The sequence below is a fragment of the Cebus imitator genome, unplaced genomic scaffold (genome assembly GCF_001604975.1).
Source record: "Cebus imitator isolate Cc_AM_T3 unplaced genomic scaffold, Cebus_imitator-1.0 Scaffold9, whole genome shotgun sequence".
Classification (NCBI taxonomy): domain Eukaryota; kingdom Metazoa; phylum Chordata; class Mammalia; order Primates; family Cebidae; genus Cebus; species Cebus imitator.
Genome location: NW_016107324.1, coordinates 12750840 through 12822359, shown reverse-complemented (window position 1 = coordinate 12822359; position 71520 = coordinate 12750840). Strand labels below are relative to the sequence as shown.

Here is a 71520-nt window from a genome sequence, read left to right as displayed (position 1 = left end):
AGCTCAGGGGTTTTCAAAAAGGTATTAAGCAGAGGGCCCTATATGCAAGCCAATCATAAGTGAGGATTTGATATATAAAAGACATGCAAGTGGGGTTGCTTTAGTTGAAGAGGAGGGTCCAGTCCCAGTCCCAACCAGGCAGTCTCCCATCTCCCACACCGTTTCCCACCTCCCCTTCCCCTTACAGCCCCTAGGACCTAGGACCTGATTTTACAGAAGAGGGGTGATGCCATACACCTGCTTCTAGTCACACATCAGTACCTCCCAACCCTCAGCCCAACTCATTGCTGTCCTCCACCCCACTCCCAACCCCAGGCAGTTATGAGCAAGAATAGAGCAGGCATATTCCCAGGATCCCTGGCTTTTTTGCAAACAATTTTCTTGAGATATAATTCGCATAGCATAAAATTCACCCTTGTAAAGTGTACAGTTCAGTGGTTTGTAATATAGTCACAGGTTGTACAACAATCTCCACTGTCTACTTCCAAAACATTTTCATCTTAAAAGGAAACCCCATTTCATTAGCAGTCACTCCCAATTATCCCCTCCTCCCAGCCCTAAGCAACCACACTCTACTTTCTCTCTCTCTGAATTGGCATATTCTGGACCTCTCATATGTATGAAATTATGTACTAGGTGGCTTTTTCATACCTGACTTTTGGGGAGTTTTCAGGCAACAGAACATCACTGTACCCTCTGTTCTCTTGCTATCGTGCAAGGCATTCCAGATTATTTCCCAGACCTGGCCAAGGGCTGAGGGTCCCAACCTTGTCAAAGAGTGAACAACCAGAACAAGAAGAGACCAAGGACCTAGGGTGGCTCTGAGCACAGGAAGGGTAGGCCAAGGGGTTCTCTAAAATTCTCAAGTAACGGGCAACTAAATGGATGCCAAGAACACAGCACATCCCAAAAATTACAACCTCATCTTTGACTGCATTCAATCACAAAGCCTCCTTTTGTGATTTTTCTATGGGAAGTTGAAGTTAATGTGTCAACATGTTGAAAAGCAACACTGGGAGGCAGGGCTGTAGAGGGGAGATGCACGCCTGAGTCAGACCAGAAGCCCTCGGTCTCTTTAAGCCTGCTTCTTCATCTGGAAAATGGCTGTAAGGATATCAGCTTTGCAGGAGGTGGTCAGGATTAGTAAAAGTGTAAGTGCCCAGTGTGTTCCTGATGGACTTAGTGCTGGATTAATGGCAGCTGTTATCACTGTTCATGAGGCAGTATGGCCTAATGGTTAGAGCATGGCTTGCAGAGCCAGCCAGACTTGGGTAGGAGACTGGCTCTGCCACTCAAGTTCCTTACCTGCAAAATGGAGATGATAGGTCCCACCTCATAAGGTCATTCAGGGGATTAGATAAGATAACCCTAGCTGATGCCTCCTGAACACTCACTATAGTCAGGCACTTTTCTAAGCACTCTCCAGTGTGAACTCACTCAATCCCTTCAATAATCCTATGAGGTAGGTACCATTACTTTCCCGCTCATACATCAAAGGAAACTGAGGCACAGGTTAAATGCCTTGCCTAAGGTCACTCAGACAATTAATGGTAGTGCTGGTGTGCAACCTCACGCAGCCCGCCTCCAGAGTCCACATGCTTCTCCACTACTCTAGGCTGTTAGGGTTTTAGAACTATGCCTGGCACAAAGGATATCCTCAATAAACATTAGTTATTGTGGCTATGAAATAATAATGTATGTATTTTTTAAAAAAACATGCTTTGGGAGCCGTTTGAGTTTAAGGAGTTTGACTACATCTTTAACTTTGGTTGAAGACAGAAGCTGGGTATTACTCATCTTGTATCCAAGAGTTCTTGGGACACAGTGAGTGCCTGGTGTAGAATAAGGACTCAATACATATTGCTGGATGAAGGAATGAGTTTTTCCAACTACTGTATTTATTAATATATAACATGGTAGCCCTTTTGGGGAAGGTTGGTGCTGATTGAACTACAGGGGACCAGGCCATGTTTGACCTACTTTGCCCAACCCTTTGTTTTCCAGGTCACTAAAGGGCCATGATTCTCATAAACATGTTAATTGGTTTACTGTCATTGCATAATCTCCATTCACTGGCTCCACTTCTCTCATCACCCAATTCCAGACAACCACACCCAAACCTGGCTCACTCCTTCTATACACACACGTACCTGGCCCATTAGATGTCAGGCTTTTCCACACACTGGAAGGCTCCCTCTCTATCTTGTCCAAGATCTAGTCTCTACCTGTCAGTCTTGTGCCTGCTTCTGGAAGGACTCAGACCTCCCCTTTCACCCAAATCTTCATGACTTGGAGTTTCAAAGCTGTGGAATTCCTTCTTTCCTACACCTGGGCACTCAACTCATCCAACTCAAGAGCTGGCTCTGTAGCTGAAGAGTAGTAAGCTTGGGACTTACTGACCATTCTCATTAACTGGGCGAAGTCACTCTCTCGGTGGCAACACTTCCTTGTGCCCTTGGACAGACTCCTGGGGCTCTCTGAGCTTTCTCCAGGGATGTTGCATTCTTCCTAGAGCCCAGAGATGGGCCCAGCACGTACATGAACATGAAATGCACTAAACTTTGTCACACACAAAATTCTGCCCAGAAGATCTGAGCCCCCAATAAACACGAAGTTATGGGCAAATCTGGTATACCTGGCTTCGACTAGAGTCCTGTGAGCAAAAATCTTGTGTGGCCTCTCTCCCCAGCTTAATAAACAATTTTGTGATTGCCACCCAAATCAGCATGTGCAGGCCAAGAGGCTGAGAGATGGCCAGGGTGTGGGACAGGGCAAGGGTGAGGACCCAGAGCAAGCGCTTGGCCCTGGGTGAAGCAGAAAGCCTCCTCCTTTTACCTCCAGTGTGTGACTCATTTCCAAGTATCACTCCCCTCATGATTTCCTCCCTGTCTCCTCCTCTTGCCACCCACAAACCAACTTCCATTTACCGTCTTTTCCCCATGTGTATTTTTCAGTTTTTCCTCTACTAATGTAGTATCCATTTCCTATCTGAAATGCTGACCACACGTTTTCTCCCTTCCCCTAACTCTCTGGCCAGAGTCAGGCTACCAGGCCCTGAACAACGCCAAATTCAAGGTGATTTTTCTTGGGTTGCCATCTTGCTCTGGCCCCATGGCCCACACTACAGCTCTGTGCACATCTTCATCGAGCCTGTTCTCTGTGCTCAGAAAGGACACTAATCAGTTTGTAGTTTCCTAACTACTCAGCCCCTCTTCTCATTTCTATCTTGAACCTAGACAGTTACCAACCAGGCTCTTAGGAATATGCTAGTAGGTTGCCTAAGCTCAGAAGAAGCAAGGGTGCCAGGCATCTTGGGACATGTGACTCTCACTTCAGAACCATGGTCTGACATGAGCCCAGACATGTGCAGTCTGAGGTCCATGATGAGACATTTTATTTATTTATTTATTTATTGAGATGGAGTCTCACTCCATTGCCCAGGCTGGAGTGCAGTGGCATGATCTCGGTTCATTGCAACTTCTACCCCCCAGGTTCAAGCAATTCTCCTGCCTCAGCCTCCCAAGTAGCTAGGATTACAGGCGCCTGCCACCCATCCCACTAATTTTTGTATTTTTTAAATTACACTTTAAGTTCTGGGGTACATGTACAGAATATGCAGGTTTGTTCCATAGTTATACACATGCCATGGTGGTTTGCTGCACTCATCAACCCATCATTTACATTAGGTGTTTCTCCTAATGCTATCCCTCCCCTAGACCCTTATCCACTGACAGGCCCACATGTGTGATGTTCCCTTCCCTGTGTCCATTTTAGTAGAGATAGGGTTTCATCAACTTGGCCAGGCTGGTCTTGAACTCTTGACCTCATGATCCACTCACCTCAGCCTCCCAAAGTGCTGGGACTATAGGCGTGAGCTACTGTGCCTGGCAGAGACATTTTAGAGAGAGAAAGTTCTTCCTTCCAAATGTCCCTTGGTGGGAACTGTGGGATGGGGATGAGAATGGTTCAGACCGTTTTGTGGGGTCGTTTCTACCTCCTACCTGTGCACATGACGGCAGCAAAGACCCAGCACTGCCCGTAGCGCACAGGCTGGCACCCTGTGGTGTGCCACTGCTTCAGGATGGCCACGCTGCCAGTCCACTCCGCAGGGTTGGTGCCATCTGTGTAATTCTCACTCCAGTTTCCATTGAGCACCCCATTGTCATCATTGCTGTTGATCTGAAGAGAAGCCATATAGCGAAGTGTTAGAAACGTCCATTTCCTCAACATGTCACATGTGGGCTGCCTTGGAAGACCCATGGGCCTGAGAAGCAGGAGAGACTTTTGACTGCATTTTACTGGGGACTTCCAGACCTTCTGGGGAGGGCTTAGGATGGAGGTTGACTTTTCTGACTTCTGCTCCACTGTGAATTAATTTATTATTCTGTTCCTATCTACCCCTTACTCATATCCTCCCATCCCCTGCAAAACTGGAGCCTGGCTCTGAGAGCTTTAAAAAACACTTCAGAACAGGGGAAATTTAGAAACAACAAGACCGTTTCTCAAACCAGAGCTACACTCACCCTTTCTCAAAACATGCAATTTGGAATTAATAGAGGTGATGGCCCACACCCAGCTATTTCAGAGTTCGGTTGAGAAAACTTGTTACCCACATTCTGGCGTCAGTCTCATCCAAGATGGCTTTGCCAGAGGGTCCCTCTTTCACCAGTTGCAGCGGGCAAATGTGAGTGGGCAGGACTCCCCCTGCACAGCCTCCTCCCTCCCCGGGCATATCAGGGACCTCACCATGGCACACACCACTCTGCTGACATAGACGGGGCTTCCCCGCAGGGCACAGTCTGTGGCTGGGTCAGTCTGGAAGTGCAGGCTCTTGTCTAGCAGCTGCAAGCAGATGTCTATGATTTTCTCTTCAAACTTTAGGGGCAGAGGCCGAGAGAGAAGGCAACCATGCTTGTCACGTGGGACGATGTAAAAAGTAATGACCACCTCCCCCAGTGAAATATTAACCCACTTGGAAGGTAACTATGTCAAACACAACAGCCATGAATTTCCTCCCATTCAAGTGTGGGGTTTCAAAGCTCTAGGGTCACAATTCACCTGGTATTTATGGCCTGCACACCAAATCCCTCCCCTTCACTCCAAGATGACTACTGCTCCTGCTGGGTTGTTCTGCGTATTTTCCCCAGTGAGTCTGACTGAAAAGTCTCCCTCCTCTCCTCTCAATCCCCACACTCCTAGAAGCCCACAGGATGTTCTTGCTACAACCACATTGCCTCTGCTTCCACACTCACCTGCTGATCCAGCTTAGCATTGGCAGCTACTGCTGAAGTGATGGTGCTAACCTGCCATGGCACCCGTGATTCACTGGGGCTCTAGGCTGACTAATTGCATATGAGTTATGGAAATTTCCCACCGAGGCCAGGCTGGCTCCTCCTGGTTCTTCAGACTTGATATGAAATCCACTCCCTCTGAGACCTTCCCCAGGCCTGAGCCTGCTTTATCTCCACAGCCTTGGGTATGTCCCCTCTCCTCATGAGACTTAGTTACATGATGTTGTCAAGTCTGTCTTTTCCTGCCTGAGTGTCAGCACTGTTTCAGTCCAGCTCTCTTCACAACTCTGGACCTTAGGCCTGGCATGGTGCCCAGCACATTGCAGGAATTCTGTACCTCTTTGTAGAACAAGTGTAGATTAGTGAATTTATTCCTATGTAACACTGGGCAACACAAAGAATTAGGAGGCTTCTCTGATCAATCTTCCCCAGGGGGTAGTCTGATCAGCTCACTTTTCTGTTTTAAAATTTTCAAAGGCCCCCTAGAGCCTAGAGAATCAAAGCTCCAACCTCCTTCAAAAGGCACCTAAGTACCTCCCACATCTGGCTTCAACCTACCTCTCCAGCCTCAGGTCTCAATAATCCCCCACATACCCCATCCCCACCATTTTTGCCGCAGCAACACCAAATTCCTGCATTGGGTTAAACTGTTTCCCACCATCGTGTCTTTGCTCATGACTTCCCTCTGCCTGGGATGTTTTCCCCACCATCCATCCATCACTTAGTTAACTCAATTCAAACAGCTCCTCTCCCAGGAAGCTTCTAACATACCCCTATGCCCAACCAAGGGCTCTTCCCCTTGGCTCTCAGAACACCCTGCTCCTGACTCTCAATCTTTACATATCCCACTGCATGATAATGGACCTGTTTATGTGTCTGAGTCCCCACTACACTGTAAGTTCAGGGAACTATGTTGTATTCATTTTCATATCTCTGGAGCTTAGCACCCTGCCTGGCACTGAGGAGGCAATCAACATACATTTAATGAAGAAGAAAGACAGAAATGAGCCAGGCGCGATGGCACACACCTGTAATCCCAGCACTTTGGGAGGCTGAGGCAGGAGGATCACTTGACCCCAGAAATTTGAGACCAGTTGGAGCAATATAGCGAGACCTCATCTCCGCAAAAAATTTAAAAATTAGCCAGGCATGGTGGTGCATGCCTGTAGTCCCAGCTACTTAGGAGGCTGAGGTGGGAGGATCACTTGAGTCCAGGAGGTCAAGGCTGGAGTGAGCCATGATCTCACCACTGTCTTCCAGCCTGGGTGACAGAGTAAGACCATGTCTCAAAAATAAAAAACCAGACAACAACAACAACAACAACAAAAGAGACAGAGACAGAGGGACCCAGGGCTGAGACAGCAGCAACCCCTCACTTCTGTTTCTCACAGATGGCAGCCAACTCCCATCCAGGTCTCTTGGATGCCCAATCTGCCCATGCTGAGTGAGGATTGGGGATGTAAGTTGGGGCCAGTTGAGGCTGCTATATCTCATCTTGGCTATAGCCACCCCTAGGCCCAGGCTGGGGCTGGAAGGGCACCTGTGTTGGAGTACTATTTGGGCAGGTCCAGGAGAGGAACCCATATCAAGCTGAGACAAGGCTCCACAGGGACGCCCAGAGTTTCCCAGTTGACAGCCGAGGGCTGATTCCCTCCCACAGTGCTTGTGGCACTGGGGCTCAGCCTCAAGAGCCCTGTTCCTTGCCTGGCACTGGACTTCCTGAAGCCCCTGCTGCAGGCTGAATTTGAAATAAGAGGCAGGCTTTTAGAAAGGCAGGAGGTGCAGAGCATTGCAATTAATATGACATTATTTTTACATATAAATTAGCGTTTTAGAATGTGTGTAGAAAATTAATGTAGAGGAACATACACTATGCTGGTGATGGTGCTTGGAATGACATTCATGTATCCATTTTTGTCATGTTTCTTTGCAAAGCTTTTTAAACAATCAGGTATTAACTTTCATCATTAAAAAGATGCATCATCAACAATACACACAAAGAGACAATAGCCATGGGGAGGGAGATGCATTACTGTTCATCAGCCATGCTTCTGGCTGAGATGTTCAGGGAACAAGTTGTCCTTTATGTGACAGAATTGATGGTAGGATCAGTCATGAGGGGTAGTGAGGATGAAGTGAGACAGTAGAAAATGGGACCCCAGGGGAAAAGCAGTTTAATAAACCAAAATGCCAGGCATCATCACTGCTGTGGTGGCTTCCATGCCCTCCATCCTCACTCTCATGCTCAGTGGAATTCCTGGGTGAGGTGCCTGTAACTATCCTTCCCTTAGCTCTTTTTGTCCAAATCAGACACGATCAGCAAAGGACAGACCCCTCCATTCCCCATGGCTGCTTCTTAAGCAACCTGGGCTCACAACACACATCTTCCTCATGCCATTTAGTTAGTATTGGTCAGCAGTTCTAGGTGAAACTCATGTGCTCCCTGCTCCCTCCCTCCACAAGCTCAGGGCCAGGACCGGCCATGAGCAGGGCTGAGATTCACCTGTCCATAGTTCCAGGGACATGGGCGGATCCAGTTCTTGTTGCCTTGGTAGATGAAGCCGTAATCATTCATGACATACTCCTGCCTCTGGGGCTCACTGTCCAAGTAGACAGCATCCTCTAGGAACCAGAGTGGGAGAGCGTGAAGCAGAAAAGTCGCCTTTCCCTTCCTGTCCCATTCTCATCCCCGCAGTCCCAGGGGAAACTGAGCTCTGGAGCAAGGACCCCTGGCAACACCAAGAGGGGCACAAAGTGGTGGGTCTTGGGGAGTCCACAATCCCAACACCAGCAACAGGCTCAAAATGAACATGAGGTGGAATAATAAGAATTTACCTTTAGTGGAATTTCTTGGTTTACAAAGCACATTTACATCTTACCCCCATTTTAAGGTTGAGGAAACAGGTTCAGAGTGATTAAGCAAATTGCCCAAATCACACATCAGTACAGAGCTGGAAATAGAACACAGCACACTGATTCCATATTCTGTACCTTTCTGCTATACTAATCTTGGTTGGAAAAGAGCAAACGAGACCTTAAGGGTTGACACTGACCTCATTATTCCATTTCATATACGTACAAAGACTTAGACGCTAAGCTGTTCTTCTGAGTGCTGTTGACGATATCGAAAAGCTGAAAATAATCTATATGCCCTGTTCTTGGGGAGTAGTTAAATAACTTCAGTACGTCTCCATGACAAAATCCCATGCTGGAGTGATGTAAGATGGAAAAATTGTGTACATGGACATGGAAATCTGTATGTGACATATGAAATCTAAACAGATTATGAACAATGTTTACAGCCATGAATTTATATATATATATTATATATTTGATTTATATATGTAAAAATTTATATATATATTATATATATATATATATATATATATATATATATACCTTCTGCCCATGTGAACAGAGGGTTTTGAAGTCAATTCAAAAATAACTTAACATTAGGTTGGTGCAAAAGTAATTGTGGTTTTTGCCATTGAAAGTAATGGGGCTTGTTGAAGGTGGAGGGTGAGAGGAAGGTAAGGATCGAAAACTACCTGTTGGGTAGTATGCTTATTACCTGGGTAACAAAATAATCTGCATCAAACCAAACTTCTGTGACATGCAATTTACCTATGTAACAAACCTGTTCATGTACCCCTGAACCTAAAATAAAAGTTAAAAATTATCTTTTAAAGGTTAAGAACAAACCAACAAAAGGCCATGGGAACAGACATCCTCTTTGCAGGGTCCTGGAACTGTCTGGAAGCTCTGCCTGACCCTGAAGGGAAGGTGCACTCCTCAGAGGCAGCCTTGGACACAGCCTGCAGGAGGCTAGTGCAAGAGAACTCATTGCTGAGATGTATTTTATTGGGGGTTTGGGACAGTGTGGTGAGAAGCTGCAGGTTCATGGTTGACACCACAAGCCCTCTCCTCTCAACCAGGGCCAGCAGTGGCCTGAGCTACAAGGTGAGGCTTCCCAGCCAATACCCTCTCATCCTGCAGCACCACAGGATACTTTAGCCCCCACCAACACCTAGGCCCAGAGTTGGGTCTTCCCAGAGTCTGGGCGTGGCACAACCTCAAGAGAGAAGGCTCCACTATGAATACTTTTCTACCCACTGCCCAGAAGGCCCCCAGAGAGAGAGAAAGATGAGACAGAGGCAGACGGAAAACAGTCAACTGACTCTCCTTGATCCCATGGCAGGGTCTCTTCACCTGATGGCTGATGGATGAGCGTTCTAAGCCATTTGGGGACAGTGAAGTGGGAAGTGGTTAGGGGTAGTAGAACCCAACCAGGGCTCTGGGTCCTGACGTGACCCAAGAGGCCCCCTTGAAATAAGGTTGGGGGAGAAGGTAGAAAGAGAGGGAAGACAGGAACAGGATTGACCCCTAAGTCAGCAGCCAGACTTGGGAGTCTGGCCTGTGTTCAAAGGCACAGCAGACCCATTCTACTCCTGATCCCTTCTGCCCAAATTGTGTCTTTGTGTCTCCCTATGCATCTAGCCCTATCGCCAACTAGATTTAGAGATCAGGGCTTGTGGGACAAGTAGTGTGAGATATTTACTGTGGCTTTGTTTATAGAAGGAAAAAAAACTGGAAACAGCCAGAATGCCCATAGAGAACTAGTTAAAAATATTGGGTGGATCCAAACAGTCAAATTATTGTAGTTGTTAACAAGAATGCTCTGAGCCAGGCCCGGTGGCTCACGCCTGTAATCCCAGCACTTTGGGAGGCTGAGGTGGGAGGATCACGAGGGCAAGAGATTGAGACCATCCTGGCCAACATGGTGAAACCCTGTCTTTACTAAAAAATACAAAAATTAGCTGGGCATGGTGGCACGCGCCTGTAGCCTCAGCTACTTGGGAGGCTGAGGCAGGAGAATTGCTTGAACCTGGGAGGCGGAGGTTGCAGTGAGCCGAGATGGCGCCACTGCACTCCAGCCTGGTGCCTGGCAACAGAGGGAGACTTTGTCTCAAAAAAAAAATAAAAGAAGAATGCTCCGATAGGAAAATGTGTCCACAGTTGAATTGTTAAATAAAGAAAAAAGCTGAAGAATGGTATGTACTATATAATCTCACTTGTGGTATGTATTGTAGAATCACACACGTGCACACACATACACAGAGAGCCATATATATTTGATTAAACATAGAACACTTTTATAAAACTATAAAACAAGAAAATGTTAAAGGTGAATGGAATCTGGAAGAATAGAACTGCTGTTGAATGGAACTTAGAGATTGGGAGGCTTTACTTTTTAACTTTATACTTTTTCTTTTCTTTAACTGTTTGCTTCATTCCATAAATAATGCAATGCATTCACTACTTTTATAATGAAAAAATTCTACTTAACTTAGCAATATATGATGAAGGTAAAGGTTATTCACAATCAAACTTAATTGTAACAGTTTTTCTGGTTAAGCAAAGATGATTCGGTTTATAATTTGAAAATTTTAAATAAGCAAATGAATAGCAAGGTTTCCTGCCCTAATTGTTGGTAGTTGGGGTGAATGCTGACTGCAGGGAATTGGGGAGGCTCTGGGTGGCCTGGGAGAGGGGTCTAGAAACCCTTGAGCCTGTCTCTGGTAGCACTGACAGAAGAGAGATAAGGGCACCACATGGGCACCCTGCCTTACCTGGGCACCAGGGATTGAAGAGCAGGATGAACTCCCCCAGTTGGTAGGCCGTCACAGACCCCTGGAAGGAGTCGACGTGTATTTTCAAGAGGTACCGACCCACGGCCGCTGTGGGAGGAGCACACAAGCTCACCTCTGTGGAGGTGTCCCCATTGGTCTCCAGCCAGGCGATCCAGGGGCTGGGGCTGCCATGGCTTGCCAGGCTGAACACAGCCCGAGTCCCTAAAGCCAGGTCTGGCAGCGGTCCTGGAGGAAAGGAGAGCTGAGGCCCTCTATGGCAACCTCCACAACCCCGAAAATCCCCTCCCACACACAGCCCCTGTGAGCCAACTGGGGTTCTTACCAGTCTCAACCACGAAGATGATGTTGTCCCGGCCTGGCTGAAAGCCCCGGTTCCTGAAGTACAGGGTGAGGTTGAAGGCCTGGCCCCGGCGAACAAGGAGATGGTCAACAGTGATCTCCTCCGTGTGGTGCTGCACATTATTTCTGGAGCTCTGGAGGTCTGTGAGGGCCACTTCTAGTCCTGCAACGAGGCAATGAGAGGTAGACAAAAGAGTGAGGTTGTGGAGCCAGTCCTATCTACCACTTACTAGTTCTGCAATCTTGAGAAATTCACTAAGCCTGAGCCTCAGTTTCCACATCAGTAAAATAAGAGTCCATAAGATCAGTCTGCCATCTTATGCCTAACTGCCTCATCAGTTAGGATGAGGATTTCATGAGGCTCTATGCATGCATGTTCCTCTTTCTTCCTTCCTTTCCTATCTCTCTGACCCTCTATCTTCTCCCTTACACCCTCCTGGAGGGGCATGGTTTTCTGCCTCTGTCCAAGTCCTTCTGTAGACCTGGCAAGTTTCATTGCTTCCTTCAGCCTAGCATGGCTTCAGATTAACACCAGCATCCAATTTCTTGGACTCAAGTTAAGAGTCTCACTTGCCACTCTATTAGCCTCCAGGTCTGGGAAGCAACTCTCTGGTTTAGATGCCCTGGGGTTAACTTTCCCTGGGCTAGCTGCTCTTCTTTTAACCATCTGCTCTCTCTCTGATCATCATAGGCCATGCGCCCAATGCCCTAGGAGCTTGGATGCTGATGACACTTAAAGAAATTTTCATTCCCAGCCTTTTGGAGCCTCTGCTAAAACACAGACTGACCTCACTAGTCTCCAAGTGTGCCTCTGCACGAAGGGGTCTATTTTTGACTTCTCCATGTTTGACCATGGTTCTGCCATGGTCCCAGTCACCTGGTGAGCTCATAGACTTTAAATCACAATTGGCTCACGCATCTCCTCAGCCTATGCCCATTCACATGTCACTAACTCTCTTCACACCTTCCATTAAAACATTGTTGGTGTCTATCCATCGTTTTTCACATTCACATAATTCCAGTGTTTTCTCCTCATACCTAGTGACCATAATAGCCTCCATGAGGTCTCCTGCCTCCTGTCTCTCTCGCTATCTCCCACCCTTTAATGGATTATCAGATTACCTTTCTTCAAAACAATTGAATCATGCCATTATTTTGCTTTACAAGTTCTGAGATCTCCTACATTCTACCATATAAAAGGCACATGCCTTAACTTGACACAATTCCTTCTACTTGGCCTTAGCTTATTCTTTCATTCTCACTTCTCAGCATTGCCCCTCTCCTGTAGCCAATCTATCCCCAAGAAAATGCCTGTGTTTGTATTTGCTGTTAAAGCCCCACCTCAGAATGGCCCCTCACTCTAGCCAGATTCCACCTGTCCTCCAATACCCACCTGCTCCATGAAGCCCACCGCAATTGGCCCACCCTTCTTTCAATCACCTACTGACTGATCTATACAGTTAACTGAATTGTTCATGGAGAATTTTAACTGCTTAATTGACAATTTACAAGCCGTGCTCATTTGTTCATTTATATCAACAAACTTGCTAGTGTAAGGATTAGGATAAGGTGTTCAGATGTTTTTCTTAGTTACTTTTTTATTTGTCTGTCTTTTGCCTCTAGATGTAAGCCAAAAAGTACAGAGACCTAGCTGCTTTGTCTTGGTTGTATTTAGACTTTTTAAAAGTGAACCCACACATTCAACAGAATCCAACATTCTTTCATGATAAAAATACTTAACAAACTAAGAATAGAAGGGGACTTTCTCAACCTGATAGAGCATTTCTGTGAAAAATCCACAGCCAATACCATACTTAATAGTAAAAGACTGGATGCTTTCTTGCTATGATAAGGAAAAAGACAAGAATGCCTGCTGCTGTCACATCTGTTTAACATTCTACTAGAGGTTCTAGCTAGGGCTATTAGGCAAAAAGAAGAAAGAAAGAAAGAGAAAGAGAGAGAGAGAGAGAAAGAAAGAAAAAGAAAGAAAAGAAAAGGAAGGAAGGAAGGAAGGAAGGGAAAGAGAGAGAAAGAAAGAAAGGAAAGAAAGAAAGAAAGAAAGAAAGAAAGAAAGAAAGAAAGAAAGGAAAGAAAGAAAGAAAGAAAGAAAGAAAGAAAGGAAAGAAAGAAAGAAAGAAAGAAAAGAAAAGAAAGAAAGAAAAAAGAAAAGAAAGAAAGAAGAAAGAAAGAAAGAGAAAGAAAGAAGAAAGGAGGGGAGAAAGAGACAAAGAGAGAGAGACAGAGGGAAAGAGAAAGGGAGAGAAAGAGCGAAAGAAAGAAAAAATAATTCACAGACATACAGATTGGAAAGAAGTAAAATTGTTTCTATTTAGATGTGACATAATCTTGTATATGGAAAATCCTAAGGAACCCACCAAAAAATAGAATTAATAAATGAATTGAGCAAGGTTGCAGGACACAATATCAATATACAAAAACCAGTTGTATTTTTATACATTTGCAAAGAGCAATCTGAAAATAAAATTCAGAAAATTTAGTAAATTTAATGAAAGAAGTGCAAAACCTATACCAAAAAGCACCATTGAAAGAAATTAAAGAAGATCTAAATAAATGAAAAGACATTCTATGTTGATGGATTGGAAGGCAATATCATTAAGATAACAAGTTTTTCTACAGATTCAACAAAATCCCAACAGCCATTTTGTAGAAATTGACAAGTGGATCCTAAAATTCATATGGAAATACAAGGGATCTATACTAGCCAAACAATATTGAAAGGTAAAAACAAAATTAGAAGAGTGGCACTTCTTGATCAAGGTAATGTGGTATAAGGATAGACATATAGATCAGTGGAATAGAACTGAGAGTCTAGCAATAAACTCACATTTATAATCACTTGATCTTTGACAAGGGTGCCAAGACAATTCAATGGGGGAGAGAATCCTCTTTTCAAAAAGTGATGCTGGGACAACTGGATCTCCACATGCAAAAGAATGGAGTTGGATGCATAACTCACACCATTTATTAAAAATTAACTCAAAATGGATCAAAGACCTAAACATAAAAGCTAAAGCTATGAAACTCCTAGAAGAAAACATAGAGGTAAGTCTTCATGATCTTAGACTAGGCAATGGTTTCTTAGATATGAAAACAGAAGTACAAGCAGTGAGAGAAAAACCAAATGAATTGGACCTCATCAAAATCAATAACTTTTTGGCTTCAAGAACATCATCAAGATAGTGAAAAGAAAACACACAGAATGTTAGGAAATATTTGTAAATCATATATCTAGTAAGGGACTCATATCCAGAATACTTTTTAAAAATTAATAACTTTACAATAAAAAAGACAACTCAAATTTAAAATGGGCAACTGACTTGAATACACATTTCTCCAAAGGCGATATGCAAAAGGCTAATAAGTACACGAAAAGATGCTCAACACCGTTAGACATTAGGGAAATACACATGAGATACCATCTCGCCTCTACTAGGATGACTATAATAACATGTGTTAGTGGGAATGCAGAGAAATTGGGATCCTCATATATTGCTGATGGGACTATAAAATGGTACAACACTTTGGAAAACAGTCTGGTAGTTCCTCAAGACATTCAACATAGAGTTACCATGTGACCTAACAATATCCCCAGGTATATATAGCCAAGATAAATGAAAACATGTTCACACAATACGTGAATAATGATAGCAGTTGTATTCATAATAGCCAAAAAGTAGAAACAACACAGTTGTCCATCAACTGAAGAACAGTTAAACAAAATAATATATCATACAAAGGAATATCATCTGACTGTAAAAAAAAAATGCTGAACATACTACATATGGATGAACCTTGAAAACATTATGGTAAGTGAAAGAAGTCAGACATAAAAGAACACATGTTAAATGATTATATTTATACAAAATGTCCAGAATAGGCAAATTCATAGAGACAGAAAGTAGATTAGGGTTTGCTAGGGCCTAAAGAAAGGTGGAATGGGATGTGACTGCCAATGCGTATGGGATTTTTTTTTTGAGGTAATGAAATGTTTCAGAACTAGAAAGTGACAATGCTTGTAGAACATTGTGATTATATGAAAAACCACTGAATTGTGGACTTTGTAAGGGTGACTTGATGGTATATGAAAAATGTCTCAATAAAGTTGTTATAAACAAATATGAACCAAATCAACATTGACAAAATACCCTAATAAGTATTAAGCTTTATCTTAAATCTTTTTGAGTGATTTTGATTACTTTAACACACATCTTTTTCATAAACTAGTTTATTATTATTATAAAAGAAATTCAGCATAATGATCAGCATATTGTAGGTACTCTGAAAGGTCTGCTAAGTTGAATAGAATTCTCTTTTGCAAAATCACCCTGTACTTATTTCAGATTTCAGATTTAAGCAACATCTTATTGAGGGCCTGTCTACTATGTGCCAGGCACTGTGTCAGGTACTCTAGAACAGTTATCTCATTTAATCTTCATCACATCCTGGGAGGGACAAAATGCCATGTCATCTGGACATGGAGATGAGAAAACCAAGGTTCCAGTTGGTTAGATGTCTTGCCTGAGGTTAAACCAAGATTCCTGACCACAATCCAGTGCTCTTCCCATCACCCAATAGCTGCTGCCCACCATTGGCTTTCACTCATGTTCAGAAAACTACCCAGGCCCACTGCCAGCTGAGAAAGCACTTGGCTTTTTCCTAATAGTGGAAAAAGAAGCTCACCCCTTTTGGAGACCTATTGATTAGACAGCACTAACCGGCTGCAGTTCAGGTTGGGTACATGACGCAGGCTACCCAGCAGGCATGGCAGCAACTGCCTGTCAGCAAGAGCTGGGGCAGAATTTCATCCTCTAGAGACATCCTGGACCATGTTAATCTCTGTCTAAGACAGGGATGACTCTTCAGCTCAGGCACCATCTATTGATATAGGGGGTTCATTGACTACTGCGCGTATTGTTCTCCTTGAAGTGAGAGGAGAATGGGGTGAAATGATCAGGAAATAAACAGGAGATTGTAGAAAGAACTTTTAAAGTAAGTGATCTTAGTAGTTATCCTAGAGAGACATTCCCACATGAGCACCCAGAGGCATGGATAAGAATGTTCCTTGCAATATTGCTTGTGTAACTGGAAAATAGAAAACAACCTAAATGCCCATCAGTAGGGGACTGGATTAGAAATTACTTTCACTGATACTGTGGAAAATATTGAGGTAGATCTATAGGTACTAACTGGCATGGACAGAGCTCCCAGACATACAGTCGAGTGAAAAAAAACAAGTTGTAGAAATATACGTACAATATAATGATACTATGGCTATATCAGAAAAAACCCAGACAAGATAATCCTGTGTATTACACTGAGTAAATATATGCTTGAATGTAAATGTGCAGACAAAAGACGGGTAACAATGCTTACTCTGGAGATGAGGCTGCCACTGGGGATGGCAGGCTGAAAGCTATAGCATAATCTATAATTTTGTCCAATTATTGATTTACTTTACTTCAACTATGTATTCATACATTTCTTGTGCAATTAAAAGTTATGAAAATTTTAAAACAAAAATTTAAACACAAAAAGTAATAGTTTACATTTATAGAGCAAGTTGAAAGCTTATTCCTCTAAATGATTTCAACTAGCGATTTAATCTTCATAGCAGCTCTCTCCAGAGAGGGGGATGATATAGAGAGAAGGTTGGTGATGGGAAGATTAGCTAAGACGAGTTACAGACCCTCTGAAATGGAGAAAGAAGAGAAGATATGAAGATTCAGAGAACTTCAGAGCTGGAAAGACGATTTCAAGATTGCCTGGTCCAATCCAATGCAAGGGGTTGGAAACTAGAGGTGAAGTGACTTGTCCAATGTCAAAGGGTCAGCTAGTGGCAGAGATGGACAGAAACCCTGACCCCCTCATCCCTGGCCTTGCCTTGGCCCACCTGGCTGTGGAGGCAGGCATGTTACCATGCAGCTGTGTGGTTGTGTTTACCTGTCAGCCTCCACACTGTCTCCTGGTTCTCAGGCCACCAATAAATTCAGAGGTTTCTGAGGTTCTTGCTTTTACTGCCTCCGTTCTGCATTTACTTCTTTATTTCTCATAACCCACCTTCCACCCCTTGACTTCCTACAGTCTCTCTCTGTCTTCCTTGTTCCTGAACTCCAGCAGCCACAGGGGCTTTCCCTACCTTGGGCCATGGTGGCTGCCTCCGGTTCCTGGGATGCTCCCCACAGAACAGCTGGGTGGTCTGGAGCTTCAGAAAACTGGTGCCAGAGTGTCTACTTCCTCTTCCATTGGGAGACTCCAGGAGAACCAAAGGCGGGGTTGGGCTGCTGCACTGCCACCTGATTACCTGATTACCAAGCAGTTCACAACTGGTTTGCTCACTTGCTCTCGGGTTTTTCTTGGCAGTGTTGCTGGCTTGAGAGGAGGTGTGGAGGCTATGAACTGTCATAGCCTGGTGCCATGTGGGCCTTTGATAGCTCTTGAGCAACAGGGCATTCTGTGGCAGGTGTTGTGCTGTGGTGGAGAAGCCAGGAGGGACAAGTGAACTGATGGGGCCTCCAGGGGGCTGCTGGGGGCTGCTGGGGAGAGCATCAGGGTCAACACCCTGCTCACAGCTTAAAGCACCTCAGCAAGCTGAGAACCCTGCTAGGTAACCAAGGCCTCTCTTTTATCCTGAAGAGTCACTTCCTGAACATTAAATGCAAACAGAACCCACTCTGTCTGGATCTCCTTTGGTCTGATTTCACCATATTTAGCTTTGGCAGTGGCATTGTCTTGCGTGAGACCTGGCTGGTGCAGGACAAATCACAAATAAAAGCAGTAGAGGAAGAAAAACTGGGAAGATTTGTGGCAGAGGTTTGGAAATAGGTGAGAGGGTGGGAATGCCAGTGAACAAGGACCTTGATCCTAGTAAGAAAGGCACAAGCCCTTGCAGTGCCCTTGTGGAGAGAAAAGGGCAGGTGGAAGAAGAGAAAGGGAAGGAGGGGGAAGGGCTCTGACTGTGGAGAAAATGCCCACTATGTCTTTCTCTGTTGCGGCCACTTCTCCCTGCATCCCCTGCTTTCTTGTTTCTTTTCTCTTGGGAACCTCATTCACCAGCATTGTCCTCCCTCCTGTATTTTCAATTCTCTCTCTCCCCACTCAGCTCTTTTTTTTGTTTTTTTGGTAACTATGCAATTATTTTTATTTTTAATGTCCATATGTGTAATATAAGGGCCAGAGCTCCCTCCTGGACTCAATTTTATAGATTCTTGATTAGTTGGTGAGCCCAATAGGGATAGTTTCTCTTATCTAATTTGGTTTCTGGGAAAGCTTTGTTCAAGTTCTCAGTGGTCACCTGATCAAATAGAATTAAGTTCCTCACCTTCTCCAGCTGTTTCTTATATTGTCCAGTCCTGGCCTTTGAGAAAGACACTCATGCAGCACAAGTTTTCACATCTTTTTCTTCAGCATCCACCTGGACTGTATATTTATCCTCTGGTGCAGGAAACTTCAGGGCATTAAGCTTCTCAAGGTCATCCACCAAGCCTGCCTTGGCCACATTGGCCTTGTAGTAAGTGCAGCCAATAACTGGTAGATTCTCAGGTAAATTAGCCAACCTGGAGGTGAGGGTTTCATTCCAGGATTTCAGGGAATTAGCAATGGCCTTTTGGTTCCGGGGTACGATCTCCGCAAAAGCTACCCAGTCAATGTTTTTTAGAGGAAGTTTTTGCCCACACACCTTGGGATCCTTCACCGACCCTGGCAGCCCATGGTCCACAACCCACTCAGCTCTTATAGGGTAGATGTGCACAAATGCAGTTCACTATTTTAACACAGCACATCCACCTTCAACCCTCATCCCCAGCTTCCCCGGCAGCCCCTGCCCTTTCTCTCAATTCCGCTTCTTGGCCAAGCTCTTTGCACACTGCTTTGCCTCCCACCACCCCTCAAACGCTGCAGCCTGCCTTCTGCCCCACAGCTGCCTCGAAGCCATGCTCACCTCCAGGCTCTGAGAGCTGAGAGCTGGGCGCTGGGTGACTTTCCTGCTCTTATCCTGCAAGGCCTCCAGCAGCCCTGCCGGTACTGACCACCCCTCCTGGGCTTAGGTGACTTCTCTCTCTCAGTGGTCCGCCTACCTCCCCATCCACACTATTCTCTTCCTCTCAGTCCCCATCACAGGCTCTCCCTCCTTGAACTGGTGCCTCGCAGGGATGTGTCCACATCTCATCTCTTTTCACTCCACTGGCTCCCATGTGACACTGTGGATTCCCAGAGCTGTGTACTGCAGACACCTTCTGCTGGACAGCTCCTCTGGGGGAACCTCAAACACCTCACAGCTGTGGAGCCCAGATGGAACTCCTCCCCTCTCTCCTTCCTCTCAAAATACCTGCCCTTCCTCTTGCACGTCTGGTCTTGGTGAGTGAAGACACTGTGCATCCATCACTTCAGAGGACACCTGCGTGCCACCTCGTACTTCTCTATCTTCCTGACCTCACTTTAGCCCATCAGTCCAGCCCAACTCCTGAGGCTGTCCTGAAACTGCGCCCCTTGCTCTGCCTTCATTGAAACCCCCCACTTACCTGGACAACTCCTAACCAGTTTCCATTCACTCTTTCTCCAAATGGGTCACCAGTGATTTTTCTGAAGTACCAGTTCCATCAGGTTGCTTCCCTGCTAATGATCAATGGATAAAGTCCAGACTTCTCAGCATCACCCTCAAAGCCTTTGAGGGTCTTCCCCTCCCTACCTGGAAGCCAGGCAGGCCAACCCCCTCTCTCCCGCACCTCCCTCTCTCTTGCATGTATCAGTCTCTCTCTTTCTGAAACGCCCTCTTCTCACTTGTCTGCTTTCTCCACTACCCAGGCTCAAGCATCACTCCTCCAGGAAGTCTTCCTGATACCCTTCCTCTACCACACCAGTATTCTAATCAGCAGCTCCTTCTTCTGCATTCCCTGTTAGCCAACTCATGCCTCGACATTATAAATACTTGCCTGTCTTTCCCCCAGTCCCCCTGGAGGGCATGGACTGTGTCCTATTAACAGTGTTTCCAGGGCTTAATAATGACAGTGGCTAATAGTAGTAGAATGGTAGTAACAGAATAGAATAGTAGTAGAACGACTAATACAGCCAGCGGTAGTTTTTAACCACAGACACTATTTTGAGGTATTTATGTGTATGACCCCACTTGGTCTTACAACATCCCTATAGTTAGTTAGTGTTATTGTTCCTACATTACGGATGAGGAAATCCAGGCTTAAAGACATTAAATAGATCATTCACAAAGAACTGGTAGAGCCAGATTCTGAATGCAGCCATCAGACTCCAGAGCCTGGGCACTTCATAAGTGTTTACTGGAATGTCTCGAACATAGTTGGTTTTCCAGTTCGTATTTCTTGCCTGATAGAGTGAATGGATTAAAAGATGGCCCCTACTTAAACAAATGGATGAATGCCTGAACCCACTGCCACGTGCTGAGATGGGTTAACTGTGGAGGAGGAAGGGGCATAGGCAGGAGAGCATAAGTATGAGGGGGAACAGGAAGGTAAGCACACCTAGGGTAACTCTGGTGGCCAAAGGAGAAAGTGCCCAATGACCAGAGAGACAACAGCCTGTTTTGTGGTGCCCTGGAGTCAGCCTGAACAAGCTGGGAACAGTTGGGAGAGTTTTGGAGCAATCAGGCAGTCACTCTAAGTGAAGTCCCTTAAGTTGTGCCAGCCTGAGTGGCTGGAACTCTGGGTAGCTCTGCCCACCCCCTAAGCTTGAGGAGAGGGCAGAGAATTCACACTCACCTTGGAGGGCCTGTGTCTCCCCCAAAGGAGCCGGCATGGCCAAGAGCACTTAGAGAAGGCTTGTTTAAGGTAGCCACTGGACAGGAGACAGGAGGTGGAAGCACCACAGGGGCACAAAGCCCATTCACATGGTCAGGAAAACCCCGGCCAGCTCCTTTGCCTGGACCCTGGGGCTGAATAAGACCTGGGCTCTGGGCCTAGGAAGTTGATTTGTAGGTTCAGCCCCTCATTCGATTCCTGTGAGCCATTAGTCAGAGGGTATGTGGGTGAGGGTGCTGGGGAGGGGGAGACAGCTCTGATAGAGCAGATTGTCCCTCGGCCCAGGGGAGGGGACAGGGAGAGACAGGGAGGCTAAGCAGAGTTGATGAGCACCTTCCTGTCTGGACAGAAGCAGGGCTGTGCCCACAGGGGAGGGACACCTGAACAGAGAAGTGAGGACACACCCGCCGTCTGCATGGGGCAGGCCAGCGCTAACTAGGTGGGAGTGGGGAACCTCCAGGACTTCCTTTTTTTCTTTAATGTTACAGATGGGGTCTGACCTTTCTAAGACCCAGAGAGACTTGGGTGCTGATTCTGACCCTGCCATAAATTTCCACTGTGCCCCTGAGCAGATGACAGTTTCTTTGCCTGCAGAATCAGAGCCCATGACTGGCTGGATGCCCAGGGCTGAGGGAGGGTGAGAAGGTGCCCCAGAGATGATTGCACAGTGAAGCCACAGCTGGCAGACACTAGTGGCTTCCTCTTTCCCCTTCCTTTCCCACCCCCCCACCCCTAGAAACAGACAGTTGCCCTGGAGAAGGGATTAAACTGGTACAGGGCCTCCACGAGTGCGCTTCACAATTTACGAAGTACTTCAATTAAAAAAAATTTATTTTTTTTACTTTCATTTCAGGTTTGGGGGTACACGTGCAGATTTGTTACATAGTAAACTCCTGTCATGGGGGCTTGTTATACTGATTATTTCATCACTGAATGCTAAACCTAGTACCCAATAGTTCTTTTTTCTGCTCCTCTCTCTTCTCCCACCCTCCAGCCTCAAGTAGACTCCAGTGTCTGTTGCTTCCTTCTTTATGTTCATAAGTTCTCATTATTTATCTCCCACTTTTAAGTGAGAACATGAGATATTTGGCTTTCTGTTCCTGTATTAGTTTGCTAAAGATAATGGCCTCCAGCTCCAACCATGTTCCTGCAAAAGACATGAATTCATTCTTTTTTTAATGGCTGCATAGTATTCCATGGTGTATATGTACCACATTTTCTTTATCCAATCTGTCATTTATGGGCATTTAGGTTGATTCCATGTCTTTGCTATTGTGAATAGTGCTGCAATGAATATTTGCATGCATGCATGTTTATAATAGAATGATTTATATTCCTCTGGGTACATACCCAGTAATAGGATTGCTGGGTCAAATGGTAGTTCTGTTTTGAGCTCTTTGAGGAATCACCATACTGCTTTCCACAATGGTTGAACTAATTTACACTTGCACTAACAGTGCATATATGTTCCCTTTTCTCGGTAGCCTCACCAGCATCTGTTGTTTATTGACTTTTTAGTAATAGCCATTCTGACTGGTGTAAGATGGTGTCTCATTGTGGTTTTGATTTGTATTTTTCTAATGATCAGTGATATTGAGCTTTTATTCATATGTTTGCTGACTACATGTATATCTTCTTTTGAAAACTGTCTTCATGTCCTTTGCCTACTTTTTAATGGAGTTGTTTTTCTCCTGTAAATTTGTTTAAGTTCCTTATAGAGATTGGATATTAGGCCTTTGTTAGATGCATAGTTTGTAAATATTTTCTCCCATTCTTTAGGTTGTCTGTTTATTCTATTGATAATTTCTTTTGCTGTGCAGAAGCTTTTAAGTTTAATTAGATCCCATTTGTCAATGTTTGCTTTTGTTGTGATTGCTTTCAACATCTTCATCATGAAATCTTTTTCTTTAATGTTACAGATGGGGTCTGACCATCATGCCTGGCTAATTTTTTGGTATTTTTTAGTAGAGATGGGGGTTTCACTATGTTGGCCAGGCTGGTCTCGAACTTCTGACCTCAGGTGATCAGCCTGCCTTGGCCTCCCAAAGTGCTGGGATTAAAGGTGTGAGCCACTGAGCCCAGCCCAGAGTATAATAATTTTTAAAGCCAATTTTTACTTGAGGACAGGAAAAATAATTTGAAAGTTGGGTTGGAAAAGCAGAAACGACCAACATTCACATCCCCCTGGGAGGCCTTTCAGAGGCCAGTAGGAGCCTGCCCACTGTTCCTCTCCAGTGACACACCAGGGACAGGAAAGGAGGGCCATGACTAAACATGAGGACCCAGCGCTTGGCAGACAGGCGAGGTTTCACATTCCTGCAAGGGCAGCTCAGGTGGCCCTCTCCTGATGGCAGGGAGCTGCCTGGAACACAGCATGACAGGGCACCACAGAAATGCTCCATGGAACCTCATAGGGATGGGTGCAGCTGACACATGGGGTGGAGTGAGGATGTGCAGGCCTCCTACCCTTCCCGACCCAAGCAGCTGTGTGCAGACAGGGCTGGGGGCCACCCAAGAGAGAAAATAGAAGGGAGAAGTAGGACTCAGAGCAAACAAACAAATAAAAACTGCAGGGAGGAGAAGGAGGGAGAAAAGGGGGAGGGAGTGGAGAAAGAGGGAGGAAAAGGGAGAAGAGGAGGAAGAAGAGGAAGAGAAAGAGGGAGAGGAGGAGGGGAAGGGAAGGTAAGACGGAGAGGAGTCAAATGAAACCGCAGAGCTTCGGGCCAGTGAGGACTGAGCGAAGGCCAGGCGCCTGTGCCTGCAGACAACAGGAAGATGTTCTCCTTTCCTGTGTTTCTGAATTTTCTAAATTATCTATGATGGAGAGGTATCCATTTGTAATACTGACTTTTCAACAACATAATAAAAGGGGAAAAAAAGAATTTGAATGGTGTGCCCAGTCACTAGAGTCCCAAGGCTGAAAGCCAAAATGACTTCTTGAGAAATGTTAGCAAAGATTTTCTCTGGGATAGAGAAGCTACTCGTGATTTTTCTTTAGATTTTGTTTTGTTTTGTTTTGTTTTGTTTCCACTTTCCAAATTATCTAAGATTAGCAGGAATAATTTTGGAACCACCAGAGAAAGAAATACCAAAAAGTGGCTCCCTCTGTCCTTAAAATAACGAAAAAAAAAGACACAAAGGAGGCTGGGCGAAGTGGCTCACGCATGTAATCCCAGCACTTTGGGAGGCTGTGGTGGGCAGATCACCTGAGGTCAGGAGTTCAAGACCAGCCTGGCCAACATGGTGAAACCCCTGTCTCTACTAAAAATACAAAAAAATTAGCCAGGCATGATGGTATGTGCCTGTAATCCCAGCTACTCAGGAGGCTGAGGCAGGAGAATTGCTTGAACCCAGGAGGTGGAGGTTGCAGTGAGCTGAGATTTCGCCATTGCACTCCAGCCTGGGCGACAGAAGGGAAACTCGGTCTCAAAATACACACAGACACACAGACACACACACACACACACACACACACACACACACACACACGAAGAGAGGCTGAGAGTTGGGACGATGGAGAAGAATGCAAGATGAGGGTGAAGGCAGGAAGGCAGGGACCAGGGAGAGCAGGCGAGCCATTGCTAGACAGCAGCCAGCTATGCAGTGCTTCCCAGTCATCCTGTCTGTCAATGAACCCATGTAGAAAGGTGGCTGCCTGTGCCTCCTAGGATGCTCTAGGTTGGGGCAGAGCAGTCCTGCTGGGCAGCTTCTGGCCACTCAGCATGGGATCACTGTCCTCCCAGCACATCCAAGCCACCCTCCCCAGGCCTCCCTCCATCCTCTGCCTGCAGGCTCGCTAAGACAATGTCAATGGAGAGACCTGGGATCCTTAATTCCAGAGAGGCTGCTTTAGAGGGGATAGTGGTGGGCTTATTTTGTGTTTGTGGCTCCTAAGGGAGGACAGAAAGCACAGGAGGGGCAGGGAGGGCGCAGCCACACAGGTGGCAGCCAGGCCAAGAGGACCAGCCAGGAGCAATAAGTGGCTCGAGAATGCCAGTGATCAATAAAGATGTCTTTATTGTCTCTTCCCAAAGCGTCTTCAACAGAGCTTCATTCATTCCCAGACAGACTGGAGAGAGGATAGAGATGGAGCCATAATGACAGGGTCAGGATTAGAAAGGAGCAAGGCGGGGCAGGGGTGACAGGGTGGGTAGCCACAGGGCGGGGCTCAGGGAGCCCCAGGTGCAGTGACGAAGATGTCCTTGTAGCCTTTGATCTCCTTGACCTCATTGCTGCTGATGAGAACCTGGAGCTGGCGGGGTCCGGCTTTGGTGGGGTAGAGGTCCAGTTGAATTTGGAGGGTGTGTCCAGCCACCAGAGTCCCAAGGCTGAAAGTCAGAAAGGGCCTATGAGAGCCTTGAGGAGTCCTGCCTGTGGGGAGGGTGATCAGTTCCCCTCTGGATGGGTAAGAAGCTCCTACTAGCCACCACCTCTAAGCTCAGCCTTTCCTGAGGAGGGTGAGAAAGTGGGGGCAGAGAGGCACTGCACAGGAGACTGAGGAGAGTCCTGTGATGCCACGGGGCAACGCTTATCCGAGACCAGCACAGGAGAGGTGGGCAGAAGCGTCACTTACTCCTTTGCTATCTGCCCATCGATGAGGCCGCTTCCCTCCAGCACCATCATGCAGCTGCTCAGAGCCACCATCAAGTTGTTGGTGAGGGTGATGTGGACTCTCAGTGCCTTGCCCACCTCAGCTCTCTCAGACACCTGTGTGGAGAGAAGTCAGCAATCCCATGCGCAACTGGCCTCACTTCTGCACTCTGCTTCAGTTAACCCCCAACTCCAGGTACCTGGCGACCACCAGGAACTGCCGCTTAGGGCTAATATGCTATGAATATGAGCTGAGAGTGTTTGAGATGAGCACATACAAACACCTGTCTTAGGTCACAATACTCCAAGGAGCCACCGCCAATCAGAAATTGCCACCAAGCTGAAACCTGTTTCCCTCCCCACCATCTAGTTCAAGATGCCCACAAGATGTCAACAGAAGTGCCAGCTCCAGTGGGTGGGTGGTGGCTACTAGGAAGGCTGTGTTAGAAGGATCCTGAGGACAAAAGATCACAATCGATTCGTGTCTAACACAGGTGTGGGATAAGGAAGTGGTGTCATATGTGCCACCTATGTGCCATCAGTGATATCATTCTGCCCTTAACATTCATCACAGAGGAAATAATGAGGCCAAGGTCCCACGATGTGGTAATGGCAGAGTCAGGACCTGACCCAGATGTCCCAGACCCTAGCCCAGGATCTTTCCCCACACTGCTGCATCTTCATCAACATCAGCAGGACATACACTCAAGTTTTTCCTGGTGTGTTCACTGCTGTGCCATGGCGCAACACCGCCGTGGCCTGTGAGTGGGAGGCAGGCATCCTCCCTACTTGTTTCTGGAGCCCCTGTGTCTAGAATGGTGCCGGCCAGATGACGGACATCAGTAAACACGTGTTGAACTGAAATGAGCTCTGACCGCCCACATCATACTAGGGTCTTGTCCTGGCTGGGCCAGAAACTCAGGGAAAAGGAAAAACATACCTGACTTGTTTGGGGTCCAGGCAAAAATACCAAGTCCCTTGCACCCTAATGAGGGTGTCAAAGTAGAACAGGTTAAAATAACTGTCATCTTCAGGTCCCTTACTGATGGGGACCAATTAGCAACAGACTTGGCATTTGCCATGTTTGCTTCAGGTATAGGGCAGGGCCCTGGCTGCAGCCCCAGGCTTGTGGCTGCACTTGCAATTCTGTCCACACTTTGCCCCAGCACAGAGGCTGCATGGCGTCAGCTGGCTGACAGCCTGACAATGTGCTCAGGTGAAAACTGGAGGGTATGTCAGCTGATTTATGGTCCAGCGTTGCCCAGTTCTCATTTGTGGTGGGGAGGGGGGTGCTGTTGGGGAAACCTCCAAGTACAGGGCCAGGTTTGGACTAGGCAGTGGGTAAGTCTTTCCGAGTGGGAGGGGCAGGTGGGGAAACGAGGCTTTAGGGAAGGAAACTCTGGTAGCAGGAGATGGGGAACGTGCCCACACTCTTCCATTTGCCCTTCCTTCGCCTGAAATTCCTTCTTTGTGTAATGGCCTGGCTGGCTACCCAAGCATCTGAACTCAAACTCTGAAGCTCATTTTTCATTTGTTTCACTCTTTGTCACCTCAATCTTGTCAATATTCACCTTTTTTTTTTAATTTTTGAGACAGTATCACTCTGTTGTCCAGGCTGGAGTGCAGTGGCATGATCTCAGCTCACTGCAGCCTTGATTTCCCCAGATTCAAGCAATTCTCCCACCTCAGCCTCCCTCGGATCTGGGACTAGAGGCATGCACCACCACATCAACTAACTTTTTAAAAGCTTTTAAGAAGAGACAAGGTTTCACTATGTTGCCCAGGCTGGTCTTGAACTCCTGGGCTCAAAAGATCCTCCTGTCTTGACCTCCCAAAGCACTGCAATTACAGAGCTAAGCCACCACACTTAGCTGGTGTTCACTGTTTGAATTTGACTTTGTGGAGTCTCTAAATCTGTCGTCTCCATCTCGTAGTCACTGCCTCTCTTGTCTCTGTGCCTTTGCAAAATGATTTCCTTACTTAAAATGCCTTCACAGCCGTCTCATTTCTCTATACAGCTTCCTATGCATCCTCTGAAAAATAGTACCTCCTTTGAGAAGCCTTCAGGCCCCACCCCACACTGATACAGAGCACAAGACCATACCACACTGTGCTGAAGCCATCAGTGTGGTATGTGAGGTGGGGACAGTGTCTTGCTGGCTGTCCCAGCCCCTGGATTGGGTGCATCTGAGAGCCTCTGAGCCCCGACCTGTGTCCAGACACCTACCTCAACAGACAAGTGGGGAGGCTCCAGAGAGACATCTTTTAGGACCAGCATGGACCTCCCTGTCTCTTCAACCTCAGCGATGCCAGACACACGGATGAGCTTTTTGTCCGTCAGCTTGTTTCCGTAATTGCTGTAGGGCAGGAGGAGCGGCCACTGTGTCTCTAAGCACATACAAAAGACACCATGAGTCCAGGACATGGGGCAGAGAGAGAGGGGGGACTGTAGATGTGAAAGAGAAAAAATTAGAATTTTCATGTGAGAGGTAAAAGCGTGAGTGTGTGTGTGAGAGAGAGATGGACAGTGTTCCACCAGGCACACACTGCCCCCAGGGCTCACTTCTCCGGCTCACCTGGTGGGGTGGCATCAGAAGTGCAACAGCTGGCAGCTTCACCACCTGGAATGTGTGTGTGTTGGAGGAGGGCGTCTCTGTGTGATAGGGCTGGGCCCGTCCCACTGTATTCATGGCCCCCCAGCTCCCCTCCCGTAGGTGGCTTCTCAGGCCTGCCTCACACTCACCCTTCCCAAAGTCCAGGTTCAACCGCACCGTGTGCCTCCAGAGGGGTTTCTGGGTGCCACCCCCATGCAGCAGGGCCTGTGCACAGAAGCGCACCACCAGTGCAATGGGCCCCCAAGGGTGGGTGCTGTCTGGCACCCTACGGATACACAGCAGCAGCTGCAGGTCCTGGCCCCACTGGGGCATCCTGGCCAGGTGAAGCTGCAGCTGCACTGGCTGATTCCTAAGATCCCTGGACTCCAGGAGATCTAGGAAGGGTGAAGAAGCTCTTTGGGGGCCCAGCATTTTCCGAGAAGCCTTCATGAAGACAGCTCTCTCCTCAGAGGATCCTGCAGGAGGGAGAGGCAGGAGAGGCAAGCATGGAGAGGGGTAGAGAGGACCGGTGACTTTCCTGGGACAATAAGGCACAGGAGTAGCAGCTCAGGGAGGCAGCCTAGTGGCGCAACTGAGGTACCACTTGCTGGGTTCAAATCCTTGCTCTGTCTCAGTCCTTTAATCTCTAAGAGTTCAGTTCTGTCATCCGTAACCCAGGGATAATATCTGCTTTCCTTATAAGGGATTCCAAAAAAGCCAGGCTAAGTGAGTTGCTGGCTGCAAGCACTCAGCACTGTTCTCTGCCATCACTATGGCCACCACCAGTGGTGGTCTTCACTCACCACTGCTGGTCTGCTGGAGAGACTGTCATCATCGTCATGAAGCCAGAGGCTTCTCTCCTGGACCAGTATCCCTCCAGCTAAAATATATGCTCGAAACTTATAAACAAAAGAGCTTCATCTCTTGCCCATGGGGGCTACTCAACACAGGCTTAACCTGAACTTACCCCCATCTGTGGACTTCTCTACAGCAGTTGCTATGTGCCAGAGGCACTGTTCCCAGTGCTTTCTATGAATTCACTCATTTAACCCTCACAACAGCCCTCCAAGGGACTGTTATCCCATTTTACAGATGAGGAAATGGAGGCACAGGGGTGGTAAACTGTGTCCAGGCTTACACAGAGCACAGGAGAGTCCTGTTTAGTACTCAGGCAGCCTAACTCCACACACGCACCCTCCATGGGTGTGTCCACCCCATCCACAGGCCCCGGGGCCCATCCTCCCACCTCACCACTCCCCTCGCTACCACCCCTCCTGCCATGGACATAGGGAGACAGTGACACCACTCTGGGTGGAGTTAAAATACAGGACATCCAACAACATTTGAATTCCAGATAAACAACAAACGATTTTTAGTATAGTATGTTCCATGCAATATTTGGAACTTACTTATATATTAAAAATCATACCCACTTTGAATTTCAGATTAACAGTGAATACTTTTTAGAATAAGTATGTCACATACAACATTTGGGACATACACAAATAAAATATTTGTTTATCTGAATCTATCCAGAATTGAAATTTGAATGGGCATCCTGTTTTTTTATTTGCTGGTAACCCTACCCAAGGGTCATGTGCCTGGGGTCCAGGAAGAACCCCTAGGAGTTTGCCATGAGGAAGAGGTGATTAGATGGTGACGCTTTCAACTTGGAGCCATCCCAGCTAGGGGGCAGCACAAAGAAGCTTAAACCAGCCCTCTCCCCAAATTCCCAGCCTGGCACCTTCTGGGTACTTGTAGGAGCTGGTGATGCTCTGGCGCTGGTCTGACCCAACCATCTTGGTGCTGATCTCCTTCCCGATGGAACTGGTGTTGTGGGCCAGGATTTCCTGGGCCTGGCCATCCCCGAGAAGCCAAATTACTTCATCGGCGTTCACCTCGGCATACACAAAAGGGGTGTCATAGGCCAGGTGGACATCCCCTTCCCTGATGGCCTTCACAGAGGCCGGGCCACAGCAGAACAGCCCTGTGGAGGCAACAGGCTACTGATATGGGGGCCAGGGGCAGCTGGCTGTGGCTGTGGGAGGTGGAGGTGGGATGGGCAGTGGCACTGCTGACCCTCACTCTTGGGATATCTTCCAGTTTACCAAGTACTTTTGTTCCCATTAATTCATCTGACCCTCACAGCCACCCTGTGAAGTGGCAGCGCTCATCATCAGCTTTTCCACTTCACACTAAGAAAACAACTGAGGCCCAGTGACCCATCTAGGTGACACCACTGTCAATGGCAGAGTTAGATTCCTGATCGGAAGCTGCGACAGCTGGGACCTCAGGAATGGGGTGCAGTGGAAAACGCTACTCCTCCCTGACCTCCTGCTCCCATGGCCAGCCACCCTAATCTGCCTCCCCACAGAGCCAGGGCCCGTCTTGGTGGTCTTCACTCACCACTGCTGGTCTGCTGGGGAGTGGGGTCCAGAACCTGCCACCCGTTGTATCCTGGCGGGAGATCTTTCCGGATCATCCAGCACTCATTCCAGACATGGAAGTTCCTGCAGGAGGGAGTAAGGAGACAAGGACTCGTGTTAGCTGAGGTTTTGCCAGGTACCAGGCACTATAGGGAGTGATTTATATCATTGTTTCTTTTTTTTGCTTTTTATTAGGAAGTAATTTCGTACTAAAAGTCACAAGAATAGTACAAAGAACATCCATCTACCCAATTCATCTGCTGTTAACATTTTGCCCCATTTTTTTTCTTTCAGTGTGGACATATGAATAGATATCTACACATCTACACTCCAGTGTTTATTTCCTAAGAATAGAGATCTTCTCTCAACCCCTATATAGTTCATCAACTCTAGCACATTGGATATTGATGTGATGCTTTTATCTAATTTACTGTCTACATTTTAATGTTGTCAGTTGACCTAATGATGTGGTTTAGAGCATTCTTTTCCCACGTGGTACGGGATGCTGTCTGTAATCACATACTGCATTCAGCTGCGCAGCTTCTCATACGCCTTGATCTTGGAACAGTTCCTCCACCTTTCTTTTGTTACACTGGGATTTTAAAACACTCTCTCACTTTCTTTTTTTATTTTTTTGTAAATTTAAGGGGTACAAATATGGTTTTGTTTCATGGAGATATTGCCTAGTGGTGCATTCTGGGCTTTTAATGAAAACAGTCTTTATTTTATTTATTTATCTTTTAAAACCAGAGCGGCCCCCATTTTGGGCTTGTCTGACATTTCCTCATTATTAGACTCGGGACATGCATTCAAAGACAGAACTGTACCTAAGTTACATATTCTCAGATATACCACTACTTCCTGAATCAGAGATGATTCAGCCCTTTAGGAGTCTAACTGTGGATCCCAGGCTGAAAAACCCTCCTTACCAGCATTGATCTCATTGCACCCTAGCAATCTTGTGAAATCGACATTATCTTCATTTTACAGACAAGGAAATAGAAGCTCAGAGAGGGAGGGGACTCCTAGGACAGCAGCTATTTCTCACACAACTCAAAGAGTCTCACCTGGAGGCTGAGTGCGGTGGCTCACACCTGTAACCCCAACACTTTGGGAGGCTGAGGCAGGTGGATCACCTGAGGTCAAGAGTTTGAGACCAACCTGGCCAACATGGTAACACCCCATCTCTACTAAAAATACAAAAATTACCCAGGCATGGTGGTTGGGGCCTGTAGTCCCATCCACTCAGGAGGCTGATGCAAGAGAATCACTTGAACCCAGGAAGTGGAGGTTGCAGTAAACTGAGGTCATACCATTGTACTCCAGTATGGGTGACAGAGCAAGACTCCATCTCAAAAAAAAGGAGTCTTACCTGGAAACTGGCTGGAAGGCTGGAAAAGAAAAAACAGGAAACCAGATCTGGGGATAGAGCTAAAGACATAAGAACCAGGAAAAGACACCAAAGATACACAAATAAAGGGATCCACAGAGATCACACACACATGCACAGAAGCAAGTGGGGTGGGGAGAGGAAGAAGTCAAGAGAAACAAGAAGATGTCTACAGAAGCAGCCAGTCCAGGCTCTGTCTGACTTCTTGGAAAATAGAATGGTACAAATAGAGACTCAGAGAAGGAAGAGGAAGATGAATAAAGATTTTTGAGGTTAGTGTTCAGAAGACACCTAGCTAGTCATTTGGTTGAGGCCTCAGAATGTTGTCCCATTGTTTTCTATCTCTGAAATGAGTTTAATTTGATGATGTAATTAACCAGAACAACCTCCTGGGTTGGGGAATTCTCTTCTTCTCTGAGTATCAGCAGCAATGTTCTGGGCAATCTTGCAATATTGCCTCAAGAGCCAGAGAGAACCAGATCAAAGTTTTCCTGCTTTCCCTGGGACAGAGCAGAGATCTGTTCAAGACAGTGCCTCTCACCATATTTTGTCTCGTTTCTGAGTTGACAGCATCTCTGCATTTCGGTCATAGTACGTGTCGATGGTCAAGTTCCTATCCACGTTGTGTGCGGAACGGAAACTGGAAACAACACGAGTTGGAACACCTAAGCATCTCATTACTAAAGAGAAAAATAAAGTATAGAGAATCACTGAGTTCATCTAGGCAGAATTATTGGTTTTCCATGCATAATTTCTAACTTTCAAGCTGGAGAAGAGAAAGCCAAGACTCTTACGGAACCACATGAGTAACTCCTTTATTCCCAGAGAATCACACCCAGTCCCAGAGCCTGCTTCCCCATCAGTGGTCAACATCCCACAAGGAGAAAGGAATCATTTGAGGATCACTTAAAACAACAGTTAACAATAATCCATTTTATCATTTAGCAGTCTTTCCACTAAGCAGCTTTCCAAGTTAAAAACAGAGAACCTAAAACATTTAATAACTAGAAAGAAAAAATTTAAATTTTTAGCACCGTGCTTAGCTATTTTCAAATGAAAAGCTGTGTGAACTTTGGTAAGTTGCTTAACTTCTCTTGTCCTTAGTAACCTCATGTCTAACAAAATTAACCAAATGATTATTAGTTCCAAAAATTTTTTTAACTTTTATTTTAGGATTGAGGGTACACCTGAAGGTTGGTTATATAGGTAAACATGTGTCACAGGGGTTTGCTGTACAAATTATTCCATCATCCAGGTATTAAGCCCAGTACCCAGTATCTTTTCTGCTCCTCTCCCTCCTCCCACCCTAGTTCTGAAATTTGGGATCTGTTACTCTACTTAAAGATAAGAGGAGGTATGAAAAGATAAGGGGGGAGATATGAAAGAAATTAGAGAATGGATAGAAGGACAAGATAGACTTCTAGAGACAATGGAAGCCGTCAGCAGAGACAAGGGGAAACCAGAGGCAGCAACCATCTTTAACAAGGCAGCAGCTCCCTCTTGTGGCTTCTCATGATACTGCTATAAAGGCTTTTAAAAACTGAGTTAAGATTTCACAAATCTAGTCACAAAGTGTAGACATTACCCCAACACATACACACACACACACACACACACACACACACACACACACACACCTGCCTGCCCAGAGCCAGATGAAGTCAAGAGCCAGCAAGGGCCAAGTGTGAACTTGGGGGGACATGCATCCCGACATCTGCCAGCATGGCGAGGAGTTCGGAGAGGTTTATCCCACTCCTCTCCCTCCCAGAAGGGGCAGACAATGCCCACTGAGGCTGCCAGGAGGATTACACAGCTTTGAAAAGTAAAAGGACTATTGAGAGCATCCAATCCATTTGTTTGGATTCTCTGAAGAGCCCCCAAAAAGGCTGACTGTCTACAGTCACCTGTCCACTCACAGCACAGCTCCTGGGCTTGTCACAGATCCATAGCAGGTGTGGGAGCAGCACCTGGACTGCAAGTGGCCAGAAGAAGCTTGGCAGGGGCAGCTCCCCCAGTGCACAGTGGCCCCAGAACTCAAGGGCCTGGAAGTGGGGAGAGGCTTGGAAGTGGAGCAGGGTGGTGGACCTCATCCTTCTCCTACTCATCCCAGGCCTCCTCAGTAACACCTACCTGGCCACAGCCTGGGGACTTCTCAGCCCAAGGGACAACTGGGAATACTGAATGCCAGAATAGTCCCAGCCCCATTTCACACCTGAGCAAAGTGAGGTCACTGGATTCAAACACTCAGATTTAAACCTCCTCTGTGTTTGCAGCACTTATATATAACTGCCAGGCTCTGCCACCCCTCTCCAAAAAGTCTCTGCTCTTGTCTTTGGCACCTGTCTCTGTCCTCTTCATTCTCCTCAACTCAAAGTCACCCTGTTAGTTCAGCAAACGTTGATCAGGCACCACTCCCTAATGTAGCAGGACAAGCCTGTGTAAGGCACTTTGGCCTGGCAAGGGTGAGACAGGCAGTCACCTCAGCATTCTCCATCTTCCTCTCATCTTCACAGATAATCTGCTCAACAACTTTGCACTGAATTGTAATAACTGATACTGCATAAAACATTGATATTCTTTAAGGGTAGTCACCAAAGCAGAAAGTCTGTAATGATAACTGCTCAAGGATCTCTTGGTGAAGCAAGAGATCTGTCTATGGGTGAGGTCAGCTATCTCACGCCATCTGCTTGCACCTGCCCCCATGCCAGGCTCGCCTCAAGCTGAGATGCCAGAGCAGGTGGCAGAAAGAAGCCATTTGGTCTCTGCTTCAGGACTACAAGCTCCTCTATCCAGGTGACAGTTAATAATAGTCTGACTGCTCCATCAAGGATACTGTGCAGTTGATTGCCACAGGTCAACCCCCCTCTCACATAAATGCACAGGATCCCTTGAGACTGTATGGTGTGCTGGTTCAGGGCCTGGGTACCCACCACCCCCAGCTGTGGGGCCATGGGCAAGTAATCACACGTCTACATGAGTGATCTTTTGCTCACCGGTGCACATAACAGATGCGAAGACCCAGCACTGTCCATACTTCACAGGCTGCCCGCCCCTGGCTGACCACTGCCGTAGGATGGCCACGCTGCCGTTCCACTCCAGAGGACTGACCCCCTTGGAGTAGTCCTCACCCCAGTTCCCCTGCAGCACGCCATTGTCATCATTGCTGTTGATCTGCACAGGACAGACAGGTGGGTTTCCACAGTGCCCGGGGAAGCTCAGACTGTCCTCAGACAGCGGGAAGCATCCATCCTTACCATGGCACTCACCACCCTGCACACGTACACCACGTCATTCCTCTGGGAACAGTCTTTGGCCGGGTTCTTTAAGTAATACAGGTTCTTGTTCAGGATCTCAAAGCAGATGTCTATGATGTCCTCTTCAAACTTCCAAGTGATTTTGAGGGAGAAAAAAGAGAAGAGCAAATGTCTAGAATTCTGAAACTTTAAGTCACTAACAGACTTTTGGGGATGGCATGTGTATGGGGATGTAAGGGGGGCACACTAAATATAAGACAAAGTCCTGTCTTTGAAGAACTTGTAAATCAAATTGGGAATGTATTAGGTTTGGAATTCTGAAAAACTAAACCGTGTTGGTCTGACGGAAAATAGAAATAGAATTTGGAGAAATCCCTGTTGACTGAATAGATGAGAGAAGGTTTTGGTACCAATGGACTTTGCTGGATTGGGTGAACAGGAAGAGAGGAGAGTGGGGACATTTACCTGAGGTCTTTGAGCATGGTGGGCATCAAGGACTTAGACGCCTATCTGGAGGACTTGAAGGAGCAGGGAAAAGATCAGAGCAGAAAAAATCTAGAGATCAATGTAAGGCCAGGCATGCCAGTCTTGAAATCAGGTAGAGGAGCTCAGACTGGATGCTGTGTGCCCTGGAGGAGCCAGGGTAGGCTCAGGATAGACATGCACAATGTTTGTCTCAACACTTTGGCTGCCAAATGCACAGGTATTTTTCTCAGTTTCAAAGAGGGTCACAGGTCGCCATGGTTGGAGAATGGGGAAAATGTGCTCTCCTCAGCAAGGCTTCCGCCACCTCTTCCCTTCTGGAGTTTGTGGACAGGATTGAGGTGGCAGTGGGAGGGAGAGAGAAAACGCACCTTCAGGGGTTGAGAGTGGACTCGTTTCCCAGAGCCAAGGTCCCCCTATGTACACTGACTGGATATTTGATGTGGTTAAAGAATTACTGTTCGTTTTTTTTTTTTTTTTCATGTATTGTGATTAAGTTTTTCAGAAAGTTATCTTTTACATGACTATATTCTGAAGTATTACTGGATTATATATGCTGAAGTGTTACCGGATTAAATGATATGTTATCTGTAATTTGCCACAAAAAAAAAAAAAATTGGCGGGCACAGTGGCTCATACCTGTAATCTCAGCACTTTGGGAGGCCGAGGCGGGTGAATCACCCGAGGTCAGGAGTTGGAGACCAGCCTGGCCAACATGTTGAAAACCTGTCTCTACTAAAAACATAAAAATTAGCTAGGTGTGATGGCATGCACCTGTAGTCCCAGCTACTCGGGAGGCTGAGGCGGGGGAATCGCTTGAACCCGAGAAGTGGAGGTTGCAGTGAGCTGAGATCTCACCACTGCATGTCAGCCTGGGCAACAGAGTGAGACTCCATCTCAAAAAAAAAGAAATCTAGCAGTAAAGTGAGGAGTAGGGGTGGAGGCAGAGGAGTACAGACCAGGGATGGACAAGATTTTTCTGTAAAGAACCAAATAGTAACTATTTTAGCCTTTGTAGGCCATAAGGTTTCTGTCTCAATAACTCAATTGTGCCATTGCAGCATGCAAGCAGCCACAGACGATATCTAAATTAATAAACATGGCTATGTTGCAATAAAATGCTATTTGTGAACACCGAAATTTGAATTTCATATAATTTTCACATCACAAAATATTATTCTTTTAAAATTCCTTTCAACAATTTAAAAATGTGAAAACTATTCTCAGCTCATGGGCTAAACAGGCAGTAGGCCACATTTGGTCTGTGGGCTGTAGTTTGCAAATCCCTGGTATTGAAACAGACACAAGATACATCGATCACTATTAAAGCTGAGAGGTGGGTACATGGAGATTCATTACAGTAGCCTACTTTGATTATGTTTTAAGGTTTTCATAATAAAATGTTACAAACTAAAAAGGGGGCTGGACGCAGTTGCTCACGCCTGTAATCCCAGCACTTTGGGAAGTTAAGGCAGGTGGATCAGAAGGTCAGGAGTTCAAGACCAGCCTGGCCAATCTGGTGAAACCTCGTCTCTACCAAAGATACAGAAAATAGCCAGGCTCGGTGGCAGACACCTGTAAGCCAAGCTACTCAGGAGGCTGAGGCAGGAGAATTGCTTAAACCCAGGAGGCAGAGATTGCAGTGAATCAAGATCGCACCATTGCCCTCCAGCCTGGGCGACAGGGCAAGACTCCATCTCAAACAAACCAAAACAAAAACAAGAAAGACATCCACCCCTTCCTTTCTTGCCCCTCTCACTGGATATGAAGTTGGCCCAGCACCTCACACCCTTGCCTGTGTTAGTGGCTGTCCATGAGGGCTGTGTAATATAACAGCCTTACATAACAGGGTTGTGTAAGGACCAGCCTTAAGGAGCCCATCCTAGTCCCACATCGGGTAATGGTGTTACCTGCCCGTAGTTCCATGGCCAGGAGGTGATGAATCTTTCATGACCCTTATAAACAAAGCCATAATCTCTCATGACATACTCCTGCAGCAGTATTTCACTTGGCAGGTAGACGTCATCCTCTGAGCGTTAAGAGTAGCGGAGGCGGCAAAACCCCAAACCAAAAAAACAGAGTAATGAAATTAAAAAATAGTAAAGTCAACATATTTCTGGAAAACAGGAGGAATAGTCAATGGGTTGATAGCAACAGTAATTAAGACTGGACCCCCTTAAAGGTCTACTATGTGCTTTTCTAGAAGCCAGAAATACAATGTATACCTTAAAAAAACAATGATCTTTTCTTGATTGTAAAAGTGACTGATTATAGAGTGGCTTATTGCAGAGATTCGGAAAATACAGACGGGCGGGAAGAAGACAATGGAAATTGCTCATTCACACTACTCGGAGACACCCACCATTACATTTTAGTGTATTCTAGCCACTCTCTTTCTGTGCACACATACTTAATACAATTAGAATCATACTAGGAAATATTCCAGTGTTTTCACATAACATCACACCATGAATACTTTGCTCATGCCATTAAAAATCTCTGTAAAGATTATTTTTGTGAGAGCACACAATACTATATTGCATAGCTATGGGGCGATTTATTTTCTGGGCTTTTTCCAAAGAACCTCACAGAGCCTTCCCATTGGATCAGGTTATCCTTACAAGCTGTGAGCATGCTCCTACCTGCACTCCAAGGGTTAAAAAGTAGGATGAAAGTCCCCAGCAGGTGAGTCACACTGTGACCCTGGCCCCGAGAGATATCTATCTTCAGAGTGTAATGGCCAATAACTGCATTGGCTGGTGTGAAAAGGGAGACTTGGAGAGAGTTGGAGTCAGTGGTGAAATCAGAAGCACTCCAGACATTCCCAGGCCGGACCCGGGTGAGGAAGAATGTGGCTCGGGTCCCCAGCAGCTCTGATGGCTTGGGTCCTGTGTAGGAGAGAATGATCCCAAAGTGAAGCTCAAAAAACCTGTGTGGTATATGATTCCAGGGGGGTTGGAAGGACCGTCACCTTCTCCCACCACTTGCTAATGCTTTTGGCTTTTACTGCCACTGGGAGTCCTCAGGCAAACCATTTAAGATGCCCAGGCCTCTGTTTTTTAATGTGTTAAATTAGGATCATAATAGTATCACCTGAAAGTCTTGTCCTGGAGATTAAATGAGCTAATGTATGTAAAGTTTTAGCACAGTGCTTGTTGCGTATCTACAGGTTGGCTGTTACTGCCACAATCCCGGTTTGCCGAGCTGACCAAATCTCTCCTTAATAGCACTAACAGGGTCCTGAGCATGAGGGGCCTGGGGCTCCCAGGACAAGAAAGTGGAGGGCGGCTCAAGTAGGAAAGGCAGGGGCCCTGTAGGCAGACTGTTAATGCTGTCATTTTGAGGGACCCTGCAGGGCCTTGGGGCAGGGGAAACTCACCGGTTTCAGCCACAAAGGTGATGTGATCGGTCTGGGACTGGAAGGGTCGGCTGAAGCTCAGCCGGAGGTGAAAGGGCTGGCCGCGCCGCACAGTGAGCCGCTTGACGCCCATCTCCTGCGTGTGGTGCTCCTTGTTGTTTCTGGAGCTCTGCAGGTCCACAGACTCGAGCTGCAATGTTGCCACTAGGGGAGAGGAGGGGACAGGTCATGCCCGCCCACAACTCCCTGGGCTCAGGCATCCCCTGACGCTTCTCAGTCATTTTTGGGAGGTGCAGGGGGTTGGCGGGAAGGGAGGTGCTGATCCTGGTGAGTTCCACCTCTGGACCTGGAGCCACAATGATCAAGGATTGCATCCCCAAAAGGGAAGCAACTCCAGATAACCGAAACTTAACCCCTGAAGAGCCGCTGCATGCTCTTAACTATTTGTTGACAATCTTTCTAAAAGTCACTCTATTCTCCTACTGATATAAGAATAAACATACTAGGATTTTGTATGAATTAAGCCAGTGGGCTGATTGGAGACTGAGACTTCAGCAATAGGGCAAGCCCCTGCTTTGGGATTCTGAAGACTCTCTGGGTCACTTCTAACTTATTCCTGGCTTCTCAGCCATTTCTAGGTGTATGAGGAGGGCACTGCGTGGTTCCTGTGTGCGCACACCTGCTATATGGTTGTGAAACTCTCATAGCACAGTGGGCAGTGGACGGGCTCTGGACTGACACAGCCCCAGGTCTATCACCTGGGCTGTGAGACCTCAAGCAAGCCCCTTAAGGTCCCTAGACATCAGTGTCCTCATCTGAAAAATGGAGACTATTGTATTAGTACCTCATAGAGTTCACATGGGCGTTAAGTGAGGATGTCCGTGGAAGGACCTTGGCATAGTGCCAGGCACAGAGTAATCACTCGGTCATTATTACTCTTTACTGGTAGAAATCATGAGGTCTTGGATTACATTTCTTTTGCTACATTTGCTGGCAATGTTTATATTGCATTTACTGTCAACAAAAGTTCATTCTTTCCCCTAGTAGTACATCAGTTTATCTCAGCAGTTCTCAACCGGGGAAATTCTGTGCCCTGGAGGACATTTGGCCACGTCTGGAGACATATTTTACTGGGAAGAGACTGCTAAGCAGCATCCTAAAGGAAAAACTTATGTTTGCTCCCAACTAGTTTTTGTGCCGTTTGCATTTTGAACTTCTACAGAGGTTCTTTATGTTTTTGCATCTTTCCTACCTATCTTGACCCTTTTTTTGGTTGTTTGTTTGAGACACGGTCTCACTCTGTGGCCCAGGCTGCAGCGCAATGGCATGCTCCTGGCTCACTGCAGCCTCAGCCTTCATCCTGGGGTCAAGTGGTCCTCCCACCTCAGCTTCCCCAGTAGCTAGGACTGCAGTTGTACACTATCATGCCCGGCTATTTTTTTTTAATTTTTTAATTTTGTACAAATGGAGTCTCCCTATATTGCCCAGGTTGATAGATCCTGATTTTCAGACATAAATGTTTTACTTTTCCATATGTAGACTGGCTAAACTATCTTCCAGTCTTCAGCTGAGTAGTCAGTAATAAGCTGATCCTAAGAATTAGGGCTTAAGTTGGAGGTCAGTGGTGTATCATCAGCTCTTTCCTTCATGTTAACACTGAGCCATTAATAAATACTCTTTGGGGCAGGGTGCCATGGCTCACACCTGTAATCCCAGCACTTTGGGAGGCCGAGGCAGGTGAATCACTTGAGGTCAGAAGTTCGAGATCAGCCTGGCCAACATGGCGAAACCCTATTGTCTACTAAAGTACAAAAAGTAGCCAGGCGTGGTGGTGAGCGCCTATAATCCCAGCTACTTGGGAGACTGAGGTGGAAGAATTGCTTGAGCCTGGGAGGTAGAGGTTGCAGTGAGCCAAGATCGTTCCATTGCATTCCAGCCTGGGTGACAAAGTGAGACTCCATCTCAAAAAAAAAAAAAAACACTCTTTAGGCATGGTTGTTCAACTGCTGTAACTACATATAATCTTTGAATAAAGCTGAACTCAGTGTTTTTAAATTTCCTTCACAATCTAAAATCAAATCCAGTTTTCATGTTTTTCATAAACATGTCAAATGTCTGGCTAAAAACAGAATATGCACAACGATCCCTTGATCCGCCTCTTAGTAACAATCTTGTAAGGCAGATTCAATAAAGGTGAATTACTGGATCAATTGGTACAAATTTGTTAAGCTCCTTGATGTGTTGGGGCACTTAAATAGATATGTTATTAGAACCAGAAAATTCAGAAAAAGATCTAAGATGGATGCCTTTTGATCATTTAACAGCAATGTTTAAACTTCAGTTCCAACTCATTTTGTAGTTTATGAAATCAATTTAGAGAGAGGTGGCAAGTAATAAGAAAAATTGAATAGAATAGAAAACATACAATGCATCACACATAGGAAGAACAAGGACAATTTTAGGTGTAGCTGGGTCATGATATAAATCATGGATCATAGTTAAAAGTCAGAAAGCAGCTGGCCTAGATCTGGTTGGAAACTGGTTGCATCTCATTTGTTCCTGAGCCTGAAGTTTTCATAGCAGGACCACGGAGTCTTCACAGAAAGCCTCTTCATCCCATACACAACTCCCATCCTGAATAATCATGGATCCAAAAGAGGCAGGGACACACAGGAGGGAACAGGACTCAGGGCAGACTTTTCCTGGCTGCTGTTTGTAGCTCAAACCATAGTTCCTAGGGGCAGCCAACTCAATTTTTCCCTGAGCAAGTCTTCCCTTAGTTTGGGGAAGAAAGGGGAGGAGGAAGAAGGAAGACATCTTCCTCTCCAGATGCCCAAGTCGCAGTCCATGGAGAAAACTCATTCTCTATTGGGCATTCAGGTTTTCTTTTTCATTCCATTCCACTGAAGTACTTCTCACATCAAAAAGACGATGATTTATACAACAACAGGAAGGGTTTTCAAGAGGAGGAAAAGAAGCCAAAAGGATCAGGAAAACACTTAACAAAGCAGGAAATCAAGCAGAATCAGTTAATAAAAACATGTCAGCACCCACAAGGCCTTTTTGCCTTGGCCAGAGTCCCACTGGAGTTAATGGCATGAGTAAGATGAGAGCTAAGCTCCAGCCACAAGACTCCTGGCACTTATTTGACTAATACAAAGACAAGGGTATAAAAGGATCAAAACATATCCTGATGTATTAACAGCCTTTTAAGAAAAAGGAGACGGCTGGGTACGGTGGCTCACACCTGTAATCCCCGAACTTCAGGAGGCAGAGGCAGGTGGATCACGGGTCAGGAGTTCGAGATCAGCCTGACCAACATGGTGAAACCCCATCTCTACTAAAAATACAAAAATTAGCCAGGCATGGTGGCACGCGCCTGCAATCCCAGCTACTCAGGAGGCTGAGGCAGGAGACTCGCTTGAACCCAGAACGCAGAGGTTGCAGTGACCTGAGATTGTGTCACTGCTCTCCAGCCTGGGTGACAAAGAGAGATTCTGTCTCAGAAAAAAAAAAAAGAAAGAAAAAGAAAAAAAGAGACATTAAAACAGCTATCTGCCTAAGATGAGCTCTGCGACGCAAAGCTCATATCCTCTGACACCAAACCCAAGACAGCCCTGCTCTAATGCATGCCTCCGTCTTTCCATTCGGGTCTTGGCTCAGCAGTAACTACTACACGGGGGCTTTCTTCAGCCACCAAGCATGATGCATTACTTCCCACCATGTGGTTACTTGTTATCACAACTCCCCTCTACTTTCTTCAAGGCACTTAGTATCTAGAATTGGTTCCACAAAAGCAAGAGACCTCAGCCATCTTTAAATGCAGATCCCCCTGCCTAGAAAGGAGCCTGATGCCTAACGGCAGATGCAAGGGTAATGTTCATGGAATACTTACCACATGCCCCGCACTATTTAGAGCATTTTACACGTCTGAAATAATTTATGTCCTCACCACCCCTCTGAAACGGAGCTGTTGATATTGTTCCTGACATAGAGGAAGGTGCTGGGTGGAGATAGGATTCAAACCCAGGGAGGATGGATCTCCAGAGCCTGCCCCCTTAACCTGCACAATCTCTGCTGTCCTGGTGACATTTGCTGAATGGATAGACACACATGTGCATGAGGTTCAAGGAGAGTCATCTTGCAGAAAAGCACTGGGGATGAAGGAGATGGAAGGGGACAGAGCCTGTGAGAGCAGCAGGGCCAGGATGAAGAAGGGCTCAAGCCCCGGCCAAGATGCTGCTGCTTGATTCAGTAGTCATGGGTAGATCTATCCCTGATGGGAAGAAAAAATGTTACATCTTTCTGAGGGCAATTCATCAATATTTATTACAAAATAAAAGAAAGCAGCTGGGCGAGGTGACTCAGGCCTGTAATCCCAGCACTTCAGGAAGCTAAGTTAGGCAGATCATGAGGTCAAGAAATCGAGACCATCCTGGCCAACATGGTAAAACCCCATCTCTACTAAAAATACAAAAATTAGCTGGTTGTGGTGGTGCACACCTGTAGTCCCAGCGACTCAGGAGGCTGAGGCAGGAAAATCGCTTGAACCCAGGAGGCGGAGGTTGTAATGAGCTGAGATCGTGCCACTACACTCCAGCCTGGGGACAGAGCGAGACTCCATCTCAAAATAAAGCCTTAAAACATAAATACCTTTTACCCATGAACTTCTCATCTAGGATTTTTTTTTTTTAATAATAATTTGTGGCCAGGTGCAGTGGCTCACACTTGTAATCCTAGCACTTTGGGAGGCTGAGGTGGGTGGATCACAAGGTCAGGAGTTTGAGACCAGCCTGACCAACATGGTGAAACCCCATCTCTACTAAAAATAAAAAAAATTAGCCAGGCATAGTGGTGCGTGCTTGTAATCACAGCTACTCAGGAGGCTGAGGCAAGAGAATTGCTTGAACCCAGGGGGCGGAGGTTGCATTGGTGGAGATTGTGCCATGGCACTCCAGCTTGAGTGACAAGAGCGAGACTCTGTCTCAAAAATAAAAAAGGAAAAAAAATAATAATTTGTGTACAAAAATTAAGCATAAAAATGTTCAGTGCAACCCAAATATCTTACAATAGGAGTTGGCTACATAAACTTGATTGCTCTCATCTGACGATTCCAACTTGATTCCAACAAAGAGGGCATCAATAGCAACCAAAAAATGGAGCAAAGATTAGAGAGAAGTCATTCACAAGACATTAGAAAGGAAGTTGTTTTGAAAATACTAAAAATCAGTATGTACAGGTTATCTTTAGGTGGTAAAATTATCAGAAATTTTTCTCTAAATTTTTTGGCGTTTCCCAAGCTTTTACTTTGAATATTTAGGCAAAGTGCTACTTTGACTAAAGGCAGGCTTTTGAGCAGGAGTGGCAGGATCAAAGCTTTACTTTAGGATTAATTCGGCTGTGGCATTTATCCCAGACCAAAGGGGAAGAAGACAAGGATGTGGGAAGGGCAGTGAGATCCCTGTCACAATGAACCAAGCCAAAGGCTCATAAGGACCTAAACAGAGGTATTGGTAAGAGGAAAAGAAGGACCACTCTATGTGTGCAAGGCGCTGGCATCCCTGGGCATGTGGCAAGCTAATAAATACTTATTGAAATATTTTGACTTGCAGGACTTCCTAAGCCCCAGCTAGGGTGGATGAAGAATGGGTTCAGTTAAAGGAATCAACCGCCAACAAAGTCCCAAGCAGTCAGGCTAGTGGGGAGGCCGGAATGCTGCAGGTGGAGACGATAAAGGGCAAATTCTATCTAGTGCAGCTGGCAGAGAATTGGCACCTGCCACAAAATGCCAGGTGGACTCACCTCCATCCCTTCTTTGTTTCTGCATTTATTCTACCTTCTTTTCTCTTTCCACTTCTCATTATCGTTGTCCGTTTTTAGGACTTTTACAAATACTTTATTCTTTTTCATTTCTTCCCTTCTTAAAAAATTTGAAAGAGTATAATCTGTGTGAGGGCATATGAAGAGATTCCTATATGAGATTACTGCCGTGTTTTGTGCCTCTTTTAGTGTGCAAGAATAAAAATGTCTTATTACTTAAAAGTTCAAGTCCAAATTCCTTAGCCAATCATTCAAAGCCCTCCACAACGTGGTTCCAACATATCTCTCCAATCTTACTTCCTTCTAGCCCATAAATAAACTGCTTCACTTGTACTGTGGCCTCCAAATAGATCATACTCATATCTACCTCCGACAGCTCCTGGCCCTTCCCCAATCTCTTTGTCTCCATTGTACCCACTCTTCAAACAAAACCCAGCAGCCACTCCCCCACAAAATCCTTCCCAAGTATTTCAGAACATAGGGGTATGTTTGCACTTGCAACAATAGTTGAATATCTAGCGAATGTTAACTAAGCGTTCTGGAACTCCAGGCTTTACATGAATCATCTCCTGCTCTCCCTATAACTACCCAATTAGATATTATCAGCCCCACGTTACAGATAAGTAGGAAGATGATTGGCAAAGTTAAGTAACTTGCCCGGTGTCATCTATTTAATTAAGTGGCAAAATTGGTATTTAAACCTAGACAGTTTGACTCCAGAGCCTAGTTCTTAACTTCTGGCAGGCGGTACTGGTCTGAGGGTTTTCAAACTTTTTTTTTTCCTAGTAAGTGAGTATTGTGCTTTCTTCAAGTGAAAACATAGTAAAAGACCTAAGAGAAACTTCTTTAGTGGGAGAACCAGGCAGGGATTCTGCCCACCCCCAGGCTTCTCCAAAGAACACAGTAAAAAGCACAGCTCCCTCTCAGCCTCCTCATTCTAAGATGACAAGGAGGACACAAGCCCTCAGGTGGCTCAGCAGGTCAGGACAGAACCAGCTCCAGGACCCACTCGATCTGTCACCCTGTTCTGCAATTTCCTAGACTCTGAACCCCTTATTATTCAGTTAATTGCCTACTACTCTGGTGTTTCTTTGAAACATTATTTTCATTTAATGGTGTCTACATGATTAACTATATTGCTGATTATTTACACCCAGTACCCAGCAATTCAAATAGCTGCTGGCAGGAAAAACTGTTCTTAAGCTGGCTGCACAAGTTAAAATCTTAGGTCTTTTGCCTCTTAGGTAACAAAGCATTGCGATTCATAATATATAAAAGTGGCTATAAACATCAAGAAGACAGTCTTGCTATAATAACTGCAAGAAATGCAAGCTAAAACAATCATGAGATTCTTCTCTGATCCATTCAAAAATATTTAAAAGAATAAGAATAACCTATTTTGCTGAGAGCATATGGAAATGGACTGTCTCATATCCTGATGGTGAGAGTGTACATTTACATAGACTTTTTAGAGACAATCAGTTGATATCCATCAAAACTTAAAGTGGATATTGCTTTGATCCAGCAGTTATTCTTTTAGAAATCTTACATATAAAAACTATTTGCACATGTATGCCAAGCTATATCATCAGAGACATCATTGCAGCACTGTTTATATTAGAAACAATCTAAATTTCCATCAATAGGAGATAGTAACAAACTAAGCTAATGCAAATTAATAAATTCATTAAATAAATTGTGCTTATATGTCCAGAATGGAAAATTATAATCATTACAAATTTTTGATAGATCAATAGGCACTGACATGGAAAGATTTTTAAGATATGTGATTATTTTTAAAAAGCAAATCATCAAATAATATATACAATATAAGCACAAAATTGTTTGTGCAAAACAAATCATTTTATATAATCTAGTTTTATTTGGAAGCAGTTGATTAAATGCTAATGGGGCTTTCCTATGGGAGAGGATCAGGATTGAAAGTATATGGGTATGTAAAAGGGAACTTGAGCTTGTTAAAATTCTGCGTGAATTTTTAGCTTTTTATAACAAGTATATATTTGTGTGTATTATTTACTTAATTAGAGTATGCAATTTAAAAAAATAATATAACTGTTTTAGACTTACTCTAGTTGGGGATAGTAAAGGGGAAAAAGATACCCTAAAATATAGCCCTATAGTACCCTGGAATCTAGCATATGACAAGCTTCTTGAGCCATCTCTATCAAACCCTGGCTGCATTTTAAAACCATTTATATCTCGAATTTATTTTTTGTTTGAGACAGGATCTCACTTTTTCTCCCAGGCTGGAGTGCAGTGGCATGATCTCAGCTCACTGCAGCCTTGACCTCCCAGGCTCATGCAATCTACCCGTCTAAGCCTCTTAAGTGGCTGGAACTGCACACGTGTGCCACCATACCTGGCTAATTTTTGTATTTTTAGTAGAGACAGGGTTTCGCTATGTTGGCCAGGCTGGTCTCGAACTCCTGAGCTCAAGCACTCCACCTGCCTTGGCCTCCCAAAATGTGAGCCACCATACCCAGTGTGAGACACAGTGCCCAGCCACTGGAGCATAATACGTGCTTTAGAACATTATTGTAAGAAATATATGACTGAGTATGGTGGCTCACGCTTACAATCCCAGCACTTTGGGAGGCCGAGGCGGGTGGGTCACCTAAGGTCCGGAGTTCAAGACGAGCCTGACCAACATGGCAAAAGCCCATCTCTACTAAAAATACAAAAAGTAGCTGGGTGTGGTGGCGTGCACCTGTAATCCCAGCTACTCGGGAGGCTGAGGCAGAAGAATCCCTTAAACCTGGGAGGTAGAGGTTGCAGTGAGCTGAGATCATGCCACTGCACTCCAGTCTGGGGATCAGAGGGAGACTCCATCTCAAAAAAAAAAAAAAAAAAAAAAGAAAAAAAGAAATACATGACCCATGTTTAGTGCCCTACCTGGCAGGCCCCGTGCGACAGCCAGGCTGGTCTGGCCTGTGGGCGCCTGTTCTTCTCACTCCCAGTAGAGGAGCAGCAGGGGTTCTGAAGAGATCCAGAAAGGGGCCTGAGCTCAGGGCTCGGGGGAGCAACTCTGAGTGAGGCCCTGAGAGTCAGGGGAGATGCTGGATGAGGAAGAGGTCTAGGGTCTGAGAGGGGTCCCCAACAGCTTCAGAATTTGAGCATAGAAATAGCCTCCCAAGCACCCAAGGACACCTGGTGGCAGGGGCCAAGCTCTTTTGGGGGCTCTTCAGACTTCCCAAGGCCATTCCAGACCCCCAGGTTTTAAAGAAAAAGCTCTGCACTGCTTCAGAAAAGAAAACAAATGGCCATAGGATGTGTGCTCCAAGGTCCAAATGCAAATGGGGAAGTGGGAAGAAGGAGCTAAACTGCACAATGAGCCACCAATCATCAATTCAGTCTCTCCTGTCTCTTCCCTTCGTCCTCTACCCTCTCCAAACTTCTCCCCTCTTTTGACTTAGTACCTCCGAAAAGGTTAGTCGATTCCCAGTACTCACCCTGATCCATCTCTCTCCTTCTCCTGTCGGCCGCGGGTTTTCAACCAGTTAGCAGCACGATTCTAGACCTAATTGCCTTGTGAGCCTTTAAGGTCCTTCCATCCCTGAGTAAGGCGGGGCTGCCACTTCCTCCTCCTCCCACTCCTCCTCTTAAATTTCCCGTTGTTCCAGGTATATCTTGGCATAAGGAAAGGAGCTTCTGACTTAAGCCTTGTAAAAATGTGCTGAGAGATTTGTTTCTGTGGCCTCCTTTTTGAGCTGAGAAGACTCCCAGGTGATGTGGATGGCAAAGCTTAGCTTGAAGCTGTTCCCTTGTGCCTCTGTCACTTCAGGTCTTCGGACCCGATTTGATCTAAGCCAGCTCAGTCTGGCTTCCCCTGACCATTTGTGTGTTAAAACAGGGACGGGTAAGAGGAAGGTCATAGAAAAAGAGTCATGAGGACCCTTTTCACAAGATGGCGCCGAAAGCGAAGAAGGAAGCTCCTGCCCCTCCTAAAGCCGAAGCCAAAGCGAAGGCTTTAAAGGCCAAGAAGGCAGTGTTGAAAGGTGTCCACGGCCACAAAAAAAAGAAGATCCGCATGTCACCCACCTTCCAGCGGCCCAAGACACTGCGACTTCGGAGGCAGCCCAAATATCCTCGGAAGAGTGCCCCCAGGAGAAACAAACTGGACCACTATGCTATCATCAAGCTTCTGCTGATCACTGAGTCTGCCATAAAGAAGATAGAAGACAACAACACACTTGTGTTCATTGTGGATGTTAAAGCCAACAAGCACCAGATCAAACAGGCTTGATCGGTTTGATTCGGCCTGATGGAGAGAAGAAGGCATATGTTCGACTGGCTCCTGATTACGATGCTTTGGATGTTGCCAACAAAATTGGGATCATCTAAACTGAGTCCAGCTGGCTAATTCTAAATATATGTATATCTTTTCACCATNAAAAAAAAAAAAAAAAAAAAAGAGTCATGAAGAAAGGTTTGCACAGCCCATCAGGACCCAGAGAGCTTTGCATCTTGAAGAAAAAGCACATTGAAATGGTAAATTATTAGTACTGCTGATTAAAAATGAAGTTGACAAAGTTTCCAGTGACAAGGAGAAATGCCTGTAATGTGATATTAACTGAGGGGAAAAAGTAGGATAGGAAAACAGTGCAGCTGTTCTCACTCATATATGGGACCTGAAGAAGTTGAGATCATAGAAGCAGAGAGCAGAATAATGGTGCTTAGAGGCTGGGAAGGTTGGTGGGAGCAGGGATAGGGAGAAGTTGGTTAAGGGATATGAAATTGCAGCTAGATAGGAAAACTAGGTTCTAATGTTCTATAGCACTGCAGGGTGACTGTATTTAATAAGAATTTATTGTATATTTTCAAATAGCTGAAGAGAAGATTTTGAGAGTTCCCAACACAAATAATCAATGTTAGAGATGATGGATAAGCTGATCACCGTGATTTGATTATTATACATTGCATACACGTATCAAAATACATCAGAATATCACTCTGTACCTCATTAATATGTACAATATTACATGTCAATTAAAAATAAAATAATTTTTTAAAAAACAGTGCAGTTTAACAGTGTAAAAAATATTATGCAGATAGACTCATTTTTAAAAGATGGAAGAAAATGTAACAAACTGTGGTTGTCTAAGAGCAGTGAGATTGTGAATGTGTTTTCTTTTTTATATTGTACTGAATTAAAAAAAAAATTCCACAGTGGGAGTGTAAGATGTTTTTAATTAGAGAGAAAAAAACCTTCTTTTTTTTTTTAAAGAGAAAGCAAGAAAGGAATAGGAAGATCATGGCAGGAGATCCAGACATGTGTCTGTGTGCTTCCCACATTCAAAGTTTAAAGAGAGAAATGCCCATTCAACACTCCTGGAGCAAGAACTTAGTTTGGTCAAAGAATAAGTGCTGCAGACAGAAACAACTTAAAGCTATTTACACGTTTACTAATTATTGTCAAACCTGTGTAATAGCTCCCTATTTCCCCGAGTTAATCTGTGTGATTCATTCATCACAAATTCCTACACCTGTTGTAACCAAAGCTTTTGGTCACATCCTCTGCCTTTTAAAATATGTTTTAATATGTTGATCATTCATTAAATGACCATCAGGTGAACACATTAAACTCACTCATTACCCGGTGTTCACTGGGCACCCTGTGGGCTTTATTTTGTCAAAATTGCTGTACTTTGGCTCAGAAAAATACCTGATTACTGGTGCCAAGAATCTTTTAAAGTGGGAACATATGCTCTTTTGAGGAAGGCAGATTTTTTAAAAACAAATTTTTTTGTAATAAGAGTTCTAATTCATAAATTAAAGATTTCTTTTTGAACACAGATTTTTTAAAAATTATTTAGATGGAGTATTGCTCTGTCACCCAGGCTGGAGTGCAGTGGCATGATCTCTGCTCACTGTACCTCTGCCTCTGGAATTCAAGCAATTCTCCTGCCTCAGACTCTCAAATAGCTGGGACCACAGGTGTGTGCCACCACACCCAGCTAATTTTTGTATTTTTAGTAGAGATCGGGTTTTACCATGTTGGCCAGGCTGGTCTAGAACTTCTGACCTCAAGTGATCTGCCCACCTTGGCCTCCGAAAGTGCTGGGATTACAGACATGAGCCACTGAACCTGGCCTCTGAACATCGAATTTTTTAAATGGTAGAGAAGGGTATACATTTTGGTAAATCTCATTCCCGTTTTTATCTCTGAACACAGATGGTTTTTTTCCCTAGCTGCAGTCATATTGTAATTTGAAGACAGGATTTTTTTTTTTGAGAATTTCTATATAAAACAATTTGCCATCCTACTTAAAAATATAGCTTTATTGATGTAATAAATTTTGCCTTGTGAAAACAAGCTTTCACACCTCATTTATTATCTATTTATTTCAACCTTTCAGTTTTTATTTGAGGGCTTAGATGGGAAGGGATTTCTCCACGTCAAAAATAAAAGTAACCACAATATCATTATCCAGGTTAACTGCAAAAATTCCATTTGGTCAATCCTAAGGGCCTCATCATAGGGCTGAGTATCTGAATTTCCACTTTTACTTTCATTCCATCCTTTCTTCATTCAGTTTACAAGTCTTGAATGACTGTAATGTTGAAGGCATCATATTAGATGTTTTAAGGCACACAAAGTATGAGCTGATCTTTAACCCCAAGCAGCTTAGACTCTATTGGTGGAAATAAGAAACACACGGAGACAGCTGGGTGCAGTGGCTCATGCTTGTAATCCCAGCACTTTGGGAGGCTGAAGCGGGCAGATCCCTTGAGGCCAGGAGTTCAAGACCAGCCTGGCCAATATGGTAAAACCCCATCTCTACTAAAAATACAAAAATTAGCTAGGTGCGATGACGGATGCCTGTAGACCCAGCTACTTGGGAGGTTGAGGCATGAGAATCGCTTCAACCCAGGAGCTGCAAGTTACAGTGAGCCAAGATGATGCCACTGCACTCCAGCCTGGGCGACAGAGTGAGACTCTGTCTCAAAACACACACACACACACACACACACACACACACACACACACACGCTCACATGCACTCTACAAAGAAAACTGCCCTGAGTGGCATGCTCAAAATGTCAGAGGAGTTCTAAGGAGGAGCTCCAGAAAGCAATTGTGATCTGTGATGTGCCCCTGGAGGATGAAGAGGATTTCAGAGAAGAGAGATGGAGTAAGAAAGGCATTCCAGGCCAAAGGCACATAGGAGAAAGGAAAATGGGGACTGTGGGTAACACCCACCATGGGCACCGAGGAAGGAGAACCGTGCAGACCCCAGGCACAATTAGTGCCTGAAGTATAACTCGCTGCTTACTTATATATAGCTTATATATATAATCATACTTAGTCCCATATAATCGTTCTATATAATCATATGATAACTTACTGTTTACTATATCTAGCTTATATATATATAATCATACTTGGTCTCATAAAATCTTTCTATATAATCATATAGGTATTTTAGTCAGAGCTGTACCTACACATTTAGTGCTGATTTATATAATCCTTCTATATAACCATATAGTAGTTTGTAGTAGGAGGAATGCCTAGAGCAGTCACAGAACAGAAGTAGTACATGGGAGAACAGCCAGACCAGGACAAGAACCAAAGACCCAGGCTGTGGCGTCCCTGCCTGAAAGGGCATATGCTGTATGGCAGGCTTGGTGCAAGAGCCTTCCTCCTGATAAAGGAGTTGTAGTATCTTGCATCCAGTTCCTGTGGAAAGTAGGCCTCAGGCCTGAGATCCTGCAAATAACCAAGGGAGAAGAACCCCTCTGGTGTGACCAGTCATGTCAGCTGTACACCCTGTCAGTCTTTTCTCAATTCTGTGCTAGCTCAAATCATCCTCCTATAAATATCTTAAGAGAAGAGCACAAGTCTGTCAGCTCCCACTACATTGACTTACAGTATCCTTCTATTAGAAATCCTTTGAAGTCTCCAGCCCCCAGATAAGAAGTGTTGCACACGACACCTGTTGCATACAGCCCACCTCCTTGCCTTGATGACCTAGTGGGGGTGGACCCCTTTTCTGTATACGACCCTCTACTACTGCACACAGTATGGCCCCCACTGTGCACGGCCCACCTCTCTGCCCAGGTGACATAATAGGGTGGCACCCTCGCTTGTGACTCACGTGATTATGTATGGCCTATCACTAAGCCTATAGATGATGACCTCACTTACGACCCTTCCCCCTACTTGTACCTAATAAATACAGACGCTTCTGCGTGTTCAGGGCCTCGCCTGTCTTGGCTACTAGGTGGTGTGGCCCCCCCGAGTTCAGATGCTCGTCACCAGTTCTTCAGTGTCCTGTCTCTTTACTTCTCGGATCCTGCACCTCGGCACAGCATAAGGGACACCCCACGACCCTGTGGGGCCCAACAGCCTTACAGGTACAGCTAGGGCTTCATCTGAAACTGGAAGATGACTGCCTGCAGCAACTCACTTTGTAAATCAAAAACTCACTTTATAAAGCAATTGTTTTCAATGGAGAGAAAAACTGTCAGAGGCTTGAGAGATTCAGACGTGCAATATCAATGCTGTTTTTCCTACACTGCTTTCAGACATTAGAGTTTAATAGTTATGAGTAATTGTTTTAAAACCTAAACATCACTGATCAAATCGATTTTTATTACCCCTACCTTTTTCACACCACCACCCTCCTTTGGCATCTTATATATTAGTCATCCCTATCTGCCATTCTAGCTGAACAGCTCTATTGGACAACTAATTTTTTAATAAAGTTATGATTAATTGATTAAGTTATGATCAATACCCCTCATGATATTATAAATCATGTTTTTTAATTGATCACCTTATATGCTATTTGCTCTAAATTTTCCCTATAACAAAAACACCTGATATAGACAAGTTTTAAATTTAGCTTCCAGAACAAAGAGGGTCTTGTACTATAGAATCATCTCTGTGTTGATAATAGACCAAGCTCTGCTGAGTTCATGAGTCCCCAGATTTGTTGAGCAACAGGACAGTGTGCTCTGAGAACCTTTAAAATAAATATAGACATATTATAATCATTTCCTGGTTCCACACCCTCATGTGTGTCTACTAGCTTCTCCACTTGAAGATCCAGCAGTCACTTGAAATTCAACACATTAACTTCACCCACCCATCCCCAGTTTATTTTATGCTTTACTCATCCTTGTAAATATTACAAAACTGCATTAGTTGTTTAGAACGTCTATTTGAAGGATGTGTGGCTAGATGGACAGAACACAGATTTCTGGATTAGAGAATCTGGTTGAAGGTTGTTCTGATCCTCTGAGCTTTAGTACTTTAATTTTGCCTTAAGCAAGTTTTTCTCCCTGAGTTTCAATTTCCCTTCATATAAAATGGGGTTAACAGCAAAGCCTACTTCACAGCCTTGCTTTTGATAATCAAATAGATGTTTGTGAGAGCATGTAGAAGCCTTAAAGTGGTAAAAAGCCACTTGCATTAGTAATAATGGTAACATTTATGATCCTTCAGAATGTGAGATTCCTGGTGAGTAAAATAACTTATGTCAAGTCTTGCTGCTAAGCTACCCAAGGAGACATTCATAACTGGGGAGAATTTGTCATAGTCCAGAGTCCAACCTCATTCTCATTCATTCTTTTCAGTGCTCCTGGCTTGATTATTCTTAGTGCAGTGAAAACATCGTATTTGACCTAAACTGATTGGGTCATGCCCCTTCTTAAAATTTACCAATAGCTTGCATCACTCCAGAGTCCAGAATCTTCCCATGGTCCACAGGTTCTGCCACCTTATTTTACCCTGCCCATTTCTTCAGCCACATCACCTGCAATTCTTCCTCTCACTAGCTTGCTGATCTTTTGTTTTCCCAGTTACCAAATTCTCAAATTAATGTCTTTCCCCAACCCATCCCTTGTCCTAGCCATTCTTCTGCCCTGTCTTCAAACTCAGCTGAAATGTCACTTCCTCACAGACACATTTCCTAGCTAGCAAAGGTAACCCATATTTCCTCTGTTGGAGCACTGCAATTCTCCTTCACAATACTCATCAGACTCTAAACAGTCATTTGTATCGCTTGTCTTCCCCATCAGATTCCCTGTCTTCTGTGTGTCACTCAGATGATCCCACCTGAACAGGCGAAGCCATCTAGAAAATAAAGCTGACTTTCTAGGCTACCTGAATAATGTGACCACCAATCCTTCCCCTATGAAATGAGCTGGAAGTTTAGTATTTCCCAGGGTCCACTCCCTAGAAGTTCTAGAGAATCCCCATGGTAGCTTACTTTCCTCCGCAAATCAGTTCTGCTTTCACACCAGCTGGTGCCTGCTTGGGGACTGAAAACTCAGGAGCACTCTTCAAGGCTAGGTTGACTAAGCTTTACCAGGCTAGACGTCCTTGGCCACAGGTCTGGGAGGATTACAGAGACCTTCAGCTATATAGCCAGGAGGGTGAGGCAGGAGGGTTAGTGAGATCAGCTATACCCTCCACCTAGATCATCTCCTGAGCCCCTGCTGTTGAGCCTTGGGTTCCCATCCAGAAGACCCCTTCCTGGTGGTGAGCCACACCCATCATACCCTCACCTGCCTATCTGACCTCAGTCTGGACCATCCCAGGTCATCAAACTTCTTTGACTAACTAAATATCAAAGTATATCAAAGAAGAATGGTCTTGATTGATCCCCCAATCCCTTTTTTTTTCTAGGATATTTTCGCCCCTTGAATATGATGGAGGAAGAGTCATGGAGGCGTTCTGCCCAGCTTCTGTACCCAAAACCTGGGGTAGAGGTTAATGCCTAATTCTGCTACCAACAACCCCATGAGGTTGTCTAGCCAAACATAATCTCATTGTTTCTTTAGATGTGTTAAACCTGCCAATTATACTACAACCAAACTTTGTTAGTTCTTCAGGCTGCATATAATCTGATTTCCATCTCCATCCCACGCCCCAGCTGGCCAGGCCACCATCACCTCACCTGGTCTGTGCCTCACATTGCTGCATTTCGGTCCCATACAATTCACACACCACACAACAGCCAGAATGATCTTTTAAAAAAGCAAAGATTGGACAGGCATGGTGGCTCACACCTGTAATCCCAGCACTTTGGGAGGCAATGCCGGGCAGATCACGAGGTCAAGAGACTGAGACCATCCTGGCCAACATGGTAAAACACTGTCTCTACTAAAAATGTCAAAATTAGCCAGGTGTGGTGGCATGTGCCTGTAATACCAGCTACTTGGGATGCTGAGACAGGAAAATCTCTTGAACCAGGAAGGCAGAGGTTGCAGTGAGCTGAGATCATGCCACTGTATGCCAACTTGGCGACAGAGTGTGACTCCATCTCAAAAAAAAAAAAAAAGCAAAGATTGTCAGATAAGTCATCTGCTTAAACTCCTTCATGTCTTCTTATTCCCCTTTAAAGAAAATCCAGAAGGCACATTGTGACCCCCAAAGCCCCGCATGGTCTGGCCTCTGCTGTTCTTTTCCTTATTCTCTCCCTGCCACAGCCATTTATTCATTAATTAATTCATTCAGTATATATCTGCTAAGCCTCTGTGCCAGGTGCTGAGGATACAGTAGTAAACAAAACTAGTGGGATCTCTGCCCTCATGGAACTCACATTTTAGTTGGGGGGAGACAATCAATGAACAAGAAAATGGATAGACAGATATACTCAGATGGAAATACTGCTCTGGAGAAGAAAGAAGCAAGCAAGAAGATGAGAGAGAGAATACTTGGGGTGGCAAGATGCTACTTTAGATTGGGTTGTCAAGAAAGGTCTTCCTAGGGTGGTGATATTGATTTGAAGCTAAGTGACAAGAAAAATAGTCTTTTGAAAATGGGGGAAAGGAAAGAGTAAGCTCAAAGGCCCTGAGGCAGGAAGTGGGGGTTCATCTGAAGGGGGAAAAGGTGCAGCAGTGTGAGTGGAATGAGGTTGGTGTGGGAGGAATGAGAGGAGGGAGAAGCAGAGAAGAAGGTAAGGGCCATGTGCCACCAACTTTGTAAATGATGGTTAGGAATTTGGGATTTCCTCTGAGTTCTTCTGGTTTCTTGGGCACACCTGTTTTCTCCCTGTCCAAATCCTTCTCACGTGCCTCTCCTTAAGATGTTCTCCCCTGCTTTGTTCTCCTAGCTAACTACTCCTCTTTCTTCAGGGCTCTGGCAAACATGTCCCTCTCTCCTTATCAAGATGTCCTTGAAAAATGCTCCCTTAGTTTGCACACATTTCATTCATTCATTCCACAAAGATCTAATGAGTACCTGTCATGTGCCAGGCATTGTTCTAGCCTCTGCAGATAGAATTAAACAGATTTCATAAAATTAGAAAGTATATTTAGGATTATATTATAGGAAATGTGGTTTATGTGGGATACCCTATCCTACCCTGTGGAATTCTTTCTTGGAGAATTCCTTTGGAGAATATCTCAAAGAGATAGCTGTTCTCTGGAGCAGCAGAGGCACAGGTACTTCTTTTAGTGGGACATTGGGCTAAAAGAGATGCTTCTTTTGAGATGCAGTGGGCCTAGAAAGCAGCAACTTCAAATTGGTCCTCATGCTAATGACAGAGGCTGATGCAAGACCTCGCTGCTTATCACATGGTCAGCACTATGCATTCTAACGTTTATTTAGCGACACAAGTGAGTTCTCTTAATAGTCCCAGGAAAGACAATGATTATTAGTGAAGAGTGGCTGTCCCCAAACCCCTTGGGGACTCAAGTAACAAGTGTCTGGGGGCTGCTACTATTTCCCAGAGGGTAATTCTGCAACCCAGAGGGTTTCTAGAGTGACTTATTTCAGAATAAGCTCCTAGGAGTTTAAAGACAAAGATAGTCTTTCATATATTCATTCAACAAACATTTTGGTCAAGTGTTCTGTGAATGTGGCATTCATCTAGGTTGCTTGTGTGCAGCAGTAAATAACAGACATGATTCCTGAACTTGTGGAGTTTACATTCCACCAAGGGAGACAGCATCTCACAATTACGAAGCTCCAACTGAGCAAGGACAGAATATTTTGAAGCCACATCTCCAGGGGCCAGGTTTGTCTAGGGAAGTGCCCCTGTCTAAATAAAAATTTAAGCCACCCAAAGTCAGCATGTCAGCCATGTTCTGGTGCTCAATCTTGCAAGATCCCTCAAGAAGAAATGTCACATTGGTAAGTGGGAGTGATCTGCTTCCCAGGCTACCATCCTGTAACCTGGTCCTGACTGTGGGGTCCAGGGACAACCCCATCAACGTGAGTCCTAGAGTTTCTCAGGGAATCTGATCAACCCCACACGAGGGAACAGGGAAGGGGTGCTGAGAGGCAGGGTGTCCTGGAGAGGTGAAAAAGGGATTGAAGTCCATGTGGGACCAAGTCCAGGCTGGACAGCACTGCCAGTCCTCCTGGAGAGGGGTTTAGAAAATTTTGAGGAAGGCACATTAAAGTGTAGGCCCTCTGATGTGTGGATGCCAGTTCCTAGGTGATATGGGATTCATGTCAACTTCGGAAAGCAGAGTAAGAGATGGACAGCAACATTTGTTTTGAGTATGCCCTGCATGCCAAGCATCATACAAGACACTTGCTTCATCTGACCCTCACAGCACTTTGTGAGGTAGGTAACATTATCAAACTCATTTTACAGATAAGAAAACAGTGTCCCAGAGAGATTATGTGACTTCTCTCAGGTCACCCTGTGGTGGATCCAGGCTCTAAAATGTGTTCTCTAGGCAGGCATGGTGGCTCACACCTGTAATACCAGCACTTTGAGAGTCCAAGACAGGAGGATCACTTGACCCCAGGAGTTCAAGACCAGCCTGGGCAACAAAGTAATATCCCATCTCTGCAGAAAATCAAAGTATAAGCTGGACGTGGTTGTGTGCGCCTGTAGTTCAGCTACTTGGGAGTCTGAGGCAGGAGGATTGCTGGAGCCCAGGAGGCAGAGGTTGCAGTGAGCTGAGATCATGCCACTGCACTCCAGCCTGGATGACAGAGTGAGACTCTCTCTCTAAAAAAAAATAAATAAATAAAAATAAAATGTATTTTCTTTCTATACCCTAGGTGACTGCCATGAAGGGTCCTATTACAAAGGCATGTATTATTTCTCTGGAAGGAGTGTGTCACTCTGATCTCTCTGGTCACTAGACATTCTCTGACTGAGTATACTACACACAAAGTCTCCGTGTCTAGGCTTTGGCCATGGCCCAAAGCCCTCTCTGATCTCTGACAAAATAGAAACCTAGGAAGCATCCTTCCCTGATTTATATCCCATGGTTCTGTGGCTTCCAAATTCCTGATATAGGCCCCAGGACTCTACCTATGCCTGGTAATTCCCTGTCTGTTGTTTAGGGAAGGTTCAGCTCACACATGGAATGAGCCCGAGCAACTCTCTGAACAAGTTTTAAACCAAAGGAAGAGCAATCAGGATGGGTGATGGACAGTTTATTCAGAATCTGACAGGAAACCAGGTTAAGATAATTCTGCGTCAGTCTGTGGTATTGTTAATGATTATTCTGGCTTGCATTCTCATTGGTTGGAAAAGACTCTGGGGAAAAATCATTAAAGTGGGGTGTGGTTGACGAAACCCTGCACCTAGGCAAGGGGCAGACTGGGATTTAAGGATGGCTACATGACTAAGCCATTGTTTCAACACTTTCACCAGAAGCCCTGAATAAGAGATGGTTTCAGCTCCTGAGAGGTGTTGGTTTGGGGTCAGGGAAGGGCTTCACTACTTTTCCATCTGGGTCTCCTCCTCTTGAGCCTCCATCTTTTCCCCTGGCCCACTGTTTATGATGCCATAAATAACTACAAATGAATCAATGAAAAAAGCTCCTGTGAAGGCAGAAAGTCAGGATGTTCATCAGAGGGAGGGGAATGGAAGCCCCATTTCCTTCTAAATACCTCAACCTGAGAGAAAACATCTGGACAGTGTTTAAGAATGAGACAAAGTGTCCCAGGGTATCCAGTGGTTTCAGCAACATTTCAAGGCTGAGGTAGGTAAGGTGCTAAGTGTCACCATTAAGCAAGTTTCCAAGGTTCAAAATAGCAGCTATTTCCACTCAGCCGTAAGCCAGAGATTCATTCAGTCCCCCTGAAAATGACATGTTCCTGTAGTCTCGAGAATGGGTAAAGAAGATTCCTTCCATGCCAGGCATGGTGGCATGTGCCTGTAGTCCCAGCTACTCAGGAGCCTGAGTGGGAGGAGCCCTTGAGTCCAGGAGTTGGAGGCTGCAGTGAGTGATGATTGCATCACTGCACTCCAGCCTGGGCAACACAGTGAGACCCTATCTCAAAAAAAAAAAAAAAGAAAAAGAAAAAGATGCCTCCCATCAGGGTCTAATATCAGGACAGATGTCATTTCTTCCATGTAGATGGCTATCCCAGGATCTGAAAGTTTGGGTGGTTATCCCAGGATCTGAAAGTTAGTGCTCACTTTTAACTTTGCCTTATAGTAAAAGAGATTATAGATATGAAATCAGATGCTAAAAGGAGTAAAACACTAGCAAAGTTTCTAGACGACAGAATAATTTCCAGATTAATTTATTCCCCAGCAGTTAGTCCCCAGGCTATCATCCCAGTTAGTTTTCAAATTGAGCTGTGGACTGGGCAGCTAGGGCAGCTGCCTGTAATACACCAGCCCCAGGAAATAGCATACATTTCTTCCATAGTTTCATGCTTGGTTGGTTGTTCTGAACAAAAGGATAATGCTTCCCCTTAATGGTTTGTGTTTAACTGCTGTGACAGAAACCAATGCCTTATTTGATTTCAGCGTGGCATTTAATCATGGGCCTGTAATAGAAGTAGAGGCAGCAAAGAGTTATGTAAGTTTTCATTCTCAAAGGCAACAGAAATGGGTTTCAGGTTGCTGGGTTGGCAATGTGGAGAAGGGAGTTTTGGCATTTCGGGGCAGAGCCAACACTGCTGGTATGGCCAGTCTGACCAGCAGCACATCTCAGAAGTACTTCCTTCAAGTGTCATCTTGACTCTTCCAGTTAGGTCTTTAAGATGTGGTGGTGGCCAGGCACGGTGGCTCACAACCTGTAGTCCCAACACTTTGGGAGACCAAGGAGGGCGGGTCACCTGAAGTCAAGAGTTTGAGACCAGCCTGGTCAACATGGTGAAACCCTGTCTCTACTAAAAACACAAAAATTGGCCAGGCGTGGTGGCAGGCGCCTGTAATCCCAGCTACTTGGGAGGCTGAGGCAGGAGAATCGCTTGAACCCAAGAGGCAGAGGTTGCAGTGAGCCAAGATCATGCCATTGCACTCCAGCCTGAATGACAAGACCAAGACTCCACCTCAAAAGTGGTGGTGGTGGTTCTTACCAGGGAGATTAGTTTAGTGTATCTGGATTTGGTCCAAGCCTCAGAGCTGTCTTGACACTTGAATTACTACAGGATTCTCAATCCTGAGTTTGAATCCTGTCTTGCTTTGTCTGTGTCCAGGAACAAGTTATAGCCCTCCTCCAAGCCTCAGTTTCCTCATTTTCAAAGGGGTCATGATCATAGGAATAGTAACAAGTGGCTTTAACTAAACTGTAAGCTAACCCATAGCAGGAAGCAGAAACCTTGAGCTGCTATGTGTTCTAGCTGAATCCGTGTAGTTAAATTAACACTGGTGTGAGTCTAGGTGATCAGCTGAAACCAACAGTGGCCACAGTGATGTCTTACCCAAACTGAAAAAATCTAGGCTAGACAGTAAGATGCTGGTTGAAGTCATAATAGAATGAATCTTCTTAGTAGTTAAAATGCAATTTCTATACCAGTCTTCCACTAAAACGATAAAAACTCCCTGTCTATATGGCTATTTAACCCCATCACTACCCCCTCAGATGTCTCAGTGGGAGATGAAGGGCTGAGAATGGGGTTCCAGAAAGCAGTTGTATAATCACAGCTCTGTTCTAAAGTTGCTGGCTGATTCTCTGACTTTATGACCAAGGGCATAAGTTTGCATGACAAAGTTTGTGGTTTTTTTGGATGTCACTGTATTATTACTCTCTGGTGCTATCCTATCCTTCCCCAGGAAGTCAGTGGGACAGGATTTGTTACATTGAAAAGGCATGAGAAAGGCCTAGCTTTAAGAAGTTAACCACCCATAAGGAGAGACTCTTGTTTAGTTAAAGTGTTTATAGAGTGTTGGGTACTAGGAATACAAAGATGAATAAGATATTATTCCTGCTAGCAAGGAACTTCAGTCTGAAGTGAGAAGACAGACTGAAACACACATAAAACAAAATACAATAAATGCAGTACGGATGATATTTATAAGGTGCTATGGCAATAGGAAAGAAGGACAACCTATCCCAGCCTGAAAGGGGAGAGGGTTTGAATCAGGGAATGCTTTGCAAAGGGAAACTGCTTTTTATTTTTATTTTTGAAACAGGGTCTCGCTCTGTTGCCCAAGCTGGAGTGCAGTGGTGCCATCACAGCTCACTATAGCCTTGACCTCCCAGGCTAAAGGGATCCTCCTAAGTATCTGGGAGCACAGGCAGGCACCGCTGTGCCTGCCTTTTTTTTTTTTTTTTTTATTCTTTGTAGAGACAGGGGTCTCCTTATGTTGTCCAGGCTGGTCTCAAACTCCGGAGCTCAAGGGACCCTCCCTCCTTGTGCCCCCAAAGTGCTGGAATTATAGGCACAGGCCACTGTTTCCAGGCCCTAAAGATAAGCTTTGAAAATCAAGTAAGGATTGTGTGAACAAGGTTGGGATGGCTTGGAAGTGGGATAGGAGAAACAATATTAAGAGTTCAGACAGGAAGAACATTGTGAGTAAAGGAATGGAGGAATGAAACAACATCACGCACTTTGGGAACCAGGAATAGTACCAGTAACTAGCATGCCAAGTAAGGAGTGGTGGCATTTCAGAGGATAGGCTTGTGAGATGAGGATTATCCAATTCTAGCTTTCTGAAAGCATTGCTAATAAAGAATTAAACAGTATAATAAATATTAATATAGAAAGGAAGAAAAGTCAGGAAAAAGAAAAAACAAGACAATGAATCTGAATGAATGCAGCTTTGGAAGTCAGGACCAGCCAGGCCTGGACCATCTCACAGAAGATTTACTCCTATTCCTCAGCTACAATTTGTGTTTCCAATTTAACCATTTTTATTTGCTAGTCCCATTCCTGTGTTGTATCTGGATATTTACGGAAGAAAAAGAAAAAAGTGGGTGAATGTAGAGTATGAGGAAGAAGATAATAAAAATAAATATTTGAGTCAGTAGATCTTCATTTGGATATCTAACAGACATCCCAGTGTCAACATATCCAAACTGAACTCCTAAACTCCCCCTAAAAATCCATGCCACAGGTAGCCTCCCCCATCTCGGCAGATGGCGACTCCAACCTTCCAGTTACTGCGGTCTCAAGTCTTGGATCCCATCTTTCACTCCTATCATTCTCCATATCTACTCCATTAGGAAATTCTGTTGGGTCTACCTTCAGAATAGCCTCCAAATCCTACCATTTTCTCAACATCTCCAGCTAAATTCACATAATCTCTCATTCTGATTACTGCAGAACCTTCCAACAAGTCTCCCTGCTTTTACTCTTGAACTCCTACAACCTAATCTCTTCACTAGAGGAATCCTTTAAAAATGTAAGTCAAAGTGAAAGAAGCCAATCTGAAAAGGCTGTATGATTTCAACCATATCACATTCTGGAAAAGTCAAAATTATGAAGACAGTAAAAAAAAGAAAATGAGTGAATGCCAGGCATGGGGCAGGGGGAGATGAACAGGTGGAGCACAGAGAACTTTTAGGACAGCAAAACTATTCTGTTTGATACTGTAATACATGCAGACATGTGTCATTATGCACTTGTCCAAATCCATCAAATGTACCACTTCAAAAGCAAACCACAGTGTAAACTGTAGTCTTTGAGTGGTAATGATGTGTCGGGGTAGGTTCATCAGGTAGGTAGGGGTGTTGATATGGGGGAAGCTATCCTTGGTTGGGGGCAGGCTTTACATGGGAGAGCTCTGTACCTTCCTCTTTTTTTGTGGTGTTTTGCTGTGAACCTTAAACTGCTTTAAAAGATAAAGTCTGTTTTAAAAAAAAAAGTAACTAAAACGATATAATCCAAAGCGCTGCACGACTCCCTTTTTCACCAAATGAAAAGCCAAAGTTCTTAATGAATAGCATTAGAAGTTTTGCTTTGGCTATTTCCTGTCTGAAATATTCTTTCTCCAATAATCTACTTAGCTAATTCTTTTGCAACAAGTCTGCTAAAATTTCACCTCTCAGTGAGAGAGATCCTATCTGCCCTAGTTAGTATTGTAAACCACTACCTGCACACCCATGCACTCCTGATCCTCCTTACCCTACTTCACTTTTTTCAAAGTCCTTCTCACTTACATACTGTATTTGTTATGTACTGTGTTTATTAACCCGATAGTTGAATCTCTGGTCTCCTTCTGTTAGGTTGTAAATTCCACAATGGATTATTTCGGTTTGCTGATGCATCTGCTTAGAATCATTAAATGCTGAAATGATGAATGAATGAATGAATATCTTCCATCGAAAGTTCCATCTTCCATAACTCAAACTTCTCATTATTAATGTATCTCAGAAGCTAATATTGAGAAACTGAGGGATGAGTTCCGTGCATCTTAATTCAGATATTGATTGAAAAAGAAAAACCAAAATCTCCCTAGCGCGTGATGACTCTGGAGAGGGGAGGGACACCTTGTCAGCTATTCATCTAAGGAAGAGAAGACTTACAAACTAAAATATCTGTTGACCACTAATATTTTAACATTTCAATGTATTTTCTTGCTGTCTAAAGTTTTAAATATGTATATAGTAAATTTACTGTTTTTTTTTCTTCTATTCATTTTGTGTTTATGTGTTCTTTAAGGACTTCCCTACTACCAAGGTTGCAATCATATTCTTTTATACTTGCTGTAATTCTCACATAATTTATGTTGTGTGTGCTATTTAAAAATTTGGGTCTGGTCTTTAATCTCTTTGGAATTTATGCTTGTGATTTGTGAGAAATAGGGTGCTAACACCATTTTCACAAATGCAGGTCACCCCAGACCGTAGACTAAATAGTCCAGCCTTTACTCTTTGATTTGAAATGTCACCTTATCACACAGGCTGCTTTTAATTCTTTATTCCTTTTATTTATTTATTATGACATCAATACCAAACTATTTTTAATTATGACATTAAACTATATTTTGATTTTCTGGTGGTAATCTCTGATTCCAACATTACAATTCACTACTCATTTATTACTGATTTTAGCCTAAATCAGTCATCCGAACATTCATGTGATAAATATTTTTGAGTATTTATATGTTATGCACTGAACATAAAAATATTGCTGACTGGACTCAACTGTTCAAATGTAAATTCAATGGATTGGGGCCTAGACTCTACTTTTTTAACTGAGGTTTTTTTGAGTGGAGGAAAAGGAAGGGCAACATTTATTTTCTTGAAATATTAGTTAAGTTGCTGAGGCATCCATAAAGAAGAAAGATCATCCATAAAGAAAAAAAAATTGCTAACTTTTTCTGAAGCAATACATCTAAATATGAATCAGAGGTTGGGGCTCTAATGGAAAGCCTAAAAATGTGGACAAAGGCTGGGGAATGAGTTAAGCAGAATGCTATGTAATGTCCTAAAAGCCATTATTATTTCAATTTATTTCCTATCTTTAGTGTGACAATTAGGTGGCAAGTGACTTTTCACATAAAAAATTAGGGCAAGGTTTTTCTTCTTCCTCTATTAAACTTCCTTTGAGAGTTATACTCCAAGTCATGCCCAGTGAACCATCACATCCTAGGAAGATCCTGTGTATATTTGCTCACAAGTACATTTAATTGTATGTTCCTATTCCCTCAGATTAGCCTTCTGCAAAGTTAACTCATTTAATCTCCAAAGAATATGGTCATTGTTGAGCAAAAGAGAATGAGGATCAGCTGAACATTGCAATCAGGAAAAATGACACCAGAAAGTCTACCACCTTTACACAGGACAGAGAAGTTGAATTTATTACAAAAGACTCTTGAACTGTGGGGTCTTTAAAATTTTAAGGCTTACCCCACACACACATATACAATAGTTACAGGAGTTATTGATATCCATTTGTAAACGATAAGAACTATAGTAATATTCAACTATATTTAAGTACATGAGTGGGCCTCTATCCAACAAGTATTTGTTGAGCATCTACTATTTTGGTGATAGAAAAGTGAACCAGACACAATTTCTTCCCTTAGTCAAGGAACTCCCCCTAAACTGTGGGATGACAGATTTCTTGTTTACTCATAATTATTGACATCCAAAGAAATCTCAGCCTACTCTAAAGCCAATTATAAATTTCATAATTCCTACTCTACACACTCTCCTTCTCTCTTTAAACATCAAGTGTAATGTAATTAGCCAAGTTGCATGACCTTATTTGCCAGCTTAATGCTATTTTACACCCCCTTCTTCATTTCTGAAGTTAAAAGGCTTAGTCAAACTAGACATTACTGATGGTCCCTATGATTAAAAACCCACCTAGGCTGGGTACGTAATCTTGTAATCCCAGCACTTTGGGAGGCTGAGGCAGGCAGATCACTTGAGGTCAGGAGTTGGAGACCAGCCTGGCCAACATGATGAAACCCCATCTCTACTAAAAATAAAAATTTTAAAAAAAATTAGCCAGGCATGGTGGTGCACACATCTGTAATCCCAGATACTCTGGAGGCGGAGACAGGAAAATTGCTTGAACCCGGGAGGTGGAGGTTGCAGTGAGCCAAGACTGAGCCACTGCCCTCCAGCCTGGGCGACACAGCAAGACTCCGTCTCAAAAAACAAAAAACAAAAAAACCACCTTATTAACTAATTCTTTTATTCACCAAACTTTCCAAAGAGCACAGGCATCTCTTGCACAGGGAAAAAGTGGCTGATTACATTTGGGACTGTCATATAGGGCTGTTTTCCAGAAGATGTCATATGGGACAAGTCTCAGAGTAAATATGGGTTGCTTGAGGTTGGATTTGGGATCACAAAATACATACAAGCTAGGATTTCAAAGTCTGAGATCACTGAAGACAACCAAGAAAATACCTGGGCCCTGGAACATACTCGATACACACCATCTACCAAAGATCATTAAGAAGCCTTAAAGCTCCAGAAAGATGAAAAATGAATATTCAGCTATAAAATTTAGAAAGTACAAAAAGAAGAAACAGCACTGGCCTTTGAATAACATATCCTGGAACAGTTGTTCTTAACCTGTTTTTATATCTTCACTATTATGATACACTATTTTTGAAATCCTGACCCAGAATGGAGATTCAAAATAAGAAATTACTTTCCTTCCTTAAGTAGTTTATCTGGTCTAGAAGGAATCCCTAAAAGAAGAGACCCGTTCATTAACTCTAATAACTACTCCAGAGCTCCATATCAGACTTTTAGAACAAAAATTTCAAAAGTAAAATAGAGAAGCAAAAATTATTATCCAGCTACAGTTCTCAATCTGGCTCACATCTCCAACTGTGCAGATTACTGTTAATGAAACTGTGATTCAGCACAGTCTATACTGAATGCTGCTCCAAAGGCATAGAGTAAATATTGCTGACAATACTTCTAAGTGCTTTAATGAGTAGTTTTCGAGAGATGAATAATTTCTTAACTGAGCATGATTCTCAGTTAAGGTGGAGGACATGCTTAATCTGGTAATCACTTACAGAAAATGTGGGTAATTTCTCTTGGGAGAACAAACCCTGTTACTCATAAGGCGCCCTACTGGGCAGCTCTCAAGACAATAGACACTATTGCACTCCTAATTTAGGTCTGGCACACATCCACATTCTCAAGATGGCGTTCCTCCTCCCCTTTTTTCCCCACAAAAATAATGAAATGATGGCTGATGGCATGATGTAAGCAGTATCATAGTGGAAGGTGTAACCTGGGCTTTGGAGTTAGATCTAGGTTTGAATTCTGGTACACTCTACTACATAGCTGATAACACTTATTTCATTACAGTGTTGTTATTATTAGAGACAGAGTCTCACTCTGTCACCCAAATTGTAGTGCAGGGGCATCATCTCAGCTCGACCTCCTAGGCTCAAGTAATCCCCCCACATCAGCACCCCCGAGTAGCTGGGTAGCTGGGACTACAGGCACATGCCACCATTCCTGGCTAATTTTTCCGGGTTTTTTTTTTTTTTTTTTTTTGTCTTAATGGGGTTTCACCATGTTGGCCAGGCTGGTCTCCAACTCCTGAGCTTAAGCGATCTGCCAGCCTTGGCCTCCCAAAGTGCTGGGATTAAGGTATGAGCCACCATACCTGGCCTCACCATAGTGTTCTGCTTTTATCTGCTTCTGAAAGCTGGGGTGGGCTGTAGTAAACTTAGAAACAGGAAATACAGAACAGCCATTTTTTCCTGCTGATCATACTCCCTGCCAGTTATCTATTACCTGGCCCACTGATTGCCTTGCAGGAAGATGCCTTCCCAGCTATAATAAGCCCTTTGTTTCCCAGGACTCACTCATAGCCATAACCAATGCTTTCCCTAGAAAGGGCTCTTAAAAGTCTCAGGAAAGCTGAAGTTAGACAACCCTTTTTTTCTTTTTAAGAAACAGGGTCTCACTCTGTCATACAGGCTGGAGTGCAGTGGCACAATCACAGCTCACTACTGCCTCAACCTCTTGAGCTAAAGGAATCCTCCTGCCTCAGCCTCCAGAGTATCTGAGACTACAAGCACAGGCCACTGTGCCCACCCAATTGTTTTTTTGTAGAGATGGGGGTCTTGCTTGGTTGCCCAGTTTGGTCTTAAACTCCTGGCTTCAAGTGATCCTTCTGCCTTGACCTCTCAAACTGCTGGAATTATAGGTGTGAGCAACCATGCCCAGCCTAGACCACAACCCTTCTTGAGCTGGTCTCCCCCTGGGAGCCTTCATCTAACAGAGCCAACATTGTTCTCTCCATACACTAGGTTTATGTTTGCTACTGGGTTTCTATATTATCACCTTTCATATCCATTTATATACAAAATTAATGGAAATAAAGGATGCAATTCGTCATCAATGATGGTTCATAATAATTATGTAGGCACTTGTAGAATGAAAACTACTAAGGTTTCTAGGACTAAGAAGAAATACTAAAGTGATACACTTAGTACCACCAAAGCCACTACATTTTTTGAGATGTAAATTTCACAATGTATACATAATTAAGATGACAAATTAAGGCTCAAATTTTAAGGATGAATAGCTATTTCACTGATTTTACATGGCTCACTAGGAAACAGATTCCCATTTAAAGTAGATAGATAATTGAGTTTAATGGGATGCTAACTATGAGGGGATGAGTAGGGTTAAAGGAAACCAAGTCAAGATACCTGGTCAGCAGTGTCCAGTAGATATTTCTGGACGTCTGTAACGATGTAATGTTCTACATCTACATTGTCTAATATAGTGGCCAAAGCCACATGTAGTTATTAAGCACTTAAAATGTGGTTAAGATGACTAAGCCACTGAATTTACTAATTTGTTTAAATAGTCACATGTTGCCAACAGCTACCACATTGGACATTACAGTTCAGGTCTAGCAAAGAGCCACCACAAATCCTAGGCCTGAAGACGTGAAGTAAAGAACAATTACAGAAACCTGATGTGATGCAGAATTAGAACTCTATCTTACAGGAAAGGATTACATGACAGGAGCCATAGCCTTTGACAGAAGAATGCTGCTACTGCCAACCTGCAAACTGTTGGGGAAGAAAAGGGAATAAATACTAATTAACTCTCCTTTTTGCCCCATTCCCTTCTGGTGCCTCTGACTGGTGGAGGAACTCAACCAAAGAGAACACAAGAGAGCTCCTAGATGGAGTCCAAAAGGTCAGCCTCAAGGAGCACAGAACAGTGAAGGGTAAAGAGTATATCTGGAACAAAACATTATTATATCCCATGCAAAATGAATTGAGGCATCAGTTTGGTTTATTGGGACTTATAAATCTAAATAAATATAGAACCAATAGCAAAACATTTATAAAAAGTATGTTATCAAAGACCTACAAATGTTTCCTGTTGTTAAAGCTATCTGAGTTTTCTGTTGCAATAAACAGCACAATGTTTTAATCAAACTGTGACTGTGTTCATTTCACGTTTCCTACATTAAGAATTAGGTCAATACCATGCTCCTATATTCAACCAAGGATCTGAAAGGTCTAATGTGAAACTTTTTCGAAGGTACCATCTCAAATCACAAGGCCTGGGATTCAAAATTTTTTTTACTTTACTAAAGATCACTGTAACTCAATAAATGGATAAACTTAGATTAGAAAATCAGAGGAAGAGCAATAAACTGGATACATGAATCCAAACATCCCTTCTCTCAGGCTGCATGGCCACTGTCTTCAATTGTTTTCTGTACTGATTGTAGGTATTTTACCAACCTTTTTCACTTTCTGCACTGAATAGTGCTAAGGGGGAAAAAGGATGGGAAATGGAGGAGTGGCAATAACTAGAAGGTAGTTCTATTTGTGGAAAGCTTTTTTGTGTACTTTAGTGGGTCCTGAATATGAGTCCAGTCCTTACTGCCCAGCACTTAAGGAAGAAAGGTCTAATGTGACTGTATGGGGGTTGAAGTAGGTACCAAAGGAAAAGCAGTTCCCACCACCTCCAAGGAGCAGGAGCTGTTGCTCTTCAGGAAGAAGGATGCTAGTATGGTTGTGTAACATTAATGGCCATGGCACATATGTTGTGTCAATCTGATATTCAGAGCTCAATCCTGTGGTCAAATTGATAACAGTCACTCCAGGAAATGAGGAGGAATGAATCCAGACCCCTCCAACAAGTAGCAGCTTTCCATTGAGCACATGAGCTGTGTGGGAGTACCTTGGAGTAATGGGAGGCTGGATGTCTACTGACTCCCAGAGGAAACCACAAGAGATTGGTCTCAGAAAGAACACAGAGTTCAAAGGCTCCTCAGAAGCCCCGAGACCTCCAGCAATGAGGGCTCCCCCTTGCCAAGTGCTGGCACTGTGAGAATGCCGGGCTTCAGGTACTTCTCCCTCCACTGGGATCTGGACCCAAGTCATTGTCTCTACATGCAGGAAATGCCAGTCACTGAGTACAGGTTCCACCACACTTCGACCCCCATACACAAACAAATATTCCTGATTCTGATAGGACACTTCTGTGGCTGAATGCCGCCAACAAGACAATATGGAATCATCCTTTCGGCCAGCCTTTGTTATTGTCACTTTCAGGTCCTCAGTGCTATCATCCTCACTCTTACAAAACTGAAGTTGGAGAACCCCGAAGGCTGGACGTACTGGGGAGAGTCTTCCTCCCAGAACCAGAACCTGACTCTCTGAGAGTCTTGTCATGGTGTGATAAAGGCGTCCATCCCACTGAACTCCAGTACCACAACTTCGTATTTGGCTGCCTTTCCATTCAGAGTCACAGTCTCTTGAGAACAAGTGAAACTGGCTCACTCGGCAGTGCCGCCCCTCCTGCTCTCCAAATCCTCCTGCACTGAGAATAACGTCCGGGCTCAAGAGGACAGAGGCGTGGCCATATCTCTTCAGGTTTGGGCCCAGGCCCTCGCTAGTGACTACACTGGCAGGGAAGACCCCTGAAGGCAAAGCAGGATTTACACGAGGAAATGCCT

At 44.6% G+C, this 71520-nt stretch overlaps 3 protein-coding genes and 1 pseudogene across 4 annotated transcripts in view; all 4 read right to left on the bottom strand.

Annotated features, from left to right (window-relative positions):
* TGM5 (transglutaminase 5) overlaps positions 1 to 17528 on the bottom strand; it is a 32684-nt gene extending 15156 nt beyond the window's left edge. Inside the window, exons 1-6 of one of the 2 annotated variants that reach the window (XM_037744880.1) lie at positions 17439 to 17528; positions 11265 to 11444; positions 10922 to 11167; positions 7795 to 7913; positions 4747 to 4875; positions 4002 to 4179 (exon numbers count right to left, since the gene is read on the bottom strand). In XM_037744880.1, coding sequence (XP_037600808.1) covers positions 4002 to 4179; positions 4747 to 4875; positions 7795 to 7913; positions 10922 to 11167; positions 11265 to 11444; positions 17439 to 17448 — 862 coding nt within the window. In that variant the 5' untranslated portion in view covers positions 17449 to 17528. The remainder of the gene's footprint in view (positions 1 to 4001; positions 4180 to 4746; positions 4876 to 7794; positions 7914 to 10921; positions 11168 to 11264; positions 11445 to 17438) is intronic. The other variant, XM_037744875.1, reaches the window with a different exon arrangement.
* Positions 17529 to 18497: 969 nt separating this feature from the next.
* On the bottom strand, positions 18498 to 21064 carry LOC108314978 (annotated as a pseudogene).
* A 3999-nt stretch (positions 21065 to 25063) lies between these two features.
* Positions 25064 to 48477, bottom strand: TGM7 (transglutaminase 7). Its single transcript, XM_017546416.2, has 13 exons — positions 48452 to 48477; positions 39183 to 39365; positions 38446 to 38691; positions 37714 to 37832; positions 35321 to 35449; positions 35060 to 35237; positions 32608 to 32746; positions 30657 to 30760; positions 29995 to 30237; positions 28400 to 28726; positions 27884 to 28044; positions 25640 to 25773; positions 25064 to 25394 (listed from the first exon to the last, which is right to left on the bottom strand). The coding sequence occupies exons 1-13, from the start codon at positions 48459 to 48461 to the stop codon at positions 25235 to 25237; spliced, it is 2133 nt and encodes a 710-aa protein (XP_017401905.1). The 5' UTR covers positions 48462 to 48477; the 3' UTR covers positions 25064 to 25234.
* A 21343-nt stretch (positions 48478 to 69820) lies between these two features.
* The window catches only part of LCMT2 (leucine carboxyl methyltransferase 2), a 2809-nt gene continuing 1109 nt past the window's right edge, over positions 69821 to 71520 (bottom strand). The window contains exon 1 of the mRNA XM_017546270.1: positions 69821 to 71520. This exon is cut by the window's right edge and continues 1109 nt beyond it. Coding sequence (XP_017401759.1) covers positions 70439 to 71520 — 1082 coding nt within the window. The 3' untranslated portion in view covers positions 69821 to 70438.

Coding starts and splice junctions, on each gene's coding strand:
- TGM7 (XM_017546416.2), bottom strand. Junction 37,833..38,445: donor TTTTAACCCTTGGAGTGCAG/GTAGGAGCATGC, acceptor CTTAACGCTCAG/AGGATGACGTCTACCTGCCA. Junction 25,774..27,883: donor CTCCCCACTTGTCTGTTGAG/GTAGGTGTCTGG, acceptor CTCTCCACACAG/GTGTCTGAGAGAGCTGAGGT.